This window comes from Triticum urartu, chromosome 2A, assembly GCF_056163025.1.
Source record: "Triticum urartu cultivar PI428250 chromosome 2A, HENAU_Tu73, whole genome shotgun sequence".
In the NCBI taxonomy this organism is placed as follows: domain Eukaryota; kingdom Viridiplantae; phylum Streptophyta; class Magnoliopsida; order Poales; family Poaceae; genus Triticum; species Triticum urartu.
In genome coordinates, this window is record NC_141874.1 from 325572756 (window position 1) to 325644844 (window position 72089).

At 43.9% G+C, this 72089-nt stretch overlaps 1 protein-coding gene across 1 annotated transcript; it reads left to right on the forward strand.

The window, feature by feature from the left end:
- Positions 1-23616: 23616 nt before the first annotated feature.
- Positions 23617-27974, forward strand: LOC125537093 (BTB/POZ and MATH domain-containing protein 5-like). Its single transcript, XM_048700389.2, has 4 exons — positions 23617-24185; positions 26072-26447; positions 26533-26806; positions 27552-27974. Exons 1-4 carry the CDS (start codon positions 23740-23742, stop codon positions 27734-27736), a joined length of 1281 nt encoding a protein of 426 aa, XP_048556346.2. The 5' UTR covers positions 23617-23739; the 3' UTR covers positions 27737-27974.
- Positions 27975-72089: the final 44115 nt, after the last annotated feature.

The window sequence follows — 72089 nt, forward strand, 5'->3', positions numbered from 1 at the left end:
AGTAAAGATCAGGTAGGAAGATATTGTGAAGCCAATCAGAACAAGCAGTCACTCAATGAAGACAAAAGATAATGCAATCAGGCAATGACTTCACCAGGGCCAACAGTAAGTAAAGGAGTGGGAAGGATGAAACCAGTGACTCGTTGAAGACAATGATTTGTTTGACCAGTTCCAGTTGCTGTGACAACTGTACGTCTGGTTAGGGAGGCTGAGATTCAACTCAGAAGACCGCGTCTTCACCTTATTCCCCTTGAGCTAAGGACACCCAGTCCTTGCCCAATCACTCTGGTAAGTCTTCAAGGTAGACTTCCAAACCTTCACAGACTTCGTTCACCGGCGATCCACAATGACTCTTGGATGCTCAGAACGCGACGCCTAACCGGCTGTAGGATTCACAGTCCTCAAGTGTAATAAGTCTTCAAATCACACAGACAGGAAGACTTCAGTGATGCCTAACTCTCTTTGGCTCTGGGTGGTTAGGGCTTTATCCTCGCAAGGAATTCTTTCTCAAAGGCTTCGAGGTGGGTTGCTCTCAAACGACAAAAGCCATGCACTAACTCTGAGCAGCCAACCATTTATGGTTGTAGGGGGTGGGCTATTTATCGTCACTAGGCAACCCGACCTGATTTGTCTGAAATGACCCTCGGTCACTAAGGAACTGACACGTGTTCCAACGGTCAGATTTCAAACACACACGGCAACTTTACTTGGGCTACAAGCAAAGCTGACTTATCCAACTCTGGACAAGATTTGCTCTCATAGTCTTCACTCGAAGACATAGGATTTTGGTTAAGCATCACTTCAGTCATTCTGACTAGTTCTCTTGGACCCCACTTAACAGTACGGTGGTTCCTATGACTCAACAAGGAAGAAAAAGAACGACAAAACAACTGAGTCTTCGCGCTCCATAGTCTTCATGCGATGTCTTCTCTTGTCATAGTCTTCAATGTGAATGTCTTCACATACCACCTTTGACTTCAATGTCTTCATACATTTTTAGGGGTCATCTCTGGTAGCAAAATCGAATCAATGAGGGACTTCTACCTGTGTTATCCTGCAATTCTCACAAACACATTAGTCCCTCAACCAGGTTTGTCGTCAATACTCCAAAACCAACTAGGGGTGGCACTAGATGCACTTACAATGATCAACATAGAGATGTTCACCGTTGATGACTACTCCATCTCATGTGATGATCGGACATGGTTTAGTTGATTTGGATCACGTATCACTTAGATGACTTGAGGGATGTCTATCTAAGTGGGAGTTCTTAAGTAATTTGATTAATTGAACTTAATTTATCATGAACTTAGTCTTGATAGTATTTGCATATCTACATTGTAGATCAATAGCTCGCATTGTAGATCCCCTATGTTTCTGATATGTTCCTAGAGAAAACTAAGTTGAAAGATGATAGTAGCAATGATGCGAACTGGGTGCATGATCTGAGGATTATCCTCATTGCTGCACAGAAGAATTATGTCCTTCATGCAGACATTATGAACGTTTGGCAAGCTTGATATGATGACTACTTGATAGTTTAGTGCCATGCTTTACGAATTAGAACCGGGACTTCAAAAATGTTTTGAACGCCACGGAGCATATGAGATGTTCCAAGAGTTGAAATTGGTATTTCAGACGCATGCCCGTGTAGAGAGGTATGAGACCTCTGACAAGTACTTTGCCTACAAGATGGAGGAGAATAGCTCAACCAGTGAGCATGTGCTCAGAATGTCTGAGTACTACAATCGCTTGAATCAAGTCGGAGTTAATCTTCTAGATAAAATAATGATTGATAGAGTTCTCTAGTTACTGGAACTTCATGATGAACTATAATATGCAAGGGATGATGAAAACGATTCTCGAGCTCTTCACAATGCTGAAATCGGCGAAGGTAGAAATCAAGAAAGAGCATCAAGTGTTGATGGTTAACAAGACCACTAGTTTCAATAAAAAGGGCAAATGAAAATAAAGGGAACTTCAAGAAGAATGACAAGCAAGTATCCACTCCCATGAAGAATCCCAAAGCTAGACCTGAGCCTGAAACTGAGTGCTTCTACTGCGAAGGGAATGGTCACTGGAAGCGGAACTACCCCAAATACTTGGCGAATAAGAAGGATGGCAAAGTGAACAAAGGTATATTTGATATACATGTTATAGATGTGTACTTTACTAGTGTTCGTAGTAACCCCAGGGTATTTGATACCAGTTCAATTGCTAAGATTAGTAACTCAAAATAGGAGTTGCAAAATGAACAGAGACTAGTTAAGGGCGAGGTGATGATGTGTGTTGGAAGTGATTCCAAGGTTGATAAGATCACCATCGCAAACTCCCTCTACCTTCGAGGTTAGTGTTGGACCTAAATAAATGTTATTTGGTGTTTTCGTTGAGCATGAATATGATTGGATCATGTTTATTGTGATACGGTTATTCATTTAAGTTGGAGAATAATTGTTGTTCTGTTTACATGAATAAAACTTTCTATGGTCATACACCCAATGTAAATGGTTTATTGAATCTCGATCGTAGTGATACACATATTCATAATATTGATGCCAAAAGATGCAAAATTGATAATGATAGTGCAACATATTTGTGGCACTGCCGTTTAGGTCATATTGGTGTAAAGCGCATGAAGAAACTCCATACGGATGGATTTTTGGAATCATTTGATACTTGCGAACCATGCCTCATGGGCAAGATGACTAAAACTCCGTTCTCTGGAACAACGGAGCGAGCCAATGACTTGTTGGAAATAATACATACCGATGTATATGGTTCGATGAGTGTTGAGACACGCGGCAGGTATCGTTATTTTCTGACCTTCACAAATGATTTGAGCAGATATGGGTATATCTACTTAATGAAACACAAGTCTGAAACATTTGAAAAGTTCAAGGAATTTCAGAGTGAAGTGGAGAATCATCGTAACAAGAAAATAAAGTTTCTACGATCTGATCGCGGAGGTGAATATTTGAGTTACGAGTTTGGCCTTCATTTAAAACAATGTGGAATAGTTTCACAACTCATGCCACCTGGAACACCACAGCGTAATGGTGTGTCCGAACATCGTAACCATACTTTATTAGATATGGTGTGATCTATGATGTCTCCTAACGATTTACACTATCATTTTGGGGTTATGCATTAGAGACAGCTGCATTCACATTAAATAGGGCACTGTCTAAATCCGTTGAGACGACACCATATGAACTATGGTTTGGCAAGAAACCTAAGCTGTCATTTCTTAAAGTTTGGGGTTACGATGCTGATGTGAAAAAGCTTCACCCTGATAAGCTCGAACCCAAATCGGAGAAGTGCATCTTCATAGGATACCCAAAAGAAACTGTTGGGTACACCTTCTATCATAGATCCGAAGGCAAGATCTTTGTTGCTAAGAATGGATCCTTTCTAGAGAAGGAGTTTCTCTCGAAAGAAGTGAGTGGGACGAAAGTAGAACTTGATGAGGTAATTGTACCTTCTCTCGAATTGGAAAGTAGCACGTCAGTGAAATCTGTTCCCGTGATGCCTACATCAACTAGAGAGGAAGCTAATGATGATGATCGTGAAACTTCGGATCAAGTTACTACTGGACCTCGTAGGTCGAACAGAGCACGTTTCACACCAGAGTGGTACGGTAATCCTGTTCTGGAAGTCATGTTACTAGATCATGATAAATCTATGAACTATGAAGAATCTATGATGAGCCTAGATTCCGACAGATGGCTTGAGGCCATGAAATCTGAGATAGGATCCATGTATGAGAACAAAGTGTGGACTTTGGTCGACTTGCCCAATGATCGGCAAGCCATTTAGAATAAATGGATCTTCAAGAGGAAGATGGACACTGATGGTAGTGTTACTATCTACAAAGCTCGACTTGTCGCAAAAGGTTTTCGACAAGTTCAAGTTGTTGACTACAATGAGATTTTCTCACTCGTAGCGATGCTTAAGTCTGTCCGAATCATGTTAGCAATTGCCGCATTTTATGATATCTGGCAAATGGATGTCAAAACAAAAAGGTTTTGTCAATCCTGAAGGTGCTAACAAAGTGTGCAAACTCCAGTGATCCATCTATGGACTGGTGCAAGCATCTCGGAGTTGGAATATACGCTTTAATGAGGTGATCAAAGCATATGGTTTTATACAAACTTATGGTGAAGCATGTATTTACAAGAAAGTGAGTGGGAGCTCTGTAGAATTTTTGATATTATATGTGGATGACATATTACTGATTGGCAATGATACCGAATTTCTGGATAGCATAAAAGGATACTTGAATAAGAATTTTTCAATGAAAGACCTCGGTGAAGCTGCTTACATATTGGGCATCAAGATCTATAGAGATAGATCAAGCGCTTGATAAGATTTTCAATGAGTACATACCTTGACAAGATTTTGAAGGAGTTCAAAGTGGATCAGTCAAAGAAGGAGTACTAGCCTTTATTGTAAGGTGTGAAGTTGAGTGAGACTCAAAACCCGACCTCGGCCATAGGTTCTATAAAGTATGCCATGTTGTGTACCAGACATATTGTGTACCTTGCTATGAGTTTGGCAAGGGGATACAATAGTGATCCAAGAGTAGATCACTGGACGACGGTCAAAATTATCCTTAGTTACCTAAGAGGACTAAGGAAATATTTCTCGGTTATGGAGGTGATAAAGAGTTTGTCGTAAAGAGTTACATCGATGCAAGCTTTGGCACTGATTCGGATGACTCTAAGTCTCAATCTGGATACATATTGAAAGTGGGAGCAATTAGCCAGAGTAGCTTCGTGCAGAGCATTGTAGACATAGAAATTTGCAAAATACATACGGATCTGAACGTGGCAGACCCGTTGACTAAACCTCACTCACAAGCAAAACATGATCACACCTTAGTACTCTTTGGGTGTTAATCACATGGCGATGTAAACTAGATTACTGACTCTAGTAAACCCTTTGGGTGTTGGTCACATGGCGATGTGAACTATGGGTGTTAATCACATGGTGATATGAACTATTCGTGTTAATCACATGGCGATGTGAACTAGATTATTGACTCTAGTGCAAGTGGGAGACTAAAGGAAATATGCCCTAGAGGCAATAATAAAATTGTTATTTTATATTTCCTTATTCATGATAAATGTTTATCATTCATGCTAGAGTTGTATTTACCGGAAACTTGATACATGTGTGCATAGACAAAACACCGTGTCCCTAGTAAGCCTCTACTAGACTAGCTCGTTAATCAAAGATGGTTAAGTTTCCTAACCATAGACATGTGTTGTCATTTGATGAACGGGATCACATCATTAGGAGAATGATGTGGTGGACAAGACCCATCCATTAGCTTAGCATATTGATTGTTTAGTTTTATTGCTATTGCTTTCTTCATGTCATATACATATTCCTTCGACTATGAGATTATGGAACTCCTGGATACCGGAGGAATACCTTTTGTGCTATCAAACATCACAACATAACTGGGTGATTATAAAGATGCTCTACAGGTATCTCCGAAGGTGTTTGTTGGGTTGACATAGATCGAGATTAGGATTTGTTACTCCGAGTATCGGAGAGGTATCTCTAGGCCCTCTTGGTAATGCACACCATAAGAAGCCTTGCAAGCAAAGTGACTAATGAGTTAGTTACAAGATGATGTATTACGGGACAAGTAAAGAGACTTGCCGGTAATGATATTGAACTAGGTATGTAGATACCGACGATCGAATCTCGGGCAAGTAACATACCGATGGACAAAGGGAATTACGTATGTTGTCATAATGGTTCGACTAATAAAGATCTTCATAGAATATGTAGGAGCCAATAAGAGAATCTAGGTTCCTCTATTGGTTATTGACAGGAGAAGTGTCCCGGTCATGTCTACAAAGTTCTTGAACCCGTAGGGTCCGCATGCTTAACATTCGATGACGATTTTGTATTATATGAGTTATATGTGATTTGGTGACTGAATGTTGTTCGGAGTCTCGGATGAGATCACAGACATTACGAGGAGTCTCGAAATGGTCGAGAGGTAAAGATTGATATATATGATGATAGTATTTGGACACTAGAAGTGTTCCCGAGAGTATTGGGTACTTATCGGGTCACCAAAAGGTGTTTCGGGTACCCCCGACAATCCTATGGGCCATATGGGCCTTATGAAGGAACACACCAGCCCAAGGGGCTGGTGCGCCCTATAGGGCCATAGGAGGTGGAGAAGGAAAAGGGGAAGGGAAAGGAAAGGTGGAATTAGGATTCCTACTTCCTTCCCTCACCCCCCTCTTTCCTTCCCCTTCATGCATACATGGAAAGGGGGCGCAGGGCAAGGAAAGCCCCAAGGGGGCCAGCGGCCAGCCCTTGGGCGCCTCCTGGCCTCTCCCATCCCCTCCCACCTATATATGTGTGTGGAGGGGGGCACCTAGAACACACAACAACAATCGTTAGCCGTGTGCGATGCGCCCCTCCACAGATTACGCCTCCGGTCATATCTTCATAGTGCTTTAGGCGAAGCCCTGCACGGATAACTTCACCATCACCGTCACCATGCCGACGTGCTGGCGGAACTCATCTAATCCTTGACACTTTGATGGATCAAGAGTTCGAGGGGCGTCATCGAGCTAAACGTGTGCGAAACTCGGAGGTGCCGCACATTCAATGCTTGATCGGTCAGAACGAGAAGAAGTTCGACTACATCAACCGCGTTGTCAAATGCTTCCGCTTTCGGTCTACGAGGGTACATAGACACACTCTCCCCCTGTCGTTGCTATGCATCTCCTAGATCGATCTTGCGTGAGCATAGTAAATTTTTTGAAATTGCATGCTACGTTTCCCAACAATAGAATCATCAAAATAAGCAAACAACACAAAGAAAACAGAATCTATCATAAACAGAACAGTCTGTAGTAATCTGTAACTCTCGAATACTTCTGTAACTCCAAAAATTCTGAACAATTAGGACAGCCTGAGCAATTTGTTTATTAATCTTCTGCAAAAAGAATCAATATTTTTACCATGCTTCTGTTAAAAATGACAATTATTTTCCTGAGCACAAAAGTTCCTGTTTTTCCACAAGATCAAATCAACTATCATCGTAAGCCATCCCAAAGGTCTTACTTGGCACAAACATTAATTAAAACACAAAACCACGTCTAACCAGAGGCTGGATGAATTATTCATAGAAAAACAGGAACAAAAAGCAAAAACAAAAATAAAATTGGGTTGCCTCCCAAAAGCGCTATTGTTTAACGCCCTTAGTAGGCATAGATAATTTAAATGATGCTCACAAGAAAGATAGGAATTGAAGCACAAAGAGAGCATCACAAAACACGTGACAAATACATTTAAGTCTAACATACTTCCTATTCATAGGCATTATATAAGTAAACAAATTATCAAGACAAGCAAAAACTAGCATATGCAAGGAAGGGGAAAGAAACAATAGCAATCTCAACATAATGAGAGATAATTTTGTGACATGAAAATTTCTACAAGCATATTTTCCTCTCTCATAATAATTATATGTGGGATCATTTTCAAATTCAACAATATAACTATCACATAAAATATTCTCAACATGATCCACATGCATGCAAAGTTGACACTCTTCCGAAATAGTGGGATTATCATAAAATAAAGTCATGACCTCTCCGAACCCACTTTTATCAAAAAATTCATAAGATTGAACATTATCCAAATATGTGGGATCTAAAGTTGACACTCTTCCAAACCCACTTTCAGTGTTATTGCAAACATTATTATCAATCTCATATTCATCATGGGGCTTAAATAAGTTTTCAAGATCATAAGAAAAATCACCCCAATCATGATCATTGCAACAAGGAGTAGACATAGCAAAATTAGCATCCCCAAGCTTAGGGTTTTGCATATCATTAACACAATTGACATTAATAGAATTTATAATAATATCATTCCAACCAGGCTTTTCATTCAAGGAGCTATTGTGAATCACTTCATAAATTTCTTCTTTCAACACTTCATCACAATTTTCAGATTCACGAATTTAAGCAAAACCTCATAAAGATAATCTAGTGCACTCAACTCACCACCAATTGGTTCATCATAACTGGATCTTTAAAAAGATTAGCAAGTGTATGAGGATCCATATCAATAGATTTTTAGCAAGCGAAGATGCAAGCAAATAGAAGGCACATGGCAACACAAGCAAAGATAGCAAACGAGCAAAAAGGCATACGGAAAGAAGGGCGAAGAAAAAGGGCAAAACTTTTTGAAGATCGTTTTAAAAATGGGGTAGAGGAAAACAAGAGGCAAATGGCGAATAATGTAATGCAAGAGATGAGAGTTCATGATGGGTACTTGGCATGTCTTGACTTGGCATAGATCTCCCCAGCAACGGCGCCAGAAATTCTTCCTGCTACTTCTTGAGTTAGCGTTGGTTTTTCCCTTGAAGAGGAAAGGGTGATGCAGCAAAGTAGAGATAAGTATTTCCCTCAGTTTGAGAACCAAGGTATCAATCCAGTAGGAGACAACACACAAATCACCGAATACCCGCACAAACAATCAAACAACCTACACCCACCGCGATAAAAGGGGTTGTCAATCCCTTCACGGTTACTTGCAAAAGTGAGATCTGATAGAGATAGATAAACAATAAAGTAAATATTTTTGGTTTATAGATTGGAAAGTAAAAGATTGCAAAATAGTAGATCAGAAACTTTTATGATGGAAAATAGACCCAAGGGCCATAGGTTTCACTAGAGGCTTCTCTCGAGATAGCAAATAATACGATGGGTGAACAAATTACTGTGGAGCAATTGATAGAAAAGTGCAAAGTTATGATGATATCTAAGGCAATGATGATGAAAATAGGCATCACGTCTGTGTCAAGTATACCGAAACGATTCTGCATCTACTACTATTACTCCAAACATCGACCGACTCCTGCCTGCATCTAGAGTATTAAGTTCATGAAGAACAAAGTAACGCATTAAGTAAGATGACCTGATGTAGAGGAATAAACTCAAGCAATATGATGTAAACCCCATCTTTTTATCCTCGATGGAAACAATACAATACGTGCCTTGCTGCCCCTGCTGTCACTGGGAAAGGACACCGCAAGATTGAACCCAAAGCTAAGCACTTCTCCCATTGCAAGAAAAACCAATCTAGTTGGCCAAACCAAACCGATAGTTCGAAGAGAATTACAAACATATGAAATCATGCATAAAAGAATTCAGAGAATATTCAAATAATATTCATAGATAAGCTAATCATAAATCGACAATTCATCAGTTCTCGACAAACACACCGCAAAAGAAGATTACATCGGATAGATCTCCAAGAATATCGAGAAGAACATGGTATTGAGAAACAAAGAGAGAGAAGAAGCCATCTAGCTACTAGCTATGGACCCATAGGTCTGTGGTAAACTACTCACTCCTCATCGGAAGAGAAATAGAGTTGATGTAGAAGCCCTCCATGATCGAATCCCCCTCCATCAGGGTGCCGAAAAAGGTCCCTAGATGGGATCTCACGGGTACAGAAGGTTGCGGCGGTGGAAAAGTGTTTTCGTGGATACTTTTGGTGGTTTGGGAATATTTGGGAATATATAGGCTAAAGAATTAGGTCATGAGGGTCAGGGGGCACAAGACAAGGGGCGCGCCCTCCACCCTTGTGGTCGCCTCGTGACTCTTCCGACTTGATCTCCAAGTCTTTGGGTGTCTTCTGGTCCAAGAAAAATCATCGCGGAGGTTTTATTCTGTTTGGTATTCCTTTTCTGCGAAATCTAAAATAAGGAAAAACAGAAATTGGCACTGGGCTCTAGGTTAATAGGTTAGTCCCAAAAATAATATAAAATAGCATATTAATGCATATAAAACATCGAAAACAGATAATATAATAGCGTGGAACAATCAAAAATTGTAGATACATTGGAGACGTATCACTAGGTGGCCGTGGCGGGGAAGAACGCAGTGGGCGACGTCGTGACGGCCTCCCATCTCTAGTCCAACAGTGTCGTTGATGGAGAAGAGCTCAGTGGAGCCACAGGACAAGCTCGCACAGCTCGGGGAGGTCGCGGAGCAAGGCAACGACGATGCAATGGCGACGGGCTTGGTCGGGCGAGCTCGGATCTGTGCGAGGGCTGCGAGGGAGAGGGAAAGTGGGTTATAGGGTTAGTAGGGAGGTGCGGAGTGGCCTTATCCATCACGAGGAACGTCGGGGAGGTCCGGGATGGCCGCCCCGTGGCTGATCCTGAATGGCTGGGGGGAGGAGTTGGGTTGGGCCTGCAATGTTGACTTAAGGCCCAGTCCAATAGGTAAGCTTTCCAATTGTTTTTTTATTTTTTTTATGTTTTCTATTTCCTTTTTATAGTAAAATAGTTTTATAAAATAAGAAACTTACACCTAAATCAGTATTATAATTTAGGCCACTGCCACAAAAAGTTTGGCACTTATTTAAATTAGTTTAGAATTTTATAATTTAGAGAAACATTTTAAATTACTATTTGACCCTGTTTTAATTGTTTTATGGCACTTAAATATCTTATAAAATGTTGGTTCCTGCAAGACAATTACTCAGTGATTATTTTCAATATTATGAACATTTTTATTTAACTATTTGAAGAAATAATTTATTTGACTTCATTTTAAATTTGAAATTGGCTTTGATTTTTTATCAAGTGGCAATTTGGCTTAGTTAAACTTAATGACATGGCACCATTAGTATGAGGTCACTGTAGCATGATACTGGGGGTGTTTCACAAGGTTCCCAAGCCCACCAAATGGGTGCCCTAGTACACCATGCCACTTGCCTACTGCATCATAGCCTACCCCTAGGGTCAGCGCTACGCACGACCTCCAGCATACTACAAACACCAGAAACTACTTGCAACTCCTAGACAGAGTACAAGGGGTTAATAAGTCGAGCGGAATCATATTTCAGGGGCCCATGTGTGGTAGTAGCTATCTTGGATCACAAACACAGAACTTAGTTCCTACGGATTGTCCCAATGAGACAACCCACCATGTACTCCTTCATGGCCTCTCATCGCTACCTTCACCGAATCGTGTTCACACACTTAGCTCTCAATAGTAGGACATGTTCACCATCATTCCAATCCATCCCAGATGAATCAAACCTGACACAACTCTAAGCGTAGCAGGCATAACAAATAATCATGAATGAGTAGGCACATCATGGATCAAACAACTCCTGCTCATGCTAGTGGGTTTCAACTATTTACTATGGCAAAGACAGGTCATGCAGAGGAATGGGTTCAACTACTGCAATATGTAATAGTTGAATCATTGTTGTCCTAATGCAATAAAAGAGAGCAAGAGCGAGAGAGTGGGATTGTATCGGAATGCTCAAAGGGGGTTTGCTTGCCTGACACTTCTGAAGATAGCATTGTGTCTTCATTAGTGACATCAATCTCAATGTCGGAAAAAGTCTACCGAGAGGGAATAAACATCGGCAATAGAGAAGGAACATAATCAATGCAATGCAACAAATATGATGCATGATCATGACATGACAATATGTTGTTGATTGAGCTAATGCAACTAGCAACAGATAGGTTTGAGTTGATTTGAACCGAAGGTTCAATTCCAAACTCTACATACGATTTATCAATGTCCATTTAATTTATTTGACTTGATCAGCAGGTTTAACTTGCTTTGTCGTGCATGAAAACAATACCATTGGATAGATTGAATTTTTTGATCATTTTTCATGTATAAATTATTTCATTCTGAGCTATAGTGGAATTACTATGAAATTTTGAAGTTTATATCATTTTTTGGATTTTTCTGGTTATTCTAAAATATACTAAATCTAGTAAATGATTTACTGCATCAGCATGACATCAGGATGACGTCAGTAGTCAATAGGGGCGGTCCAGGTCAAAGCTGACATGTGGTTTCTGCATATTAGTGTCACACAACTGATTAACTTGGTTAATTAAATCTAGACTAAAACATTAGCTGTCCGGGCCCCATTGTCAGCGACATAGGGAAGGTCATTAGTGCTAAACTAACTTCGGTGCTTAGCGCCTAATAAGTGACCATGTCAACCCGCCGGAGTTAGCTGCCGGCGAACTCACAGGACGATGGAGGTCATCGGGTTTCGCTCTTGATAACCCACAAGTATAGGGGATCGCAACAGTTTTCAATAAGTCGGAGTGTCGAACCCAACGAGGAGCTAAAGGTAGAACAAATATTCCCTCAAGTTCTATCGACCACCGATACAACTCTACGCACGCTTGACGTTCACTTTACCTAGAACAAGTATGAAACTAGAAGTACTTTGTAGGTGTTTTCGGAAAGGCTTGCAAGAAAGTAAAGAGCACGAAAATAAACTAGGGGCTCTTAAGGTAAAGAAGCAACTAAAGTAAATATAGCGAGTGTGGAAAAGTGGTGGTAGGAGTTGCGAAATTTTCCCTTAAGCAATTGACTACTTTACTAGACCGATAGCAAGTATTATGTGGGAGAGGCCACTGCTAGCATGTCATCCCTTACTTGGAATTCTATGCACTTATGATTGGAACTATTAGCAAGCATTCGCAACTACTAATGTTCATTAAGGTAAAACCCAACCATAGCATTAGGATATATTGGTCCCCCTTCAATCTCGTATGCATCAATTTCTATGCTAGGTTGAAGGTTCTGTCACTCTTGCCCTCCAATACATAGTCCTATCAACATACAAACTAACCCTAGGGTCTGATCCACGCGCGCAATCATATGATGGGCACCAAAGGACATCAACATAACCACAAGCAAATTAAATCAATCATAGCAATTCATCAACCACCGATAGGACAAGGAAAATCTACTCAGACATCATAGGATAGCAACACATCATTGGATAATAATATGAAGCATAAAGCACCATGTTCAAGTAGAGGGTATAGCGGGTTGCAGGAGAGTGGACCGCTGTAGATAGAGGGGGGAAGGTGATGGAGATGTTGGTGAAGATGGCAGAGGTGTTGGTGTAGATCGCGGTGATGATGATGGCCCCCGGTGGCGTTCCGGTGCCATCGGAAGCGGGGGGGAGAGAGCCCCCCTCCTTCTTCTTCTTCCTTGACCTCCTCCCTAGATGGGAGAAGGGTTTCCCCTCTGGTCCATGGCCTCCATGGCACGGGAGGGGCGAGAGCCCCTCCGAGATTGGATCTGTCTCTCTGTCTCTCTCTGTTTCTGCGTTCCCAGATTCTTCCCTTTCACCATTTCTTATATTCCTGGAGATCCGTAACTCCGATTGGGCTGAAATTTTGACACGATCTCTATCCGGAAATTAGCTTTCTTGCGGCAAAAGGAGGGCACCAACCGCCTTACGGGGTGGCCACGAGGGTCAGGGGCGCGCGTGACACCCTGGGGCGCGCCCCCTACCTCGTGGGCCCCTCGAGCATCGTCTCGCGTGGATTCTTATTCCCAAAAATCATATATATTCCAAAAAAATCTCCATCAGTTTTTATTCCGTTTGGACTTCGTTTGATATGGATATTCCGCGAAACAAAAAACATGCAACAAACAGGAACTGGCACTGGGCACTGGATCAATATGTTAGTCCCAAAAATAGTATAAAAAGTTGCCAAAAGTATATGAAAGTTGTAGAATATTGGCATTGAACAATCAAAAATTATAGATACGACGGAGACATATCAGCATCCCCAAGCTTAATTCCTGCTCGTCCTCGAGTAGGTAAATGATAAAAAAAGATAATTTTTGATGTGGAATGCTACCTAGCATAATCTTGATCATATGTCTAATCATGGCATGAATATTAAGACACGAGTGATTCAAAGCAATAGTCTATCATTTGACATAAAAACAATAATACTTCAAGCCTACTAATAAAGCAATCATGTCTTTTTAAAATAACATGGCCAAAGAAAGTTATCCCTACAAAATCATATAGTCTGGCTATGCTCCATCTTCACCACACAAAATATTCACATCATGCACAACCCCGATGACAAGCCAAGCAATTGTTTCATACTTTTGATGTTCTCAAACCTTTTCAACTTTCACGCAATACGTGAGCGTGAGCCATGGACATAGCACTATAGGTGGAATAGAATGGTGGTTGTGGAGAAGACAAAAAGGAGAAGATAGTCTCACATCAACTAGGCGTATCAACGGGCAACGGAGATGCCCATCAATAGATATAAATGTGAGTGAGTAGGGATTGCCATGCAACGGATGCACTAGAGCTATAAGTGTATGAAAGCTCAAACTGAAACTAAGTGGGTGTGCATCCAACTTGCTTGCTCATGAAGACCTCGGGCATTTGAGGAAGCCCATCATCGGAATATACAAGTAGAGTTTTATAATGAAAATTCCCACTAGTATATGAAAGTGATAACTCAAGAGACTCTCTATATGAAGAACATGGTGCTACTTTGAAGCACAAGTGTGGTAAAAGGATAGTAGCACTGCCCCTTCTCTCTTTTTCTCTCATTTTTTTGTTTTTTTATTTTTTTATTTTTTTGGTGGGCTTCTTTGGCCTCTTTTTTTAATTTGGGCTTCTTTGGCCTCTTTTATTTTTTTGTAAAGTACGGAGTCTCATCTCGACTTATGGGGGAAATCATAGTCTCCATCATCCTTTCCTCACTGGGGCAATGCTCTAATAATGATGGTCATCACACTTTTATTTACTTACAACTCGATACTAGAACAAAGATATGACTCTATATGAATGCCTCCGGCGGTGTACCGGGATGTGCAACGATCTAGCGTAGCAATGATATCAAAAAACGGACAAGCCATGAAAACATCATGCTAACTATCTTACAATCATGCAAAGCAATATGACAATGAATGCTCAAGTCATGTATATGATGATGATGGAAGTTGCATGGCAATATATCTCGGAATGGCTATGGAAATGCCATAATAGGTAGGTATGGTGGCTGTTTTGAGGAAGGTATATGGTGGGTTTATGGTACCGGCGAAAGTTGCGCGGTACTAGAGAGGCTAGCAATGGTGGAAGGGTGAGAGTGCGTATAATCCATGGACTCAACATTAGTCATAAAGAACTCACATACTTATTGCAAAAATCTATTAGTCATCGAAACAAAGTACTACGCGCATGCTCCTAGGGGGGTAGGTTGGTAGGAAAAGACCATCGCTCGTCCCCGACCGCCACTCATAAGGAAGACAATCAATAAATAAATCATGCTCCGGCTTTGTTACATAACGGTTCACCATATGTGCATGCTACGGGAATCACAAACCTCAACACAAATATTTCTACAATCCACAACTACCCACTAGGCAGACTAAGGCATAGCCTAGTGGTGGGAAGGGGCTGATGCCTTCCCACACATCCAGGTTCAAGGCATGGTACTTGCAATTTGGGTTTGTTGCACCAATTATACTGTAGGGGGTTCCCTTACAGTCTTTCTGTCAAAAAAAAAACTACCCACCAGCATGACTCTAATATCACCATCTTTATATCGCAAAACTATTGCAAGGAATCAAACATATCATATTCAGTGATCTACAAGTTTTATGTAGGATTTTATGACTAACCATGTGAATGACCAGTTCCTGTCATCTCTCCAAATAGATATAAGTGAAGCAAGAGAGTTTAATTCTTTCTATAAAATATATGCCCGTGCTCTAACAAATATAAGTGAAGCAAAAGAGCATTCTGCAAATGGCGGTTGTCTAAGTAAAGAGAAACAAGCAATCCAAACTTCAAATCATATAAGTGAAGCACATGAAGCATTCTATAAAGCCATACTCAAAAGATATAAGTGAAGTGCAAAGAGCATTCTATAAATCAACCAAGGACTATCTCATACCAGCATGGTGCATAAAAAGAAAAATAAAAACCTAAATGCAAAAGATGCTCCAAGACTTGCACATATCGCATGAACGAAACGAATCCGAAAACATACTGATATTTGTTGAAAAAGAGGGGATGCCTCCCCAGCATCCCCAAGCTTAGACGCTTGAGTCTCCTTGAATATTTACTTGGGGTGCCTCGGGCATCCCCAAGCTTGAGCTCTTGCCTCTCTTCCTTCTTCTCACATCGAAACCTTCTCAATCATCGAACACTTCATCCACACAAAACTTCAACAGAAAACTCAGTAAGATCTGTTAGTATAATAAAGCAAATCACTACTCTAGGTACTGTTGAAAACCAATTCATATTTTGTTTTTGCATTGTGTCTACTGTAATATAACTTTTTTGTGGCTTAATCCACTGATATAAATTGATAGTTTCATCAAAACAAGCAAACTATGCATCAAAAACAGAATCTGTCTAAAACAGAACAGTCTGTAGCAATCTGAACATTCACCATACTTCTGATACTTGAAAACTTATACCAAAATTAGAAAAAATAAACAATTTGTATAGGAAGACAGTGCAAAAAGAATCAGAACCATTTGACGTTCCAGCTAAAAATGTAAAATCGCGCACTACAGCCAAAGTTTCTGTCCTGCACCATACAAACCATCAAGCAAATGTAAACATCCTAAAGGCAAACCTTGGCACATCATTTTTATAATACAATGGAATTGTACAAGGGGATAATTATTATTTTTGAAAAGTTTCTGTAATCAAGATTCACAAAGTTTCCATGGGCATGAACAAAGTTCAAGGACGTCCCCCATTTTCACAATGCTCGTCTCTCTCACTTTCACTTTTCTTTTTGAAAAAGTTTTGGGTTCCCCTCTTTATTTTTGTCGTTTTTAAACTATATGAAATCACTCAACAGAAATAAATGACTCTCTAAAACTTCCAGGTTGTCTCCCTAGCAGCGCTTTCTTTAAAGCCATTAAGCTAGGCATATAGTGCTCAAGTAATGGATCCACCCGGATCCCAATGTATATCAAAGCCAATTTTAATTAGCAATGATTTGTGATTTAGTAGTGAGCACAAGGTAAAATATATCATGTAATGACGAAGTCTAACTCTCTTCCTATGCATCGGCATGTCATAAAAGAACAATTCATGCACACCTAGTAAAGGCCAATGCATAGTATAAACAGTTTCTTGCAATTTTATCGTATTGGAAACATAGAGAGGTGGAGATATAGTTCCTCTCTCATAATAATTGCACGTAGGAGCAGCAAGCACATGCATATTATATCTATCAAAATCATCATGTGCAATGGTAAAAGGCAACCCGTCAATATAATCCTTAATAAGTGCAAACTTCTCTGATATAGTGTAGTTGGGAGAATTCAAAAAGATAATAGGACTATCATGCGTGGGTGCAATAGCAACAATTTCATGTTTAACATAAGGAACTATAGCAAGTTCATCTCCATAAGCATAATTTATATTGGCATCTTGGCCACAAGCATAGCAAGCATCATCAAAAAGGGATATTTCAAAAGAGTCAAAGGGATCATAACAGTCATCATAGCAATCATCCTTAGGTAAGCACGAAGGGGAATTAAACAATGTATGAGTTGAAGAGTTACTCTCATTAGAAGGTGGGCACGGGTGATCAATCTGCTCTTCCTCCTTTTGTTCTTCGCTCTCCTCATCATCTTTTTCATCCAATGAGCTCACAGTTTCATCAATTTCTTCTTCCATAGACTCCTGCAAAATATTAGTCTCTTCTTGGACAGCGGAGTATTCCTCAATATATTGTTTAACATAGGTATTAGAAGCATAATTATCATAGCAATAATTAAGTATAGCAAAATTTTCAAATTTGTGAAAAGTAGCATCATACTTTTCAATCAAAGAAGCAATTTCATAAGCACCCTCAAAAGCAACAAATTCTTTAATTTGTTGAACATCATAGTAATTGTAAACACCCTTAGAATACGAAGATACGATTCCATTATCACTAAACTCACATTGATAGGGAAGGTGTTTCTTAGGGTTTTCAGAACAACAAGTAAAATCATATATTTCACATAAATTCCAAGCATAACATTGCAAACGTTGAATTTGACCCCATAATAGTTTCCCTTTTTCAGATATACAACGTCGCACATAACAAGCATGCTCATCTAAAGATTTGCCCTCAACTAAGCTAGTTGGGGTTTCAGCACGAGCACTAGGGATCGAAGATGATCCAAGTAATAAGCTTCAACAGTGTGATAGATTTTGATTGGTTCTTCAACCATTGATTCAGTAGGTATAACTAATTTTTTTGGTATTTTGCGTTTCCTACCCATAACTAAAGATAGAAAACAACTAAGAACAGCAAATAAAAATTACTTAGTGATAAAGCAAACAAGCACACACGAGAATATTCACCCCACGCTATTGCTCCACGGCAACGGCGCCAGAAAAAAGGTCTTGATAACCCACAAGTATAGGGGATCGCAACAGTTTCCGATAAGTAGGAGTGCCGAACCCAACGAGGAGCTAAAGGTAGAATAAATATTCCCTCAAGTTCTATCGACCACCGATACAACTCTATGCACGCTTGACGTTCGCTTTACCTAGAACAAGTATGAAACTAGAAGTACTTTGTAGGTGTTTTCGGAAAGGCTTGCAAGAAAGTAAAGAGCACGAAAATAAAACTAGGGGTTGTTGAGGTAAAGAAGCAACTAAAATAAATATAGCGAGTGTGGAAAAGTGGTGGTAGGAGTTGCGAAATTGTCCCTTAAGCAATTGACTACTTTACTAGACCGATAGCAAGTATTATGTGGGAGAGGCCACTGCTAGCATGCCATCCCTTACTTGGAATTCTACGCACTTATGATTGGAACTATTAGCAAGCATCCGCAACTACTAATGTTCATTAAGGTAAAACCCAACCATAGCATTAAGATATATTGGTCCCCCTTCAATCCCGTGTGCATCAATTTCTATGCTAGGTTGAAGCTTCTGTCACTCTTGCCCTCCAATACATAGTCCTATCAACATACAAACTAACCCTAGGGTGTGATCCACGCGCGCAATCATATGATGGGCACCAAACGACAGCAACATAACCACAAGAAAATTAAATCAATCATAACAATTCATCAACCACCGATAGGACAATGAAAATCTACTCAGACATCATAGGATAGCAACACATCATTGGATAATAATATGAAGCATAAAGCACCATGTTCAAGTAGAGGGTACAACGGGTTGCGGGAGAGTGGACCGCTGTAGATAGATGGGGAAGGTGATGGAGATGTTGGTGAAGATGGCAGAGGTGTTGGTGTAGATCGCGGTGATGATGATGGCCCCCGGTGGCGTTCCGGTGCCACCGGAAGCGAGGGGGAGAGAGCCCCCCTCCTTCTTCTTCTTCCTTGACCTCCTCCCTAGATGGGAGAAGGGTTTCCCCTCTGGTCCATGGCCTCCATGGCACGGGAGGGGCGAGAGCCCCTCCGAGATTGGATCTGTCTCTCTGTCTCTCTCTGTTTCTGCGTTCCCAGATTCTTCTCTTTCACCGTTTCTTATATTCCCGGAGATCCGTAACTCCGATTGGGCTGAAATTTTGACACAATCTCTATCCAGAAATTAGCTTTCTTGCGGTGAAAGAAGGGCACCAACCGCCTTACCGGGTAGCCACGAGTGTCAGGGGCGCGCCCCCTACCTCGTGGGCCCCTCGAGCATCGTCTCGCATGGATTATTCTTCCCAAAAATCATATATATTTCAAAAAAAATCTCCGTCGGTTTTTATTCCGTTTGGACTTCGTTTGATATGGATATCCTGCGAAACAAAAAACATGCAACAAACAGGAACTGACACTGGGCACTGGATCAATATGTTAGTTCCAAAAATAGTATAAAAAGTTGCCAAAAATATATGAAAGTTGTAGAATATTGGCATGGAACAATCAAAAATTATAGATACGACAGAGACGTATCAGCTCTCCCACGACCAAATCGACGGAGCAGTGCATCTAGGTGAAGCTCAGGCTCACACGCATCCAATGGAACATGCGGGAGGCCGTGGGTGGCCGGAGGCGACAAGGTCAGAGGCGGCCGGTGCATGGGCTCGTGCGGACACATCGTTATAGCACGCAAGGGAGCCAGCTGGGGTGCGTTTTAGGTTCATAGAGACGCCAAGAGAATGTACGCGTGCTTGGTCACGAGGTCTGTCCACTGCAGCGACGGCGACGTCATGGATGCCGGTAGTGAGCTCACGGGTGCGGGAAGGGAGCTAGTTAGAGGACGCCCACGACAGCTAGGTAAGGGGATTTTGATCGGGAGCTCACCCCAGTTCCAGAACAGGCGAAGACGAGGCCGGGGGCGCACTGTGACCGATGAATCGACGACGACGATCTCGTGTGCCAGAGGTTGATGATGATGATGCTGTCGATGCAGTGCATCCGGTGTCGTGGGTCTTGTCTAGGAGGAAGAGGGCGATACAGTGGAGCTTGTGGACACAACATTGAGGCGAGGGGCTGGTGGTGGCCACGGGTACGGCGATCGGCGTCGACGAGGTCGCTCGAGTGTGCTACGGAAGAGAGCAGAGGAGGCAAGGAGCATGGGGAGAGTGAGAGAGAGCTTGGGGGGTTGCATGGCAGCGTCTGGTGAGTCTAGGGGGTCGAGGAGGCGCACAGACAGGGAGGAGGTGGCACGCGTGCGCGGGCACACGCCCGATGTCCTTCTGGCGCTGGGTTGAAGACGACTGGCAGTTGGGGCTCGTGGTCTGCACAGGAGCTGGGCCGACTACAGTAGGAGGCCGCGAGGTACATTTCTGTCTTTTTTCATATTTGCTTCTGTTTTCTATTTTTGCAGTTTGTTTTTGATTTAGTTTTAATACCAAATCAATTTTATAAATCCTAAAAATATTTGTGAGCAGTAAATGAATTATTTCAGAGGCCCTTAGTTGTTTTCAGAATTGTTGGAACATTTCAAATTATTTGTAGAATATAAATAATTCAATTCAAATGCAATATGATTTAATTCAAAAATTCATGATGACCTAGAAAATGTGCACCACTTTTGGCAGAGGTTTTCAATCAATTCAAAAATGATGAACTTTTCTGAAGGGCATTTTGGGTTCATTGAAAAATATTTTAGTTGATCCTGGTAATTCAGAGGGGTGCTAGGGTTTGATCAATCCTCATTTTAAATTAATTTGAATTTTAAACACGATGCATGGATGATTATGCAATGACTAAGCTAGGGATGTGACAATTATACTTATATTGGTCATGCTTAGAATTGTTCTAGTCATGCGTTTGCAAATTTTGGTAGGTCTCAAGTATGAAATGATGTATGATTTTGGCTGGGTCTGAAGGTTGTTCTGGAGTAGAACATTTTTTTTGAGAGTACGACAGTGACATATCATATATTTATTAGAGGGGAGAAACAAAATATACAAGAGACCCACATTGATACGAACATAAACGTTATGAGTCAAACATGACTGTAGCCCTTGATTGTAATGCAAGAATTATTTCAAAAAATATATTGTATTACATTTTCTACTCCCTCTGTAAATTTGTAGGTCACCAAAGTAGTGACTAAAACATCATTTAAGAGTTTTCTTAATTATACTGTAAAAAATTAAGGGTAGTATTTTTTGAACTCTAGGGGTATCTCTTTCCCAAATAATAAAGCACGAACCCCTTGTAAAATTTAAGTGCTTTTGATCGTCTGTCGCGTCCTTTTGCAGAAAATCCCTGCCTTTTTATTAATTAACCGACAATCCATCTTTTTTGCATTTTACACAAACCCCCTGCCTTTTATACTAATCAACTCGTGGTCCATATTTAAGTCAGCCGAATCGTTTTAATAGAAAACCTTCTGACTTTTCGGTTAATCAATCTGCATTTTATCTAAAACAAAACTATACATATCTTTTAAACTGTAACTCTGATTCTAATATGTTATATATAAAATTTGATTAAAAAATATGTGAAATCTAAATATGATGTTATTTTTAGCTGTTAAATATTTCTAAAATATTATTTTTAGTGAAAACTTAATATATATATAGTGCACGATCTGTTTCTCTTTCGTACCAACGGCTATCCAATTGCAAATAAACACCCACTAAAATCAGATTGAGAGAGAAAAATATCGACAACCACGCATGCACACCTCTGAAAAACCTCGTGGGGAAAAACAACATATTTCTCATCTTATTCTGAGCGAGTGTGCGTGCGCGCGCAAGAGAGGGACGCCTTAGGACTGACCACATTCAAACCTGTTTCGTCGTGTGAGTACCAAGGCTACCGTCGGCAACACAAATGTGATGACATGTGAAAAAAAAGGACGTGGATCTAATAGGGTCTTGAGTCATGGTTATGGGGTTAAGAGCGTGTGTTATTTTCTCCCCCATTACAATGCACGGGCTCTTTTGCTAATATTTAATTTATTTATTTTGAACACAGAACAAACGCAAGCGCTCGCTCACCTCTGACGCACGAAGCATACACCCTACCTATTGATAGAGATGTGTAGTAAAGAACTAGAGATGTTCAAATGCACGTGCGCTTAAGTGAGCAAGCTTGATAAGACCAGTAAGACTTTCTATTCCTCTCATCCCTGGCGGCTGGAACACTAGCCGCCGTCAGGGGAGGCCGATCTTTCAACTCCGCTCTCCGGCAGCTCCCTTCCCCCCCCCCCCCCCGGTCGGCGACCTAGGTGGTCGGCAGTGAAGGGGGTCGCCGAATTCACTCATGTGGATCGCTTTTTCTCCCTTGTAGTCTAGGTTTTTAGGTTGTTCGTTGTCTTTGCTTCGACAACGACGATGGCAACGCTGAATAAAGATTCTTCGGATCCTTCCCGGATAAGGCCATCGGTCCTATGGTTGGGGATGGATTTGAAAATCAGTCTGTTAAAGTAAGGATGACGTGGCGGCGACATCCTCGTGGCGGACCTGTGTCCTCGGGCTCCGCCGTTGCGACGCCGTTTGCTCCTGAGTCGACGCGGAGCTTGGGAGGTAGTCTAGGAGCGGATGCAGATTATGGTCTGCATCGACGATATCTAGAAGAAGGAGCATGTGTTGGGCTCGTGGTTCGTGGATGGCAGGTAAGGTTTCCTCCTTCGGCGTTTTAGTCGTGGTGGGGTGCCAGATCTGAAATTCGATGACGTTTTCGAGGTGTTGTCTCGGTCTGGTTCGTTCAACGACAAGGGCTTCACTTTTGATGAGCCACCTTGGAGGTCCGCAAAGCAGCATATCAGCAAAGGGAGCCGCGCTGAGCTCGGGTGAGGAGGTGATTCATTATTCTTTGGTGGCTGCTGTGCTAATGCTGGAGGCAGGTGACGAGCGTTTGTGTCAAACTCAAAAATGTTTTGCTATTTTTTTAGTTTTGTCATGTCGGTCTTTACATCTTATCTACACCAATATAAAAAGACCCAAATGGGCAGATCCAAACTATCTCGACTGTCAAATCATGTTATCTAGCGGTTTAAATCGCTTCAATGTTGAGCATCAAACACGTTTAACGTTTTAATTACCCATTATTGTCATTGGTTATAAACATGTTTTGACTCAACATTATCCTTTGAAATCTGCCATGTAATTAATATCTTACCATTTTCACGAAAAAATAATTGATATTTTACCAAATACCAACATGCAACAGATATATTTTACCTAATATAACATGCAATTAATATCCTATCTAATATAAATGTGCATTGCACATACATTATTACTACTGACTTATAATTTATTCGTTATGATATAAATGAGACATATATTACCGTTTAAAAACTCGATAAACCAAAAATGCACAAACCGACCGAGCCGGAATGAATTCTTAGCTCCACGTCTCACCCGTGGATGGCACAGTCGTCCCACGAGCAGAACCAAAACAAAGACCCGTACGGCCAATCGGCCGAAAATTCCCCAGTCCTGGCCTCTTAGCCCCAACCCTAACCCTAGCCAATCGCATTCCCATGGACGACGACGCCGGCGACGCCTCGCCGCCGCCGGGACCTGCCCTCCTTGCTGCCACAGGCGCCCCGTCGTTGCGTGACATGGCGGCGTCCCCTACCAGCTCGCGCTCCGTGACGGAGACGGTGAACGGCTCCCACCGCTTCGTGATCCAGGGCTACTCCCTCGCCAAGGGGATGGGCGTCGGGAAGCACATCGCGAGCGAGACCTTCACCGTCGGGGGATACCAGTGGGCTATCTACTTCTACCCAGACGGGAAGAACCCGGAGGACAACTCGGCCTATGTTTCCGTCTTCATCGCGCTCGCTTCCGAGGGCACTGACGTCCGCGCTCTCTTTGAGCTCACGCTGCAGGACCAGAGCGGCAAGGGCAAGCACAAGGTCCACTCCCATTTCGATCGCTCGCTCGAGTCTGGGCCCTACACCCTCAAGTACCGAGGCTCCATGTGGTAAGCAGTCGCCTCTGAATAACCCTCCTGCTTTGGTTGAATTTGTTCTGGTATGAACTATGACACTGTCGTTGAATTGGCGTCCGTGGAGCTTTAGCTAGGACAGTTGAGCCTGTGATTCGATTGATGTTAGTGCTTGCATGCTGTGGGTAGTTGTCATGCTTTAGTCTAGGGATTCAACTTCAGGTGATGTCAGGATTATTAGGTGATAGCAAGGCAGCCATTTTTGGTGTTCTAGTACAGCCACGAGGATTATCCGCTACTTAATGTCTATTAGCTCAATCCAATGGCATGCTACTGTTTGAATTATCTGGTTTTGATCTGTTGAGTATGGTATGCATCAGTAGCTTTACAATTTTGATTTTTCATTCCTAATTTCTGGTGTAATATGTTGCTTTGCTGTGGCGCTATGCCCAACTATTGATCACAATGATGACAGTACACATTGTGGAAAACACTATAAAAGGTAGCCTGACTGTAATGCTTCGATTGATGAACTGCCCGTAGGGTAGAGGGGAATGAAGAGGCAGAGTTGGCTGGAAAGAAGAGACTTGAGATGCTTCAGAACTAGTTCATCTTTTTGCCTAATCTCAATAGTAGCACACACATCCTCTTGTATAAAAGGTTTATCCCTTAACATCTTATATCTAATAAGAAGAGGTAAATCCAACTTCTTGTGCTAGTGCCATCAGCCCATTACTATAGTTTTGTCACTGCAATGCTGTAGTCTAATAGTAAACTTATGCTTTTACTTTTACATGCTTTTATTGTAAAGCATAATGTCACTTGATTAGGTTGCTGACTGGATATTCTTGGGTTTACATACGTTGACAGATTGTTTGGTTGGTGAATTTGTTGCCATTTATAATATGTTTATTTGGTTGTGTTTAAGACGACATCTTCTGTTACTGGTGTAATTCCTTGGTGGACTGTATTGTGTGAAAGGCAATGTGTTTGGAATGACCCTTCTTTATACCATGGAACCGAACTGCTTTAATAGTCAATCTTGAGTACTTGTGTCCTTACAACATGTTATGATATTTATTCACCTATTCTTTTTGTTGAGTTTCACTTCATTTGAATAGTTGTATGTTGAAGTGTGCTTGTACAGTTTAGGACATCACGAAGTAACCTTTGGTTTAAATGAAAGAGCTGTTACCCCCAGTCTCATTTCCACGAAATCAGAGATTTCTGTTTGGTAACCGAAATGTTCTGGAAATAAAAACAAAGCAATAGCTCTTGCTTGACAGTGCCTTCAGGCCACTAGCATGATGAGCTCAGATTCTCAAGCCCATTAATACTTACATTCATATTCTTTCTGATTTGCTGCCAGCTCCTGTAGATATGCATTTCAGGCAAAAAACATAGGAGTTCCAAATGTTGGACCATAGTAATAATATAAACAATGATTAAAATTATATCACAGAACTGTACTTCTCATGGTGGTATGTCACTGGCGTTGGGAGGCTCAGGTCTTGCTTTTTAATCTTGACAACTGCAATAGTGTAGCTTTTCAGTTATTTTCATTCCCAAGTTCAAACTATAATTAGGAAAAAACTGTTTTTTTTTCTTTTTCTTTTAAATCTGCTTGCCAGTGGTATCTGGAAACTTTGGTGTCCTATGTTTTCCTTTTTGTTGATATGAAATATGAACCTTGGATGTGATGTAACTACCAACCCATGACATTTGTAGTTATAGGTGTGAATTCGTTAATACAAGTCTTTAATGAGAAATTAGATCTTAACCCACACTTTACTTCCTCATTTGATAATTTGCACTATCCTGTGGCAAATCATCAACCCCCTTGTAAAGTGTGCCAAATATCTAGATCCCCAGTCTTTAACAGCCTCGTCAGTCTGGGTTCTGATATTCATTCTTCATTTCAGGGGTTACAAACGGTTCTTTCGGCGAACTGCTCTTGAGACATCGGACTTTCTTAAAGATGATTGTTTGAGGATAAACTGCACTGTGGGTGTTGTGGTTTCAACTATTGATTACTCCGGACCACACTCCATTCAGGTTCCAGACTCTGATATTGGCTACCACTTCGGTTCTCTTTTGGACAGTAATGAAGGGGTTGATGTTATTCTTAATGTGAGTGGAGAGAGGTTTCATGCCCATAAGTTGGTGTTGGCTGCACGGTCTACTGTATTTAGATCCAAACTTTTTGACGATGAATCAGAAGGAGACAAGAACGAGGTTAATGAGAGTGAGGATCTGAAGGAGATTGTTCTTGATGATCTAGAGCCCAAGGTTTTCAAGGTGTGTATCTATTTTGTTTGTTATCAATGTCTTCCAGTATAACCTGGGAGCAAGTATACTTACAGTATGTGGATACTCCGTCCAGGCAATGCTTCATTTCATCTACAGAGATACCCTCGTTGATGATTATGAGTTGGATGCATCAAGCTCCATGGGCTCTATTTTTGATACTTTGGCGGCAAAGTTGTTGGCCGCAGCAGACAAGTATGACTTAGGAAGGTTAAGATTGCTATGTGAATCTTACTTGTGCAAAGGCATTTCTGTGGCCTCGGTTGCAAGTACTCTTGCATTGGCTGATAGTCACCATGCCATGGAGCTTAAAGCCGTTTGCCTAAAATTTGCTGCAGAAAATCTTTCAGGTACTTAAGCTTTTACATCAAATCTAACTTAAATTCATCACATGGTACAGTAGCATTCATCCATGAATTCATGTTTAGTCAAAAAACTTTCCTGGCAGTGGCATTCAAGTAATCATTTTGTGGATTTATATAAGTGCCATGCTCTGGTCCGTGGTCACTGATGGGGATTTTTCTTACGGAGCGTTTAAAGTATGAACAAAAAGTGGGGGGAATGATTACAAGCTATAAACAATTTCAGTGAGAGATGACATGTGCATGCTTTGAGTTTCTGGCGTTACATTTGTTTGACATGCAAGTAGAAGATAAGTACCTTGATGTTGTACTGTAGATGATGATTCTCATTGGTATAGTTGTATTGCTTTGCTTTCTGAGGTATAAATATGTTTGTGCTGCTTAGTTGCACTATCACGTTTCATGATTAGTAGAATTGCTGTTAAATATGATGCACTTGAATGTACTCCCTCTGATCCATAATAAGTGTCACAGTTTTGAACTAAGTTTGAACTAACCTTAGTTCAAAACTGTGACACTTATTTTGGATTGGAGGGAGTAGTTTTTCTAGATGTTAGACTATGTAGTTTGCTAACCAAGAATAATGCAATTAAATCAACTAGCAGTCTTTTTCAGCAATTTAGATCTGTTACTGGCTTGGAAATTAATGCTTCATATACATGGTTGCTTTCTTGGCGCAGTTAATAAGTTTATAAAGCTGCATAACATTCTAGATACCCTTATGTCTCTGCAGCTGTGATCCGGACTGACGGGTTCGATTGCCTCAAGGATAATTGCCTATCACTTCAGTCGGAGATACTGAGAACTGTTGCTGGGTGTGAGGAGCCGTGCAGTAGTGGCGGGAAAAGCCAGAGTGTATGGGGACAGCTTTCGGACGGTGGCGACACTAGTGGCCGTAGGGTGAGGCCAAGAATCTGAGGCCACCCCGAACTCTGCCCTGGCTCGGAGGCTCTTGTGTAGATCGGGCAACAATTTGTGCTGTATGTTGTGAAAACAGTTTAACTAGGTGTGACTCATGCCATCTTATCGCGCTCTTTTTTACACTTCAATTCATGTTCATATGTTGTTAATAGCTATTTGATTGTTTGATCTTGGAACCTTTGCCTACTTGCTGTGCTAATTGATAATAATATGGGCACGACCTTGGATGCGCCGATGTTTTGTCCTGATCTTTTACGATGCAAAACTCCTCCAAGATCCACCGATAAAATAACACTCCTAATTAGGGCGACGACGACCAATGGACAATCCCAGAAACCTCCTGCCAAAGTAGATGTAAACAACATGCAATCTGTCGAGAACTATGGATCTTGAGTCAAGTGCAACTTTTAATGCAGAAAATTCACATAAAATAAATAACAGTCAACTGCAACTTTTAGTGCAAAAATTTTCACATAAAATAATTAACAATGACACGCAAAGAATGCCGCTTAATATTGGGTACACATGTTGTCTAACCTGTTGAAAACATAACCTCCACTCATAATACTCACGTATACTGCATATATAAAAGCAACGATACAAAACGCCATCAGAAAGAGATATTTTAATATCTTTTCAGTTTTGTTATGTCAATCTTTACATGACTTGTACTTTGTTCTTTATAATATGAATGAGACAGGTAAAAAAAAGAATCAGGCACGCAAGCCCACCACATGTACATGTACGCGTGAAGATCTCCTAGTATTTCCTTCAAATCCAACCACTTGTCCAACACGTCATCTCTCTCCTAGTCCTAGTACAATTTCATTAGGAAAACGATCAATTTCAACCGACTGATTATGTCCTTGCGTAAACCGCTCGTTACATACGCCACGCGTCCCCTTGGGACTGGCCCATCGCCCACCCTTTCCTTGACTCAAGCAAACCACCCATTCATTTCCTTATCCTTTCCTTAAAACGCGAGCCTCTTCTTCTCCATCGCTTTTCCTCTCGTGCTGACTCTAGCCATGACCATGAATCTTTTTCTCTACTGCCGCCGCTGCTACTGCTGTGAGGGATAGACACTCGCGGTGGCTGGGGGCGTCGAGCTGTAGATGGGTTGCCGCGCGTTGCAAGCGGTTTCACCTATGCTGCAAGGCGGAGCTCGGGGCGGCGAGTCGGGGGTCATGGGCAGCTCCTGTGACGGCGGCGATGCTGTGTGCTATGACGATCTGGTGCAAGCGGCGTCGCAGATGCAATGACGGTGTTGACGTGCTGCGGGGCCGCAAGGGTGTAACACCCACGATGCGGCTATATCTTCCACGTGTCGAGGCACGACTTAGAGGCATAACCGCATAGTGGTTTAGTCGCAAGAGGGGTAATCTTCACGCAATCCCATGCAATAAACAAGAAAGGGATAAAGAGAGTTGGCTTACACTCGCCACGTCACACAATACATAAACAATTCATACATCAACCAAAATACACACATAGACCGACTACGGTCAAATCCAAATGAAAAGGAAGATAAACCCCAAATGTTAGATCCCCGATCGTTCCAACTGGGCACCACTATTGATCATCAGGAAACGACACATATTAACGACCAATGTCCTCGTCGAACTCCCACTTGAGTTCGGTAGCATCATCTGCACTGGTATCATCGGCACCTGCAACTGTTGGGAAGTATCCGTGAGTCACGAGGACTCAGCAATCTCACGCCCGCGAGATCAAGACTATTTAAGCTCATGGATAGGGTAAGGTAATGAGGTGGAGCTGCAGCAAGCGCTAAGCAAATATGGTGGCTGACATACGCAAATAAGAGTAATATGAGAAGCTACGCAACGGTCGTGAAGTTAGAGGTAATCAAGAAGTGATCCTGAAACTATCTGTGTTCAAACATAACCCAAACCGTGTTCACTTCCCGGACTCCGCCGAAAAGAGACCATCACGGCTACACACGCGGTTGACTCATTTTAGTTAAGTCAAGTGTCAAGTTCTCTACAACCGGATATTAACAAATTCCCATCTGCCACATAACCGCGGGCACGGCTCTCGAAAGTTTATACCCTGTAGGGGTGTCCCAACTTAGCCCACTACAAGCTCTCATGATCAACGAAGGATATTGCTTCTCCCGGAAAGACCCGGTCAGTCTCGGAATCCCGGTTACAAGACATTTCGACAATGGTAAAATAAGACCAGCAAAGCCGCCCGAATGTGCCTACAAATCCCGATAGGAGCTGCACATATCTCGTTCTCAGGGCACACTGGATAGGTCAAGCTACGAGTAAAACCAACCCTCAAGTTTCCCCGAGGTGGCCCCGCAGGTTGCCCGGTTTGGACCAACACTCAGAGGTGCACTACCTCAAGGGGGGGGGGGTTAAAATAAAGATGACCCTCGGGCCTGTAGAACCCAATGGAAAGTTATAGGTTGTTAGGCAAATGCAAAACCAAGGTTGGGCCTTGCTGAAGGAGTTTTATTCAAGGCGAACTGTCAAGGGGGTCCCATAACCCCAACCGCGCGAGGAATGCAAAATCAAGGAGCATAACATCGGTATGACGGAAACTAAGGCGGCAAGAGTGGAACAAAATACCAGGCAAAAGGCCGAGCCTTCCATCCTTTACCAAGTATATAGATGCATTAATTAAAATAAGAGATATTGTGATATCCCAACATAACCATGTTCCAATATGGAACAAACTTCAACTTCACCTGCAACTAACAACGCTATAAGAGGGGCAGACTCAGGCATAGCCTAGTGGTGGGAAGAGACTGATGCCTTCCCACCCACCCAGGTTTAAGGCATGGTACTTGCAATTTGGGTTTTTTGCACCATTTATACTGTAGGGGGTTCCCTTACAGTCTTTCTGTCAAAAAAAACAACGCTATAAGAGGGGCTGAGCAAAAGCGGTAACATAGCCAAACAACGGTTTGCTAGGAAGGTGGGTTAGAGGCTTGACATGGTAATATGGGAGGCATGATATAACAAGTGGTAGGTAGCGTGACATAGCGATAGAACGAACAAGTAGCAAGCAAAGATAGAAGTGATATCGAGGGTATGGTCATCTTGCCTGCAAAGTTCTCTGAGTAGTTGAAAGCTCGATCCTCGTTAGCGTACTCAACAGGTTCCTCATTCACGTACTCATCTCCCGGCTCTACCAAAAGCAAGAACACAAGCAACAGAACACAATCAATCACGGTGCAATGCACAAGCAACATGATGCAAGACATGACATGGAATGCAAAGGTATGATGTGCAATGCATATGCGTACTCCGGAAGGGAAAGGATGCAAGGCATCAACTTGTCAGAACAAGTATGCCGCTGGAAAGATGAGGTGATTTCGGTCGAAATCAATATAAGGATCACCGGAAATGGATGCACGGTTCGCAAAAGACAAGCAATACAAGAATGATGCAAATATGCGATTAACAACATCATAGCACTTAGAATGCAACAAGAAACTATGCTACAACACTCCAACATAGCAACAAAGCATATGAACATAAAGTACATATGAAGCTTATCAAAACATGAACACTAAGCTCCTTCTAGTTCTCCCTAGAACAAGCTCAAAATAGCATGGCAAAAATGCAAATGATATCAGCTTCACAAACTTGGAGAAAATACTAAACATGACAAAACAGCATCAGGAAGCAATGTTTAGAACAAGAAAACAACATGCTACAAGAATATAACATGGCAAACAAAGGCATTACATGCTAGTACTAAACACATAGAATAAATACCCCTTACTGAACTTTAACCAAAGAGGCATGGAAAATGATGTGGCACCCATGCAAACATGGCAATTTATGTTATCAGTTTTAGACTTAGAAGAAAAACAGAGCATGGCATAAACAGATTCATGATAGCAACTTTGCGAGCTCAAATCACTCACCACAAGGCACTACATGGCATGGAAAGGTAACCAACATGAATTATACTTATTCAAGAAGCTAAACATGCCAAGAGCAAGTTCATATGATACATGCATCACTAGCAACACACATGGCAATATTGAATATCATGTTAACACTCTGCCAGGAACAATATTTAGCAAAAGTAGAGCAAGACAATGACATGCTAGAGTACTCCATAATTGCAACTAGAGGCATGAATGGATAGAGAAATACCACATATACAAAACATGCTTCCTGAAATACCTCAAAATGTGCATGGATCTCATGGTAGCAACAAGTTTACATGGCATCAAAATGTGACAGGAAAAGGACTTAGCAAAACTACTAAGTGTCTGAAAACAGCAACATTATGAAGCCTACTTTGCATGCTAGTGCTAGTCACCACATAGATCACAAAAATACAATACTTGCACATATGTAAATATGGCATGATGGATTGCGTAAAACATGTAGACATAATGCTCATAGGATGCACACGTAAAATGCAACGAAAATGACAAATCATCAAGTTCTGTTAACAGACAACAGTTAACATCATATAGCACTTTTCCAACGAGGATAATGGCATCAATATGGACAGTAACATACATGCAAATGCCACTAACATGAAGAGTATCACGAGACGAACATTTTGATATATCATAGTCATGAAACAGAGCTAAGGTCATGGAGATATGGCATGTCAAAGAGAGCATCACAATGTTACAGATCTGGGACTTAGAAAATATACCCCTTGCGGATCGGATCTAGGGTTTTGGGGCACGTATCCCAAGGCGGCTAGAGTCGTTCGCCAGAGTAGGAGGAGGCGGCCGTCGGAGATGAGGAGGCGTCGCCGGAGTGCGGTGGTCGCCGGAGAGGAGCCCGGCGGGGCGGCGCCGACGACGCGGGGCGGCGCCGGGGAAGACTCGGGGCGGCGGCGGTGGAGCGTGGCGTGGAGGTGGTGGCGCATGGTGGTGGTCGGCGGCGGAGACGGGCACGGGAGGAGGCGGCGGGACCGGGCGGCGCGGTGGAGTGATGGGCCAGCGGGGGCCAACTGCGGGCTGAGCGGGCCGACGCGGCGGGCGACGGTGGCATGCCACGTGGCGCCCTCCGATTGGCGCGGGCACGGCGGTGATTTCGTCCGGCGAAGGTCGGACGTGTCCGGTGGCGGCGGGGGAGGATTTTTAGGGTTTCAACTGCGAAATTTCGGGAGAGAGGCACATATTTATAGGTAGAGGGAGCTAGGAGTGTCCAAATGAGGTGCGGTTTTCGCCCACACGATCATGATCCAACAACGGAGAGCATGGAGGGGGTTTAGATGGGCTAGTGGGCTGTTTTGGAGGGGTGTTGGGCTGCAACAAGAGAGGGGCTTCTACGGTTACCCGGTTAACCGTTGGGGCATCAAACGACCTCCAAATGGAACGAAATTTGACAGGAGGCCTACCGGTGATGTACCAAGGTCACTTGACAAATATCGACCCATTCCGAGAAAGTTTTTATCCCACTCACGAAACGAGATTTGAGGGGTGCAACGGGTGCATGCAGGAGTGTTGGATTGCGAAACGGACAACGGGGAAAATGACCGGATGCATGAGACGAACACGAATGCAAAGGAGATGCACATGATGACATGATATGAAATGCATGACATGAACAAAATGCAAAACGAAGACAAAAACCCAACCTCAAAGGGAATATCATATCACATAGCCAGAAATGGTAAGAGTCGGAGTTACAAATATGAAAAGTTACATCCGGGGTGCTACAACACTCCACCACTACAAGAGGATCTCGTCCCGAGATTTAGGACTGAAAGAACTCCCGATATTCAGAACGGAGGCGGTCCTCGCGTTCCTAGGTGGCTTCTCGGTCGGAATGGTGTGACCACTTCACTTTCAGGAATTTGATTGACTTGTTGCGAATCTTGCGCTCGGTTTCTTCAAGAATGGCAACATGATGCTCATGATAAGACAAATCTGCTTGGAGATCAATCTCTTTGAAGTTGATAGTGCGCTCGGGGGTCTTGAAGCACTTGCGAAGCTGTGACATGTGAAAAAGATCGTGCACATTTGCGAAGTTGGACGGAAGCTCAAGTTGATAGGCAAGGTCGCCTCTTTTGCCAATGATCTTGAAAGGATCTACATATCTAGGGGCAAGCTTCCCTTTGATACCGGAGCGACGACTGCCTTTCATTGGAGAGATGCGGAGGTAGACATGGTGTCTGATCTTGAAAGCCAAGTCACGGTGCTTGCTATCATAGTAACTCTTCTGGCGTGATTGCGCGACTTTGAGATTTTCATGGATGACTTTACACATTTCTTCAGCTTCTATGATCAAGTCGTTGCCAAGAAGTTGGCGTTCACCAGTCTCAGACCAATTGAGAGGGGTATGGCACTTTCTGCCATATAGAATTTTGAATGGGGCCTTGCCCGAACTTGCTTGGAAACTGTTGTTGTAGGTGAACTCGGCATATGGAAGACAATCTTCCCACTTCATACCGAAAGAGATGACACAAGCCCTGAGCATGTCTTCGAGAATTTGATTGAATCGCTCGACTTGCACACTTATTTGAGAATGGAAAGTTGTGCTGAAGTGAATGTTTTTACCCATGGCCTTCTGGAAGGAGTCCCAGAACTTGGAAATGAAAATTCTTCTGTGATCTGAAGATATCAACTAAGGAATACCGTGCAACAAGACAATTCTAGAGGTGTATAGCTCTGCCAACTGAGTTGCTGTGATAGATTCTTTGATTGGAAGGAAATGAGCCACTTTTGTAAGCTTGTCAATGACAATGAAGATAGCATCATTCCCACGCTCGGACTTGGGAAATCCAGTAATGAAGTCCATTTCAATATGGTCAAACTTCCATTCTGGAATAGCAAGAGGTTGGAGGAGACCCGCTGGTCGTTGGTGTTCTGCTTTCACCGTTCAACAGACATCACATTCATTCATGAATTGAGCAATCTCTCACTTCATTCGAGTCCACCAATACGACTGCTTGAGGTCATGGTACATCTTCGAACTGCCTGGATGAATGGACAGAAGAGAATTGTGCGCTTCGTTCATTATGACCTTCCTTAGATCACCTTTAGGAACCACAATCCGGTCCTCGAAGAATAAAGTGTCTTTGTCATCAATGCGATAGCACTTGTATTTGGGTTGGCTCTTGGCGATACCATGTTTCACTCCCTTCACCATGGTATCAAGGAGTTGTGCCTCATGAATTTGGTCTTCCAAAGTAGGAGTGACTTGAAGGTTGGCAAGAAAACCTTGAGGAACAACTTGGAGGTTGAGCTTGTGGAAAGCTTCACAAAGATCTGGTTGGAATGGCTTGAGAATTAAGCTGTTGCAATAATCCTTTCTGCTCAAAGCATCTGCAATCACATTGGCCTTGCCTGGAGTATATTCAATACTTGGATTGTACTCTTGAATCATTTCAACCCAACGAGTTTGCCTGAGGTTGAGGTTGGGTTGAGTAAATATATACTTGAGGCTCTTCTGATTTGTGAAAATGTCCAATTTCCTTCCTAACAAGAGATGTCTCCATGTTATTAATGCATGTATAACTGTCGCCAACTCAAGATCGTGAGTGGGGTAGTTCCTTTCGTTTGGCTTCAACTGATGAGAGGTATAAGCCACAACTTTCTCTTGGGGAACACAGTAATTTCAAAAAAATTCCTATGCACACGCAAGATCCATCTAGGTGATGCATAGCAACGAGAGGGGAGAGTGTTGTCCATGTACCCTCGTAGACCGTAAGCGGAAGCATTATGACAACACGGTTGATGTAGTCGTACGTCTTCACGATCTGACCGATCCTAGCACCGAAGGTAGGACACCTCCGCAATCTGCACACATTCAGCTCGGTGACGTCCCACGAACTCTAGATCCAGCTGAGTGTCGGGGGAGAGCTTCGTCACCACGACGGCGTGATGACGGTGATGATGAAGTTACCGACGCAGGGCTTCTCCTAAGCACTACAATGATATGACCGAGGTGGAAATCTGTGGAGGGGGGCACCGCACACAGCTAAGAGATCAACTTGTGTGTTCCAGGGTGCCCCCTCCCCACCTATATAAAGGAGGGAGAGGGGAGGCCGGCCGGCCTCTCTAGGCGCTCCAAGGGGGAGGAGTCCTCCTCCTAGTAGGAGTAGGACTTCCCCCTTTCCTGGTCCAACTAGGAAAAGAAGGAAGAGGAAGAAGGAGAAAGGAAAGGGGGGCCGCCCCCACCCAATTTGGATTGGGATGGGGGGGGGGCGCCCCTTCCTAGGCTGCCTTCTCTTCTCTCTCACTAAGGCCCATTAAGGCCCATATGCTCCCTGGGGGGTTCCGGTAACCCCTCGGTACTCCGGTAAATGCCTGAACTCATCCGGAACCATTCCGATGTCCAAACATAGCCTTCCAATATATTGATCTTTATGTATCGACCATTCTGAGACTCCTTGTCATGTCCGTGATCATATTCAGGACTCCGAACTACCTTCGGTACATCAAAACACATAAACTCATAATACCGATCGTCACCGAACGTTAAGCGTGCGGACCCTACTGGTTCGAGAACTATGTAGACATGACCGAGACTCATCTTCGGTCAATAACCAATAGTGCAACCTGGATGCTCATATTGGTTCCTACATATTCTACGAAGATCTTTATCGGTCAAACCGCATAACAACATACATTGTTCCCTTTGTCATCGGTATGTTACTTGCCCGAGATTCGATCGTCGGTATCTCAATACCTAGTTCAATCTCGTCACCGGAAAGTCTCTTTACTCGTTCCGTAATGCAACATCCCGTAACTAAGCCATTAGTCACATTTCTTGCAAGGCTTATAGTGATGTGTATTACCGAGAGGGCCCAAAGATACCTCTCTGATACACGGAGTGAAAAATCCTAATCTCGATCTATGCCAACTCAACAAACACCATTGGAGACACCTGTAGAGCATCTTTATAGTCACCCAGTTACGTTGTGACGTTTGATATCACACTAAGTGTTCCTCCGGTATTCAGGAGTTGCATAATCTCATAGTCATAGGAACATGTATAAGTTATGGAGAAAGCAATAGCAATAAACTAAATGATCAAAGTGCTAATCTAACGGATGGGTCAAGTCAATCACATCGTACTCTAATGATATGATCCCGTTCATCAAATGACAACTCTTTGTCCATGGCAAGGAAACTTAACCATCTTTGATTAACGAGCTAGTCAAGTAGAGGCATACTAGTGACACTCTGTTTGTCTATGTATTCACACATGTAATAAGTTTCCGGTTAATACAATTCTAGCATGAATAATAAACATTTATCATGATATAAGGAAATATAAATAAAAACATTATTATTGCCTCTAGGGCATATTTTCTTCAGTCTCCCACTTGCACTAGAGTCAATAATCTAGATTACATTGTAATGATTCTAACACCCATGGAGTCTTGGTGCTGATCATGTTTTGCTCGTGAGAGGCTCTTAGTCAACGAGTCTGCAACATTATGATCCGTATGTATCTTGCAAATCTCTATGTCTCCCTTTTTGACTTGATCGTGGATGGAATTGAAGCGTCTCTTGATGTGCTTGGTTCTCTTGTAAAATCTGGATTCCTTTGCCAAGGCAATTGCACCAGTATTGTCACAAAAGATTTTCATTGGACCCGATGCACTAGGTATGACACCTAGATCGGATATGAACTTCTTCATCCAGACTCCTTCATTTGCTGCTTCCGAAGCAGCAATGTACTCCGCGTCACACTTAGATCCCGCCACGACGCTCTGCTTGGAACTACACCAACTGACAACTCCACCATTTAATAAAAATACGTATCCAGTTTGTGACTTAGAGTCATCCGGATCAGTGTCAAACCTTGCATCGACGTAACCGTTTACGACGAGCTCTTTGTCACCTCCATAAATGAGAAACATATCCTTAGTACTTTTCAGGTATTTCAGGATGTTCTTGACCGCTGTCCAGTGATCCACTCCTGGATTACTTTGGTACCTCCCTGCTAAACTAATAGCAAGGCACACATCAGGTCTGGTACACAACATTGCATACATGATAGAACCTATGGCTGAAGCATTGGGAATGACTTTCATTTTCTCTCTGTCTTCTGCAGTGGTCGGGCATTGAGTCTGACTCAACTTCACACCTTGTAACATAGGCAAGAACTCTTTCTTTGCTTGATCCATTTTGAACTTCTTCAAAACTTTATCAAGGTATGTGCTTTGTGAAAGTCCAATTAAGCGTCTTGATCTATCTCTATAGATCTTGATGCCCAATATATAAGCAGCTTCACCGAGGTCTTTCATTGAAAAATTCTTATTCAAGTATCCTTTTATGCTATTCAGAAATTCAGTATCATTTCCGATCAGCAATATGTCATCCACATATAATACCAGAAATGCTACAGAGCTCCCACTCACTTTCTTGTAAATACATACTTCTCCAAAAGTCTGTATAAAACCATATGCTTTGATCACACTATCAAAGCGTATATTCCAACTCCGAGAGGCTTGCACCAGTCCATAAATGGATCGCTGGAGATTGCACACTTTGTTAGCACCTTTTGGATCGACAAAACCTTTTGGTTGCATCATATACAACTCTTCTTTAAGATATCCACTAAGGAATACAATTTTGACATCCATTTGCCAAATTTCATAATCATAAAATGCGGCAATTGCTAACATGATTCGGACGAACTTAAGCATCACTACGGGTGAGAAGGTCTCATCGTAGTCAACTCCTTGAACTTGTCGAAAACCTTTTGCAACAAGTCGAGCTTTGTAGACAGTAACATTACCGTCAGCGTCAGTCTTCTTCTTGAAGATCCATTTATTCTCTATGGCCTGCCGATCATCGGGCAAGTCAACCAAAGTCCACACTTTGTTCTCATACGTGGACCCCATCTCAGATTTCATGGCCTCAAGCCATTTTGTGGAATCTGGGCTCATCATCGCTTCCTCATAGTTTGTAGGTTCGTCATGGTCAAGTAATGAAAGAACATGCGGTGCCCCCATGTTTGGTTTTGGTAATTGATGACAATCTCTATGGACTAATGGTTGCCTTGAGTTATATTTGAAGGTTTTTGTCCATAGGCTTTTCTTGGAGTACATGTGTTGGTTCCAAGGAGAGTTTGTGTCGACCAAGGTGCTATTCAAGGAATTACCTAAAGATTGGTCTTGTGAGAGGTTGATCAAGACTAAGTCAAAGAGTGAATCAAGTTGACCAACCCACAAAGCATAGAAGATGTACCGAGAGGGATCAAGTGATCCCATGGTATGGTAAGCATTGTCAATTACGCTTTGTGTACTAACCCATGGTCTTCGTGAGGGTTCTTTGTGGGGTTAGGTTGCGGTGTGCAAGTTCAAGTGGAGCATCACGAAGAGATCAAATGCTTGAAGCTTGCTGTCCTTTGTGGTGACAATGGACTTGTGAAGATGTGCGGAAGAGTGGTTCACCCATAGTGGAGTATGGGGGAGCAATCAACTAGTCTTCATCAAGTCAACACAATCAAGAAAGGTTGCGGTGTGCAAGTTCAAGTGGAGCATCACGAAGAGATCAAATGCTTGAAGCTTGCCATCCTTTGTGGTGACAATGGACTTGTGAAGATGTGCGGAAGAGTGGCTCACCCATAGTGGAGTATGGGGGAGCAATCAACTAGTCTTCATCGAGTCAACCCAATCAAGAAAGGTGGTCCAACTTGAGGGAGTCAAGATCGTCATCATCTAGCTCAAGTGGACCATGTGCAAGGCAAAGGTTTGCCCTTGATAGGTTTTCTATTTTACCGGTCTCATGATGGTAGTTGGGAGACCGGGTTATAGGATCGATTGCCATACTATCAAGGGGGGCTCTCAATGAGTAGCTTGATCGTATCGTTCGTTGAGAGCTCAAACCATTGCTTCCTTGCATCATCTTTCTTGGTTCTTGTTTGGTTCTCTTTGTGAGTCTTAGAGCTTATGGTCATCTTGTTTACAAGCTTGAGTTCATCGAAAACAGAGTTCACTTGCATCTTCTATGATGTTTTCGATGTTGGAGGTTTTGCCGGTTCTTCTCGGTTGGAGGTTTCACTCCTCTTTTTGTTAGGCATACCCCCTGCCTCTTCTTACTATAACCAGTCGCTGTTTTGATGCTTCTCGTCGTCCTGTTTCCAACAAGCTTGAGTTTGCTCAATTCGGAGCTCATATGCAGAAGTTATGGCAGTTCTTGTTTTCTTTAGTGTGGTTTTTGTCAGGGTCCCAGCGGTAGTACCGTGGTACCCAGCGGTAGTACCGCTGAGGGGTCTCAAGCGGCAGTACCGCTCCGCAGCGGTAGTACCGGCGGTGACTCCGCAGCAGTACTACCGCTGGCTTACCAGGTCCCTACCGCGTCGATTCGAGGGGTCTTTTTCTGTGTCGGATTGTGCGGTACCTTGCTGCGGCAGTAGTGCGGCAGTAACGCTCCTTAGCGGTAGTACCGCCCTTCCTCCGCGGTAGTACCACCCGGTTCCCTCTTTCCCTTTCCCCTTCGTTCTGCGCGGCAGTACCGTCGAAGGGAGCGGTAGTACCGCTTAACCCAGCGATAGAACCGCTGTCTCCTGCGGTACTACCGCCCCAAGGTTCATGTTTTGTTGCTCCTTTTCCATGTTTCTTCTTCCTGAGCGGTAGTACCGCTCATGGAGCGGTAGTACCGCTCGTGTGCGGGCTGAGCACATAACGGTTGGATTTTCCCCCTCATATAAAATGGGGTCTTCTTCCCCAATGAACCTTATCCTTTGAGCTCGTGTTCTTCCCCATTGTTGACCTTCTTCGAGCTTGCTAACTCTCAATCCCTCCATGGTTTCTTGCTAGTTTTTGAGGGAAAAGAGAGAGGAGATCTAGATCCACATTTCCACCAATCACTTTCTCCTCTATGTGAGGGGAACCCCTTGGATCTAGATCTTGTAGTTCTTTGTGTTCTCTTTCTTGTTGTTCCTCTCATTTTCCTCCCTAGCATTAGTTGCTTCGGTGGGATTTGAGAGAGAAGGACTTGGGCACTCCGTGTGCCCTTGCCATTGCATTTGGTGCATCGGTTTGAGTTCTCCACGGTGATACATGGAAGTTACAAGTTGAGAAGCTCATTACTCTTGGGTGCTTGGTACCCTTGAGCTTGTTCCTCTTGGGTGCTTGGTACCCTTGAGCTTGTTCCTCTTGGGTGCTTGGGCGCCCTAGACGGTTGTTGGTGTTTGGAGCTCAATCATTGTGGTGTAAAGCTCCGGGCAAGCGTCGGGGTCTCCAACTAGGTTGTGGAGATCGCCCCGAGCAATTTGACGGGTTTCAGTGACCGCCCCCAAGGGTTGCCAAAGTGTACGGGTTCGGTGACCGCCCCCAAGGTGTAACACCCCGGATATGACTTTCCCAATTTGTACTCCAACTCTTGCCGTTTCCGGCGTTAAGTTATTTTATTTTTCTCGGGTTTGGTTTTTTGTCTCTGTGTGTTGTTGTCGTTTTCATGCATCTCATATCATGTCATCATGTGCATTGCATTTGCATACGTGTTCATCTCATGCATTTGAGCATTTTCCCCGTTGTCCGTTTTGCATTCCGGCGCTTCGTTCTCCTCCGGTGGTCATTTCTACCTTTCTTTCGTGTGTGGGGATTAGACATTTCTGGATTGGACCGAGACTTGCCAAGCGGCCTTGGTTTACTACCGGTAGACCGCCTGTCAAGTTTCGTACCATTTGGACTTCGTTTGATACTCCAACGGTTAACCGAGGGACCGATAAGGCCTCGTGTGTGTTGCAGCCCAACACCCCTCCAAGTTGGCCCAAAACCCACCAAAACCCTCTCCATCATCTATAGCGTTCGATCACGATCGCGTGGCCGAAAACCGCACTCCATTTGGAGCCTCGTAGCTCCTTCTATGTATAAATAGGCCTTCCCCGTCCAAATCGGGAATCAAATCCTCCCCTAACCCTAGTCTCCCCTTCCTCCGCGCGCCGGACACGTCCGCCCGGCGCCGGACGCGTCTGCGCCGCCACCGCCGCCCAATCACGCGCCGCCACTTGTCCTCCCCGCGCCTCCCAGCCGCACGGCCCGCCAGGCCCATCGCGGGCCCCCGCAAGCCCGTCCCACCGCCGCCACCGCACGGGCGCCACCACCCGCGGTCGCCCGACCGCACCAACGCCGCGCCGCCGCGCCGGCCTCCCGCTCCGCCACGAGCCTCCGCCGACCGGAGCCAAGTCCGGCGCCGCAAGCCGCCGCCCCGCCACTCCCCGCCCAGCGCCGCCCCACTCCGACGCCCTCCGTCCTCTCCTCGCCGACGCCAAGTCCAGCTCCGGCCAGATCCGGCGACACCAACTCCGGCGCCCCCAGGAACAGCTCCGGCGATCTCCTCGGTTCGCGGACCGATCTGATCTGGAACCGGACAAACTCTAGATCCAGATCTCAGGGTTGACTTTTGCCCGAAACCCTAATCATTTTGCATATTTCATCGTGCTATAACTCTGCATCCGTAGCTCCGTTTTGGGCATATAGTATATCAAAATGTTCATCTCAGAGAGTACATCATTTCATCTCATTGCATCATTTTCATTTGAGTTCATCTTGATGCCCGAAATGCTGTTAGAAGAGGGCTACTTGAGATAATTGCCAGATCTGCTGCTCCATTTAGAGATTTGTCATTTTTGCCATGATTAATGTGTGCATGATATGCCCATGAGCTCTACATATGTTTTGTTAAGGGTTTTGCCATCTTTCCAGAGGTGCAACCCATGTATTTTTGTGATGTGTGTGGTGACTAGAACAAGCTTGCCAAGTGAGGCACTTGGTAATTCTGATTTCAGGGACTTAGCAATTCCACCAAGTCCTTGGGCTGTTTATCTCATATTGCCATATGTTCATGTTGTTTCCTAGTGATCCGTGCCTCTTTTGAGGATGATCAGTAAGGATGTTTTGTTAATCTTGGAGTGCTCTATCCATCCATGTCTTTGTTTGCAATTATGGAGCACCCTAGCTTGAGTCAATCGAGCTCTACTTTTGCTACTTCGTGAATCTGGGCAGATGGTCTACTTGTTAGCGATTTTGCCGAGGATGTTGTAGTTGATCCGTGCATGCTATGCTATTGTTCTTGCCATGTCTAGCTTGAATTTTGTGTATTATTGATGGGTGTATGCTTATATTATCATGACTTGCTCCGTAGTGAGTGTATCGAGCTCGTAAACATGCCTACTTGATATCTGTTTTCAGCATGCTCCAGTTTTCACCAAGTCTGAGAACTGATTATGTTTTTGCCATGTTCACATGCTTGCAATTGTATTTTCTGATCCCTTTTGGCTCAAGGTCACTAAGGGAGTTTTGTTAAGATCTTTGAGTAGCTCCATGCCATGCTTTACTTTGCCATGTACAGGTCCTGTAGTATGCAGTTTTGTTGCTCCGAAGTGTGCTACTTGATCTGAAATTCCAGACAAGTGTTAATTTCACTAAGTCTGAAATCTGTTTGCCATATGCATTTTTTCCATGCTTGTTTGAACCTGTTAATGGATGATTTAGCCGTGGCTCAGTGCTAGACTTTTGTTAAGCATCTTGAATGCATCCCTGAAATGTATTTTGTTGTCATGTTTGGGTGCTGTAGCATGTTCATCTCATTGCATTTAGATGACTACTTGCTGTAAATCGCAGAACGTGGTCATATTTGAATTGCTTGCCATTTCCAAACCGTAACTCCGATTCCGGCGTTCTTTATATCGTTTTCAAGAGATTTCATCTCATCTTTCCAGTGGAACACTTGTATTTCCAAGTTGAGGCCAGGTTCATGCATCCCTTGTCAAATCTTGCATATGCATCCCGCATCGCATCCCGCATAGCATACCATCCTTGCATCATATTGCTTGATCCTTGCACGTGGTTGATTGTGTCCTTGTTGTTTGTTTGTCTTGTTTGGGTAGAGCTGGGAGACGAGTTCGCTAACGAGGAGCCCGTTGAGTTTGCTTTCGAGGATCCAGTCAACTCTGACAACTTTGCAGGCAAGATGATCATACCCTCGAAATCATTACTATCTTTGCTTTGCTAGATGCTCGCTCTTTTTCTATGCCAATGCTATGATGCCTACCACTTGCTTTCAAGCCTCCCAAATTGCCATGTCAAACCTCTAACCCACCTTGTCCTAGCATACCGTTGATTGGCTATGTTACCGCTTTGCTCAGCCCCTCTTATAGCGTTGCTAGTTGCAGGTGTAGATTGGAGACCGTTCCTTATTGGAACATTTATTTACTTGTTGGGATATCATTATATTGCCATGTTATCTTAATGCATCTATATACTTGGTAAAGGGTGGAAGGCTCGGCCTCTCGCCTAGTGTTTTGTTCCACTTTTGCCGCCCTAGTTTCCGTTATATTGGTGTTATGTTCCCGGATTTTGCGTTCCTCACGCGGTTGGGTTATAATGGGAACCCCTTGATAGTTCGCCTTGATTAAAGCTTTTCCAGCAATGCCCAACCTTGGTTTTACCATTTGCCACCTAGCCTTTTTTTCCTTGGGTTTCCGGAGCCCGAGGGTCATCTTATTTAACCCCCCGGGCCAGCGCTCCTCTGAGTGTTGGTCCACCCTAGAGCCCCTTGCAGTGCCACCTCGGGGAAACTCGAGGGCTGGTTTTAGTTGTACGGATTGCTTATCCGATTGTGCCCTGAGAACGAGATATGTTCAGCTCCTATCGGGATTTGTCGGCACATTCGGGCGGTGTTGCTGGATTAGTTTTAACCTGTCGAAGTGTCTTGAAGAACCGAGGTACCGAGTCTGATCGGAACGTCTCGGGAGGAGGTCTATTCCTTCGTTGACCGTGAGAGCTTGTCATGGGCTAAGTTGGGACTCCCCTGCAGGGATTTGAACTTTCGAAAGTCGTGCCCACGGTTATGGGCAGATGGGAATTTATTAATGTCCGGTTGTAGATAACTTGAACCTTAACTTAATTAAAATGAATCAACTGACTGTGTTACCGTGATGGCCTCTTCTCGGCGGAGTCCGGGAAGTGGACACGGTGTTGGAGTAATGTTTGCCGCAGGATTTGCCCTCTAGTTATGCGTTCACGCTTTGCCTCCTCTTCTCGCTCTCTTTTGCGAACAGGTTAGCCACCATATATGCTAGTCGCTTGCTGCAGCTCCACATATTTACCTTGCCATACCTATTCAGCTTAAATAGTCTTGATCGCGAGGGTGCGAGATTGCTGAGTCCCTGTGGCTCATAGATTACTATTAAACCAGATGCAGGGCCTGATGTTTCCGCTCCAGGTGACGCGCTCGAGCTCAAGTGGGAGTTCGACGAGGACTCTCAACGATACTATGTTTCCTTTCCTGATGATCAGTAGTGGTGCCCAGTTGGGGGTGATCGGGACCGTGTCACATGTTGGGTTATCTTTTATTTTGGCGCCGTAGTCGGGCCATGAGTGTTTGAATGATGTAATGTTATTTATGTACTTGATTGACGTGGCGAGTGTAAGCCAACTATGTTATCTTCCCTTTTATTATCTATATTACATGGGATGTTGTGAAGATTGCCTAACTTGCGACATATGCCTTCAATGCGATTGTGCCTCTAAGTCGTGCCTTGACACGTGGGAGATATAGTCGCATCGAGGGTGTTACACAAGGGTTGCCATTTGTACGGGTTCGGTGACCGCCCTCAAGGGTCCCTTAGTGGAATCACGGCATCTTGCATTGTGCGAGGGCGTGAGGAGATTACGGTGGCCCTAGTGGCTTCTTGGGGAGCATTGTGCCTCCACACCGCTCCAAACGGAGATTAGCATCCGCAAGGGTGTGAACTTCGGGATACATCGTCGTCTCCGCGTGCCTCGGTTATCTCTTACCCGAGCTCTTTACTTATGCACCTTACTTTGTGATAGAATATTGTTTCTTGTCATATATCTTGCTATCACCTAGTAGTTTATCTTGCTTAGCATAAGTTGTTGGTGCACATAGGTGAGCCTAGTTGTTGTAGGTTTTGTGCTTGACAAATTAACCGCTAGGTTTATTCTGCATTTGTTCAAGCCTAAACCGTAATTATTTTAAAAGCGCCTATTCACCCCCCTCTAGGCGACATCCACGATCTTTCAAGTAACATGACCTCCTGTAAGTGCATCTAGTGCCACCCCTAGTTGGTTTTGGAGTATTGACGACAAACTTGGTTGAGGGACTAATGTGTTTGTGAGAATTGCATGATAACACAGGTAGTATTCCCTCATTGATTTGGTTTACCTACCAGAGATGACCCCTAAAAATGTGTGAAGACATTGAAGACAATGGTGGTATGTGAAGAGTTTCACATTGAAGACTATGACATGAGAAGACATCATATGAAGACTATGGATTGCGAAGACATAGTTGTTTCGTAGTTTCCTTTTCTTCTTTGTTGAGTCATAGGAACCACCATACTGTTATGTGGGGTCCAAGTGAACAAAGTCAGAGTGATTGAAGTGATGCTCAACCAAATCGTATGTCTTCGAGCGAAGACAATGAGAGCAAATCTTATCCAGAGCTGGATAAGTCAGCTTTACTTGTAGCCCAAGTCGAGCTGCCGCGTGTGTTTGAAATCTGACCGTTGAAGATGTGTCAGTTCCTTAGTGACCCAGGGTCATTTCGTACAAATCAGGTCGGGTTGCCTCCTGGCTATAAATAGCCCACCCCTACACCATAAATTGGTGGCTGCTCAGAGTTAGTGCACGGCTTTTGTCGTTTGAGAGCAACCACCTCGAAGCCTTTGAGAGAAATCCTTGCGAGGACAAAGCCCTAAACACCCAGAGCCAAAGAGTGTTAGGCATCACTGAAGTCTTTCTGTCTACGTGACCTGAAGACTTGTTACACTTGAGGACTGTGAATCCTCCAGCCGGTTAGGCGTCGCGTTCTGAGCATCCAAGAGTCATTGTGGATCACCAATGAACGAAGTCTGTGAAGGTTTGGAAGTCTACCTTGAAGACTTACCAGAGTGATTGGGCGAGGACTGTGTGTCCTTAGCTCAAGGGGAATAAGGTGAAGACGCGGTCTTCTGAGTTGAATCTCAACCTTCCTAACCAGACGTACAGTTGTCACAGCAACTGGAACTGGTCCAACAAATACCTGTCCTCACCAAGCAACTGGTTCTATCTTTTACCTCTCTTTACTTTCTGCTTGTCTTCGTGAAGTCATTGCCTGCTTGCATGATATGATTGACTTCACTGTGTGAAGAATGTTGTTGATTGGCTTCATACTATCTTCCATCTTGATCCATACTACCTAGCTGCTGATAGTCTTCGTGCTTTCACTTCATTGCTTACTTGACTATGGTTTGTCTAGTGTAGTCTACCTTCTGCTGCATATTAATAGGTTCATTTCTACTGATTGTCTTCAAAGCCCCCGTGTTTTGAAGACTTCCATAAAATCGCCCATTCACCCCCTCTAGTCGATAACTAGCACTTTCACCTCCAGAACAGGATTACCGTACCACTCTGGTGCGGATCTTACTCTGGTTGACCTACGAGGTTCGGTAGTAACTTGATCAGAAGTTTCATGATCATCATCATTAGCTTCCTCACTTACTGGTGTAGGAATCACTGGAACTGATTTCTGTGATGAACTACTTTCCAATAAGGGAGTAGGTACAATTACCTCGTCAAGTTCTACTTTCCTCCCACTCACTTCTTTCAAGAGAAACTCCTTCTCAAGAAAGGATCCATTCTTAGCAACGAATATCTTGCCTTCAAATCTGTGATAGAAGGTGTACCCAACAATCTCCTTTGGGTATCCTATGAAGACACATTTCTCCGATTTGGATTCGAGCTTATCAGGTTGAAACTTTTTCACATAAGCATCGCAGCCCCAAACTTTAAGAAACGACAACTTGGGTTTCTTGCCAAACCACGGTTCATAAGGTGTCGTCTCAATGGATTTTGATGGTGCCCTATTTAAAGTGAATGCAGCTGTCTCTAAAGCATAACCCCAAAATGATAGCGGTAAATCAGTGAGAGACATCATAGATCGCACCATATCTAATAAAGTGCGGTTACGATGTTCGGACACACCATTACGCTGTGGTGTTCCAGGTGGCGTGAGTTGCGTAACTATTCCTCATTGTTTCAAATGAAGACCAAACTCATAACTCAAATATTCTCCTCCACGATCAGATCGTAGAAACTTAATTTTCTTGTTACGATGATTTTCCACTTTACTCTGAAATTCTTTGAACTTTTCAAATGTTTCAGACTTATGTTTCATCAAGTAGATATACCCATATCTTCTCAAATCATCTGTGAAGGTAAGAAAATAATGATACCCACCGTGAGCATCAACACTCATCGAACCGCATACATCAGTATGTATTATTTCCAACAAGTCTATTGCTCGCTCCATTGTTCCGGAGAACGGAGTCTTAGTCATCTTGCTGTTGGGCATGCAGTAATTTCAAAAAATTTCCTACGCACACGCAAGATCTATCTAGGTGATGCATAGCAACGAGAGGGAAGAGTGTTGTCTACGTACCCTCGTAGACCGTAAGCGGAAGCGTTATGACAACACAGTTGATGTAGTCGAACGTCTTCACGATCCGACCGATCCTAGCACTGGAGGTACGACACCTCTGCGATCTGCACACGTTCAGCTCGGTGACGTCCCACAAACTCTAGATCCAGATGAGTGTTGAGGGAGAGTTTCATCAGCACAACGGTGTGATGACAGTGATGATGAAGCTACCGGAACAGGGCTTCGCCTAAGCACTGCTACGATATGACTGAGGTGGATTATGGTGGAGGGGGGCACCGCACACGGTTAAGACAATGATCAACATGTGTGTCTATGGGGTGCCCCCTCCCCCGTATATAAAGGAGTGGAGGAGGGGGGAGGGCTGCCCTCTAGGGCGTGCCCTAGGGGAGTCCTACTCCCACCGGGAGTAGGATTCCCCCCTTCCAAGTAGTAGGAGTAGGAGAGAAGGAAGGGGAGGAGAGAAGGAAGGAAAGGGGGGGGGGCGACCCCCACCCAATTCGGATTGGGCTAGGGGGGCGCGCCTCCCACCTTTTCCCTTCCTCTCCTCTATTGCACTAAGGCCCAATAAGGCCCATATACTCCCCGGGGGGGGGGGGGGTTCGGTAACCTCCCGGTACTTCGGAAAATGCCTGAACTCATTCGGAACCATTCTGATGCCCAAACATAGGCTTCCAATATATTGATCTTTATGTCTCGACCATTTTGAGACTCCTCGTCATATCCGTGATCAAATCCGGGACTCCGAACTACCTTCGGTACATCAAAACACATAAACTCATAATACCGATTGTCACTGAATGTTAAGCGTGCGGACCCTATGGGTTCGAGAACTATGTAGACATGACCGAGACTCATCTCCGGTCAATAACTAATAGCGGAACCTGGATGCTCATATTGGTTCCTACATATTCTACGTAGATCTTTATTGGTCAAACCGCACAACAATGTATGTTGTTCCCTTTGTCATCGGTATGTTACTTGCCCGAGATTCGATCGTCGGTATCTCAATACCTAGTTCAATCTCGTTACCGTCAAGTCTCCTTACCCGTTCCGTAATGCACCATCCCGGTATCTCAATACCTAGTTCAATCTCGTTACCGTCAAGTATCCTTACTCGTTCCGTAATGCACCATCCCACAACTAACTCATTAGTTACATTGCTTGCAAGGCTTATAGTGATGTGCATTACCAGGAGGGCCCAAAGATACCTCTCCAATACTCGGAGTGATAAATCCTAATCTCGATCTATGCCAACTCAACAAACACCATCGGAGACACCTGTAGAGCATCTTTATAGTCACCCAGTTATGTTGTGATGTTTGATAGCACACTAAGTGTTCCTCTGGTATTCGGGAGTTGCATAATCTCATAGTCATAGGAACATGTATAAGTCATGAAGAAAGCAACAGCAACAAATTAAACGATCATAGTGCTAAGCTAACGGATGGGTCTTGTCCATCACATCATTCTCTAATGATGTGATACCGTTCATCAAATGACAACACATGTCTATGCCTAGGAAACTTAACCATCTTTGATTAACGAGCTAGTTAAGTAGAGGCATACTAGGGACACTCTGTTTGTCTATGTATTCACACATGTATCAAGTTTCCGGTTAATACAATTCTAGCATGAATAATAAACATTTATCATGATATAAGGAAATATAAAAAAACTTTATTATTGCCTCTAGGGCATATTTCCTCCAGTCTCCCACTTGCACTAGAGTCAATAATCTAGTTCACATCGTCATGTGATTTAACACCAATAGTTCACATCTTTATGTGATTAGTTCACGTCTCCATGTGACCAATACCCAAAGGGTTTACTAGAGTCAATAATCTAGTTCACATCTCTATGTGATTAACACCCAAAGAGTGATCATGTTTTGCTTGTGAGAGAAATTTTGTCAACGGGTCTGCCATATTCAGAGCCGTATGTATTTTGCAAATTTTTCTATGTCTACAATGCTCTGCACAGAGCTACTCTAGCTAATTGCTCCCACTTTCAATATGTATCCATATTGAGAATCAGAGTCATCCAGATCGGTGTCAAAACTTGTGTCTACGTAACTCTTTACGACGAACTTTTTGTCACCTCCATAACCGAGAAACATATCCTTATTCCACTAAGGATAATTTTGACCGATGTCTAGTGATCCACTCCTGATCACTATTGTACCCTCTTGCCAAAATCTTGGTGAGGTACACAATAGGTCTGGTACACCACATAGCATACTTTACAGAACCTATGGCTGAGGCATAGGGAATGAATTTTCATTCTCTTTCCATTTTCTGCCGTGGTCGGGTTTTGAGTCTTTACTCAAGTTCAGACCTTGCAACACAGGCAAGAACTCCTTCTTTGACTCTTCCATTTTGAACTACTTCGAAATCTTGTCAAGGTATGTACTCATTGAAAAATATATCAAGCGACTTGATCAATCTCTATAGATCTTGATGCTCAATATATAAGTAGCTTCACCAAGGTCTTTCTTTGAAAAACTCCTTTCAAACACTCCTTTAAGCTTTCCAGAAAATTCTACATCATTTCCGATCAACAATATGTCATTCACATATACTTATCAGAAATGTTGTAGGGCTCCCACTCACTTTCTTGTAAATATAGGCTTCACCGCAAGTCTGTATAAAACCATATGCTTTGATCACTTTATCAAAGCATATATTCCAACTCCGAGATGCTTGCACTAGTCCATAGATGGATCGCTAGAGCTTGCTCACTTTGCTAGCACCTTTAGGATCGGCAAAACCTTCTGGTTGCATCATATACAACTCTTCTTTAAGAAATCCATTAAGGAATGGAGTTTTGATATCCATTTGCCAGATTTCATAAAATGTGGCAATTTGCTAACATGATTCGGACAGGCTTAAGTATTGCTACGAATGAGAAAATCTCATCATAGTCAACACCTTGAACTTGTCGAAAACCTTTTGCGACAGTTTGAGCTTTGTATATAGTAATACTACTATCAGCATCTATCTTCCTCTTGAAGATCCAATTATTCTCAATGGCTTTCCGATCATTGGGAAAGTGAACCAAAGTCCATACTTTGTTCTCATACATGGATCCCATCTCAGATTTCATGGCCTCAAGCCATTTTGCGGAATCTGGGCTCATCATCGCTTCCTCATAGTTCGTAAGTTCATCATGGTCTAGTAACATGACTTCCAGTACAGGATTATCGTACCACTCTGGTTCGGATCGTGCTCTGGTTGACCTACGAAGTTCTATAGTAACTTGACCGAAGTTTCATGATCATCATCATTAAATTCCTCTCTAGTTGGTGTAGGCATCACAGGAACAAATTTCTCTGATGAACTACTTTCCAATTCGAGAGAAGGTACAGTTACCTCATCAAGTTCTACTTCCCCCCACTCACTTGTTTCGAGAGAAACTCATTCTCTAGAAAGGATCCATTCTTAGCAACGAAAATCTTGCCTTCGGATCTATGATAGAAGGTGTACCCAACAGTTTCCTTTGGGTATCCTATGAAGATGCATTTCTCCGATTTGGCTTTGAGCTTATCAGGTTGAAGCTTTTTCACATAAGCATCATAGCCCCAAACTTTAAGGAACGACAACTTAGTTTTCTTGCTAAACCACAGTTCATATGGTGTCATCTCAACAGATTTAGATGGTGCCCTATTTAACGTGAATGCAACTGTCTCTAATGCATAACCCCAAAACGATAGTGGTAAATCCGTAAGAAACATCATAACTCGCACCATATCTAATAAAGTACGGTTACGATGTTCGGACACACCATTATGCTATGGTGTTCCAGGTGGCATGAGTTTGTGAAACTATTCCACATTGTTTTAATTGAAGGCCAAACTCGTAACTCAAATATTCGCCTCCGTGATTAGATCGTAGAAACTTTATTTTATTGTTACGATGATTCTCTCCTTCACTATGAAATTCTTTGAACTTTTTAAATGTTTCAGACTTGAGTTTCATTAAGTAGATATACCCATATCTGCTCAAATCATCTGTGAAGGTCAGAAAATAACAATACCCACCACGAGCCTCAATACTCATCACATCGCATACATCACTATGTATTATTTCCAATAAGTCAGTTGCTCGCTCCATTGTTCCGGAGAACGGAGTCTTAGTCATCTTGCCCATGAGGCATGGTTCACAAGCATCAAGTGATTCAGAATCAAGTGATTCCAAAAGCCCATCAGCATGGAGTTTCTTCATGCGCTTTACACCAATATGACCTAAACGGTAGTGCCACAATATGTTGCACTATCATTATCAACTTTGCATATTTTGGCATCAATATTATGAATATGTGTATCACTACAATCGAGATCAGTAAACCATTCACCTTGGGTGTATGACCTCAGAAGGTATTATTCATGTAAACAGAATAACAATTATTATTTAACTTAAATGAATAACCGTATTGCAATAAACATGATCCAATCATATTATGCTCAATGCAAACACCAAATAACATTTATTTTAGGTTCAACAAGGTAAAGGGAGTGTGCAATGGTGATCTTATCAACCTTGGAATCACTTCCAACACACATCGTCACCTTGCCCTCAACTAGTCTTTGTTCATTTTGTAACTCCTGTTACGAGTTACTAATCATAGCAACTGAACCAGTATCAAATACCCAGGGGCTACTATGAACACTAGTAAAGTACACATCAGTAACATGTATATCATATATACTTCTGTTCACTTTGCCATCCTTCTTATCTGCTAAGTATTTGGGGCAGTTCCGCTTCCAGTGACCATTTCCTTCACAGTAGAAGCACTCAGTTTCAGGCTTAGGTCTAGCTTTGGGTTTCTTCATGGGAGTGGCACCTTGCTTGCCATTCTTTGAAGTCCCCTTTCTTTTCCTTTGTCCCTTTTTTCTTGAAACTAGTGGTATTATTAACCATCAACACTTGATGCTCTTTCTTGAATTCTACCTTGGTTGATTTCAACATCACAAAGAGCTTGGGAATCATTTTCGTCATCCCTTGCATATTATAGTTCATCACAAAGTTCCAGTAACTTGGTGATAGTGACCAGAGAACTCTGTCAATCACTATCTTATCTAGAAGATTAACTCCCACTTGATTCAAGCGATTGTAGTACTCAGACATTCTGAGCACATGCTCACTAGTTGAGCTATTCTCCTCCATCTTGTAGGCAAAGTACTTGTGAGAGGTCTCATACCTCTCGACTCGGGCATGAGTCTGAAATACCAATTTCAGCTCCTGGAACATCTTATATGCTCAGTGGCGTTCAAAACGGGTTTCGAAGTCCCGGTTCTAAGCCGTAAAGCATGGCGCACTAAACTATCAAGTAGTCATCATACCAAGCTTGCCAAACATTCATAACGTCTGCCTCTGCTCCTGCAATAGGTCCGTCACCTAGCGGTGCATCAAGGACATAATTATTTTGTGCAGCAATGAGGATAATCCTCAGATCACGGAGCTAGTTTGCATCATTGCTACTAACATCTTTAAACATAGTTTTCTCTAGGAACATATCATAAATGAGACGGGGAAGCTATATGCGAGCAATTGATCTACAACATAGATATGCAAATACTATCAGGACTAAGTTCATGGTAAATTTAAGTTCAATTAATCAAATTACTTAAGAACTCCCACTTAGATAGACACCTCTCTAATCATCTAAGTGATCACGTGATCCATATCAACTAAACCATGTCCGATCATCACGTGAGATGGAGTAGTTTTCAATGATGAGCATCACTATGTTGATCATCACGTGAGATGGAGTAGTTTTCAATGATGAACATCACTATGTTGATCATCACGTGAGATGGAGTAGTTTTCAATGATGAACATCACTATGTTGATCATCACGTGAGATGGAGTAGTTTTCGGTCTCAGCGTTCCGAGGTCATATCTGCATATGCTAGGCTCGTCAAGTTTAACCCGAGTATTCCGCTTGTGCAAAACAGGCTTGCACTCGTTGTATGTGAATGTAGAGTTTATCACACCTGATCATCACGTGGTGTCTCGGCACAACGAACTGTAGCAACGGTGCATACTGAGGGAGAACACTTATACCTTGAAATTTAGTGAGAGATCATCTTATAATGCTACCGTCGAACTAAGAAAAATAAGATGCATAAAGGATAAACATGACATGCAATCAATATAAGTGATATGATATGGCCATCATCATCTTGTGCCTTTGATCTCCATCTCCAAAGCACCGTCATGATCACCATCATCACCGGCTTGGCACCTTGATCTCCATCGAAGCATCGTTGTCGTCTCGCCAACTATTGCTTCTACGACTATCGCTACCGCTTAGTGATAAAGTAAAGCAATTACATGGCGATTGCATTTCATACAATAAAGCGACAACCATATGGCTCCTGCCAGTTGCCGATAACTGTGTTACAAAACATGATCATCTCATACAACAATTTATATAATCACGTCCTGACCATATCACATCACAACATGCCCTGCAAAAACAAGTTAGACGTCCTCTACTTTGTTGTTGCAAGTTTTACGTGGCTGCTACGGGCTTAGCAAGAACCTTTCTTACCTACGCATCAAAAACCACAATGCGGTATAGTGATTGCCTTTTGATCTTCATAAAGAACCCTGCTCATTGAATCCGATTCAACTAAAGTTGGAGAAACAGACACCCGCCAGCCACCTGTGTGCAAAGCACGTCGGTAGAACCAGTCTCATGAACACGGTCTTGTAATGTCGGTCCAGGCCGCTTCGTCCAACAGTACCGCCAAATCAAGAAACAACTAGTGACGACAAGCAATATGTATATACCCACGCCCACAACTCCTTTGTGCTCTACTCGTGCATATAACATCTTTGCATAGACCTGGCTCTGATACCATTGTTGGGCACGCAGTAATTTCAAAAAAATTCCTACGCACACGCAAAATCTATCTAGGTGATGCATAGCAACGGGAGGGGAAGAGTGTTGTCTACGTACCCTCGTAGACCGTAAGCAGAAGCGTTATGACAACGCGGTTGATGTAGTCGAACGTCTTCACCATCCGACCGATCCTAGCACCGAAGGTACGACACCTCCATGATCTGCACACGTTCAGCTCGGTGACATCCCACGAACTCTAGATCCAGCTGAGTGTCGAGGGAGAGTTTCGTCAGCACGACGGCATGATGACGGTGATGATGAAGCTATCGGAACAGGGCTTCGCCTAAGCACCGCTATGATATGACCGAGGTGGATTATGGTGGAGGGGGCACTACAAAAAAAATACACTTCCATGATGATACGTGTTTGTCACAGTAGGTCGCGTTTTTTCATGCATGTACATCCATGACGATTTTATGACAGAATCAAGATAGTCATACCTGTGCTGTCGTAGAAGTGTTCCATGACATTACCAAAATTATCATCATGGAAGTGTCCACTTCCATGACGATAAATCGCGCGTCACAGAAGTGCTTTCGTCAAGGGTGACCGACATGTGGCATCCACCGTAACGGAACACTGTTAAGCTATCGGGTCGGATTTTGGATCCGATAACCCGTTAACAGCCCTGACCAATGGGAAATTTCCACGTGTAAAATTCTGATTGGCCGAAGGGAACACTTGTCAGCTCGTCAGTGGGCCAGATGTCGCCCGTCCATTGGAGGAGACATGCCTATGATACGTCGACACGTGGCTGGGCCCAATAGAGGCCCATATAGGTTAAAAAGGCCGGCCCAGTCAGAGGCCCGTAAAACTTAATCAGGTACTAGTGGGCCAGCCCAATAACGGCCTGCTTAATGAAGGCCCATTTATGGCCTGAAGCCAGATCTGGCCCATTAATTGTTCGCCCAATATTTGGGCCCATTTACGGCCCGAAGCCAGATCTGGCCCGTTAATTGTTTGCCCAATATTTGGGCCCATTTGCGGCCTGAAGCCAGATCTGGCCCGTTAATTGTTCGCCAAATATTTGGGCCCAACTACAGCCCAGTGACTTTCGGCCTGTTAGAGGCCTGATGTAGACATGGGCCCATTTCAGCCCGGTGTGACTTTCGGCCTGGGAATGGCCCGTGCTGCCCATGGGCCATATATGGTCCGATGGGACATCGGGCCCACTAACGGCCCGTGCTAAAGGTGGCAACAGTTAAGCCCAACGTGACTTTGGGCCTGTTAAAGGCCTGTCACGTAATTCAGCCCGTTGATGCCTGTGCTAAGCTTTCGGCCTCTTAAAGGCCCATGATATTAGTGGGCCAACTAAGGCCCGAGATATGTTTCGGCCTGGTAACGACCCATGAGCTAACTGGGCCCAAAACGGCCCGGTCTACATTTCGGCCTACTGAAGGCCCGTCGACGACTAGTGAAAATTGAGGCCCAACATGCATTTTGGCCTGCTAAAGGCCTGTGGTTTCATCTCGGCCATAACAGGCCAGTACAATATTCAGCATGTTAATGGCCCAACGCTACCTGGGCCAAACTAAGCCCTGGGTCGACAAAAGGCCCAACTAAAATATAGGCCGGTGTAAGTTTGGGCCTGGCGCAATGTGTGAAGGCCCCAATCATTCGGGCCCAAGAAAGACGAAGGCCGGCCCAATTGTGGCCCGCTAAAAACCTGGCCCGTTAGAGTCGAATGTTTCGGTCCGGTTGACTACATCTGATTTTTTTCCAGATAGCGAATGATGGCAGTAACTAGTAGGAATTAAGAACAAACCTACTCTATATAATAAAGAAATTACGGCACAGTAACTAAGAATAAACCTACACTATACAATAAAGGATTTAAGGTATATTACATCCATTGGGCATCGAAGTTCGCCACCAGTGATCATAAAGCGCAACGAAGAAGCAGATTACAAAAACTGGGCACCATTGCAGTGTAACAAAATAATACTGAACCGAGACCACTTCCAAGACAGTTCAAGAAAGGTTAGCCTTGCGGGGGAATGCTGCGCAAGCTGCCGAGCAAGGCTATGAGACCGGCCTAGCATGTCGGTCATAGCTTCCAGGTGTAGTTGTTTAGCGATGAGGTTCTCATTGGTGTTCTCCGCAATCTTTCTTAGAGATAGGACTTCAAGTCGAAGTTGAGTTACAGAATGCCTTTCTGCTAGAACTTGGGACTGAAGAAGTTGAACTGATTCAGACAACGAATTCTGTGAGCTTGTCTGACTGTTAGTCTCAAGTAACTTGAACACTGCATCAAGACAAGACTTTGGAGTTGTCTCGCTATCTTCAAGATGTTTTGCCTTCTTTGTTGCAATATATGTTGGGTTTGTCTCACTGCCTTCAGCAGACTTGTGCATGCCATCAGGCATATCACCCTGAAACAAAGCAGAGAGATGACAGGTTTTGCACGTGTATAAACAAAGATGATAACTGTTCTGTCAATTCTATCCAATTTCAAATTAGAAAAATAAAGAGTAAGTTCAAAATATCAATAACATAATTTGGCATTGTTCGTAATGCAGGGAGCTTCACCACACTACTGGATTACCATGTCAACATAACAAGCATAGATGAAGGGCAAAGAAAATCATTGTATCTATTTTGGATAATGTGCATGGCATGTTGTTCATATCATCAGCCACATCAGTAAGATAAAACAGGAGATGACAAGGTGCAAACGTGGGCTGCTTCACCACACACTAGATTATAGATCCACAAAAACAAGCATACATATAGGGAGTGTTAAGTAATGTGCATGGTATGAATAAGGAATTTGGTTTTACAAGTAAAACTTAGAACTTACGGTTCTTACGAACATGCATTTTGGTAGAAACAACAAACTAAACAGCAGTAAACGATAGGGAGTATGAGAAAATTAAACAGAAGTTGAGGATAAAGGCTTTAGAAGGACTGACTTACATTAACTGTTAACACCGACTTTATAATGCCCTTCTCCATGTCAAGGGAAGGATAACTCAAGAATTTCAGCACATAATCTTCTTCATAAGCATTGCCTGTACTCTACATTTTGTAGAGAGTAATTATAGATATGATAATACTGGAAGGGATAGAGGATAATGAAGATAAGATGCAGATTGATGCTACATAATCAACTACCAATCCCTGGAAGTACAAGCATTACAGGACAAAATGTACTGACAAGAGCAATGGGCTACACTTCTGCACTGGCATTGTCTGTGTATTCTACTTGTTGGTAAGATTAAATATAGATCTGATCTTTTTTAGTAAATGGTGAGCGAGGGAGATAAGATGCAGAACGCTACAAAATGAACCAATCCCTCTTCCCATAATTCAAGAGTGTTTTGAACACTGGTGTACTATACAAAACATTCTTATATTATGGGACGAAGGGAGTAGCTGTTAACGTAAGTACAGTGATAGACCACGTTCAGTCCTTACAAGAGGACTGCAGAGCTAAACCTCTTCAAAAGCATTGGGTTGATTCTAAATTTATGTAAGAGTCCATACGGATCTTATAATGTCCACCAAATGGACGATTACGAGGCTAACATGTGCAGTGATGCTACATAATCAAACAGCTATGAAAGTAAGTATGGTCATACAGGGCAAGAGGTACTCACAAGAGCAATGCAGTGTGCAGTATAGTTGCGAGATTCTGTGGTCCCTTGAGAACGAATGTTCCTCTGCTAACAGTTTTCGTACAAGTGAGATATTAAGGCAAATGCAGAAATGTAGTTCAAATTGTGATGTGATATCATAGACAGTACCTTACGCTGCAGCCGAGACCAATGTGTAACAAGATTATTCCAGTCACCGTCGGATAAATGTAGCACCGGAGACTTTATAGAAATTTCGTTCAGAGGCTTGTCATCGAAGTGCACTTGCCTCAGGTAGGAACGATACTTCATCAATGAGTGCTTGAAAAGAGCAACCAACCCTTGCTCGTCATCATAATCCAGTTTTCTCCTCGCCTATTTAAAAGAATGAAATCTTGTGTCTTCTGTCAGTAGAAACATATGCAGTAATGACCATGAATAACATTAGTACATTGCTTACGCGTAAGTTGCGGAGGAAGACTGGAAATCGTTCTGTGTTTGCGGTATAATCTTTCCATGAAGGAAAGATGCGCACAAAGTTCCTGACAACAACATAAGCTTCGTCTTCTAAACTGGGAAGAAATGGAACAGGGGTCCTATTTGCTGCAATTGGGGCTCTCTCTGGTTCGAAAAGGGATCTGGCAACTGGATTTGGTGTACTCTTTGCTGGAATGGGGGTTTTGTGTCGTACAGCTGGTGCTATGTCAACTGGCACAATCATACTGTTTGCTCAAGTTGGGGCCTGCTGAGTTGGGGCATCAGAAATGACCAGTGTAGTAGGGCTAGAGTCTGCTAGAGTTGGGGTATTTTGTGGGTCAGGTGATATTGCAACTACACCTAATGGGCTATTTGATTTATCAAGTGCCACTACCTTTTCCAAATACTTTGCTCGTGCTCCTCCACGATCAGCAATCACCCTCTTCCTTTTGAACGTCTGATACACAAGAACATCATTTGAATGGATAAATATGGTATGATGATAGATGGAATATGTACTAAAAATGGATAGGCAGGGCGTATTCACATACACGATGTGCAAACTAAGCTAATGGCAGTTCAACAAAGTAGAAGCAATGCAAAGCATCAGTTGCAAGATATGTGCGAGCAATGTAACCTTGGAAAGTTAGAGCAAGTACCTTGATGGGTGAATAAGATAGGGCATATTCCTCTGACTCCTCCACTAGGGAGCTACATTGACTTAGGTCTCCCTCTAGCTCAGAATCACTGTTAGGATCATATTCTGAGCATGAATCTGTAGGTGGAGAGCGTTTGCATTGCATCCAGACTTGATTTCGGTCCCTTAATGCAAGTTTGACAGCCATGGCATTGTTCTGCTTTATTCTTTTCATGCGCGCAAGCTCATAATCATTATGATGCTGTTCAGAATATGAGATTCATGAAAACATAAAAAGTAGTCAGATTATCTATGGAATGCATTGCCGATTCAACTCGGAGAGTGTCTCCCTATAAACCCCTGCATATGCAAAGTTCACCTCCCCAACCATGCTGACCAGACCACACACAGAAATACAAAACCCTTATGTCTCTATAACAGGCAGGCACACATTTCAAAACTGAAGTAGGAACATTAGAATCATATGAAATTCGTATTTGAACAAATAAACTAAGCAATTATGAGTGGCGTAATGTTTAGCTTCAAGGGTGGAGTGTTGGTAGTGCGACACAAAGCAAGTAGGCAGATTGTATTCCATGTAAAAGATCGAAACCTATGTAAAAGCTAGAAATGACACTTTCTTTCTATACAATGCAGTGTTCGTTGCCCACACATGATGGAAGAGATCACACAGAGAAATACTATTCACTCATGTCTACGGTTCCAGTATTTAGAAACAGGGTGGTCCACCCTAGAAGAATATTGACAACAAATATGATAAGGCAAGCATAGATGTAGTGAATCAATCATTTACTTGTGAGCTTACTAGGACAAGTATGCAGAATTGTAAATGCAGTAAGAGACCATCCAAAATCTGAATGAAGAAGTTTGTCTAGCACTTATAGTTTGCAACTAATCGACGTGAATAATTGGATATTATATCGAATGAGTAAGAAAGACCAGTAAAATTGTCAACAAACCTGGCTTGCAGTAGTAATCTGGGTCAATGTCACTACGACCAACAATCCAAAATGACTAGTTTCTGTCCTGAGGGCCGGAATTTTGAAAACCATGTGAACTTTAGAGGTACTAAAGATTACCGAAATACATCTGAACCATTAAGTGTAGGTAGCACTGAGCACACAACAAACCCTAATGACAGTCCTGCCTAATGAGTAATGAATCAATTATAAAATGGGTGATGAGGAGTGGCTGCTGAGTGTTGAGGACGTATCTCAGGATAAATCGGGTTGGCTTGGTGGGTGCTGCACGCCTGAGCCCTGAACGGACTGGGAAGGTAGGCATGACGACGCGCCCGGGCAGCGGTGACGCTGTTGGGCGAGCGGCTCCTAGCCTCCTGTTAGTCTGGCGTCTCCTCCTAGAGTCATGCCGTCCGGGGACGGCAAGTCACCGGCGAGGCAGGCAGCTGGGGGCGAGTAGAGATCGGAAGCGCGCAGCAGAACAGAGGGGAATCGGGGCCTGGGACGACCCAAAATCCCAGGGTGGGCCGGCCCACCGTGGGCACCCTGTAGAGATACACACCCGAGCGGCGAACATGCATTTTCGAAACTAATTTAGGAACATTTAGCTGACCAATTAAACAACTCTGTTTTAATAATATCAGATTCGTATTTGAACAACTAAGCTTGTTTAGCTTGATGGGTGGAGCAGTGTTATTATGACACGGAGCACGTATTCTGATCGTATAGTGATCATAAAAGGGGGAAACTCTAAGTATATTTTTTTTAGCAAAAGAGGGTTTCCCCTCCGATTTCTATTAAAGAAACCACCACGGAACCAACATGATCAATTAAACCCTAAGCATGATCAATTAAACCGTATTATGGCTGTGCCATGGTAGATTTGAAGCTGCAAACCAGAGAAATGATATTTAGCATCCATTGTTTGCTTCGAACTAAGAACTAAATTCTAAGAGCTGAAAAGAAAGTAGAGTAACCAAGTTAAGATCAAAAAGTTGAGGAGATATGTAACATCCCAAATTTTCAATTTGGAATGTTATACAATAGATCATCATTGCATATCATATTTATGTGCGTTTTGGTTGATCCTAGCAATTTCACACAACTCAAGGACCCTCAGAGAGAGTTGGGGATTTCGTTATTTTCATATTTGAGTTTTCTCAAATTTTAAAAAATAGGATCATTTGATTTTATTTATTTTATCTTCAATTATTTCTATTATAAAATTCTGAGAGAGGGAATAAAATGACTTTCCCAAAATAAAGAAATACTGAGGATTTAATAAAAGAATCAAATAAGATTTTATTTTGGTTTTATTTGCTATTTTATTTGAATTTAGGAAAAATTGCACGTTTTCAAAAATTGCATTTAGGGCCAAGAAAATGTTCATCCTGTTCTAAATATTTTATTTAGACGGTGAAAATTTGTTTTGGCATTTTTAGATTTTTATTTATTTTTCTAGAATTTTTTTAGTTTCAACGAAATTGTTTAAAAAAAAAGAGACCCGCGCCCGACTGGGCCAAGGGCCCAGCCGTCGCCGCCTCCCGCCCGGATTGGGACAGGAGTCCCAATCGCCGCCGCCGCCGAGTCCGGGGAGGACACGCCTCCCGAGGCCGCCCCCTTCCCCAAGTTTGCCGCCCCCTTTATAACCCGCCGGACCCCCCTGGAGCCCCACACCGTCGCCGCCTCCCCACGCCGCCCGCGCCGCCGCAGCCGCCTGCCGCCGCCGCCGCCTGCCGCCGCCGCCGCCCCGCGCCGCTTGCCGCCCCTGCCGCCGCCCCGCACCACCCGCCGCCGCCCGGAGCCTCGCCGGAGCTTCGCCGGAGCCCCGAGCCGAGGTAGCCGCCGCCGCCGATTTTCTGAGAAAAGCCGTTCCGTTTTTTTAGAAAACCCTAGTTTTCGTTTTTTAAATAGATCGGTTTTTCTCCGGTTTATTTATTTAGCGAGCGTTCACTCATTCGTTCGTTTTACCGAACGCGTTCATCCTTTAGTTCCTGTTAACGTTCGTTTGTTAACCTGTTCGTCATTTTTTTCTTCTTTTTCTCGGATTAAATCCGCGATTTTTCTGATCGCGATTTCTGATCCGATGTTCGTTTTAGTTTAACTTTTCGCTCGTTTATCGAAATCAGGCGATACAAGCGCCTGGAGTTTCGTCTCAAAACCCTCTTTCCGTTTAACCAACTCAAACAGGTTTTTGCCTCAGTAAAAATTGCCCTAGATCTAGAATAGTAAACGAAGCTTGTTTTTTTGCCGTTTGTCTTTCGTTGCTTCGTTCGATTTGATTCTTTTTGCCAACCGGAGTTCTTAAGTTGAACTATCTGGTTAGATCTCTTATTCGAGTTTTTCCTGTGCATTAGTCGAGTACTTATTGTATGCTTGTTTGTTTGCGATAGAGTACCCGGATTGCGCCGCTTGCTACTTCGAATCGCTAGGTTTCATGGATCAGCAGCAAGGCAAGTAACACTTTGATCATACTTCATACTACCCAGTTTTTATTGCATTAGATCAACCCTCACACATTGCATGATTAGGATCCAATTAAATTGTGGGTTTGGGAAGTAGTTGAGGTAGTACCTATTACCTGTTTATTATCAAACCTTTGGGAGTTACTTCTACGTTTGATTTTATGCCATGCTATGCTAGTAGACGTGGATTGGGTGAGTGAAATCCATGACAGATGTGAGATTGATAATTTAATGGTTTATCTAAGGTGGCAACTTAAATACACATCTGGGTGGATTGAGGCACCTGGGTATTCCAGCGATTTCCTGTTTTCTTTTGGACCACCACCCAGGCTCAAAGGGATCATGAGATTATTCATGCTAGAAACTTCCGTGTGCAGCCACAAGCTACTATGGGCTCTAGCATAGTTGACTAAGTCGTGCGAACTCTTACAGTGGTAGACTAGCAGATGTAGGGGATGTAGGTTGGTACGGTCTACCCGTTCGTAAGGTGCTAGCGCTTCTGAAAGACTATGTCTCGGTCATCCGTTTCTCAAACACCATGTAGTGCGAGAAATCCAACGGAGGAGATCAAGTCTTGTGGGGAAAAGTGTGCAAACCTCTGCAGAGTGTATAAACTAATCATGGTTAGCCGTGTCCCCGGTTATGGACATCTTGAGTATCTAGTACTTGGATTATCATGTGAATCTCATCATGTTACTCTAATTAATTTTGTTGGGTTTTAATGATGATGCTTAATTGGGATTGAGAATGCTGTCAACCATTCTCAATGTTTAACAACTACCATGATAGTTAAATAAAATCTATTTCTTTGCAGTAGGGAAAAATTGGCTTTACGCAAAACTGTAACCATAGAGCTTTCCACCAGCCAAATATGCATATAGAATAGCCTTATTCTTTCATTGCTCTCTATGTGTTACTTTGCCAGCATATTCCATGTGCTGGCCCGTTTTCGGGCTGCAACGTTCATGTTGTAGACTTTTCAGACGATGAGTAAGGTGCTTTTAGGTCATGGTTCTATACTCAGTGATGCCGTTGGAGTTGATGGATTCACTTATATTCCAAGCCTTCCGCTGTTATTGTTATTAGATGGCCTTCGGCCATATTTATTGTAATAAGTTCTCTTTTGAGACCCTCGATGTAATAAGTGTGTGATTGCTACTCTGTTATAAATCCTTCAAGTACTGTGTGGTGTCAGCATTACTAATCCAGGGATGACACCTGAGCACAAAGATTGGACCATTTGAGGTCTGGTCGCGACAAGATGGTATCAGAGCACACACTTACTGTAGGACACGACCACTAAGCTAAAGCCCTAGATCACTACTCTCTTCTCATTCTAACTCCTCATCTTTTCTACTCTTTTAGGATGGCGGATGCAAGGAACACGTTCACGCAACCATATGAAGATACACCCTTTGGACGTCACTTGAAGGAAGTCACCAGATATCTGAACATAGGAGTACCAAGTTTTACCGGGACCTACAACACCACTTTACCTGAAGAAGAGCGCTGGATGATTCAAGTTCAAGTTCCAGGAGGGACGTTCATGCTAGTCACCGAGCCCATAGAGTTTTCCTTTGATGCACCAACATGGAGTCTAGGAAAGAGCATGGCAGCTCACATCGTCATGGGACGCATTGGAGAAGTTTACCGCAATGATCTCAAGGATACTATCTACCAGATTTGTGCGCCGAGATGAGCATTGGGAGATGATCAACACCAAGAAGGATAGATCAATTGCAGCTTTGATCCAGGAGTTAAACCAGCACACTCGACGTCAGGAGAACCATATGTGCGCCGACATGATAGATCTGAAGAAGGCAAGGACAAGAATCAAGGAACTGGAGGAAGAACTCAAGGCTACATGTGACGATTATGAAGAGGAAATCGAAGTATTAGTGGAGAAGAATGAAGATCTGATCAAGAAGATTGGAATATTTATGGGAGGCCCTACACCAGTAGAGGAAGACGAAGAACCCAAGGAGATTCGCCCGGAAGACTACATCATCATCGACGTCACCGACTCGGATCCAGATGATAGCGATGATGACTATGTTGATGAAGCTGGAGCAGATATCATGGAGTCTGCAACCGAAGAATATTTCTAGTAGACCACCCCAATAGTAGTAGTAGTCCACCATGTAAATATAGTAGTTCGAGCACTTTTGCGGTAGCTAGATCGATTGTATGCCCTTGTTTGATTGAATGAAGTGAATTGTTTGCTTTTGCCTCATGTGCATATGGGTAGTGTTTTCTCTCTAGACCCCTCTCTATTCTTAAATCTCATCTTTTCTAAACCCTCAGATGCCTCCGAGACGTGACCCCGGATTTACCTTCCCACCGGAGCTCACTCAGTTGATCTAGCAGCAGAACACATTGATGCAGTTGCTAGTCCAGAATCAGAATCAGGGGAACAACAACAACAACCTACCACCACCACCACCTGTTGACCACTTAGCCTGTTTTCTTAGGCTGAATCCGCCGGTGTTTTCTAGTAGCACTGAGCCAATAGTAGCAGATGATTGGCTCCACAAGACAGCAAGGGAGTTGACCACAGCAGGATGCACAGATGCGGAAAAGGTGAAGTTTGCCGGATGCGGCTTGAAGGACCCGCAGCATCAAGGTGGGAGAATTTCACAGCCACTTTCCCTGTCGACACTGTCACATGGGACCAGTTCCAGCAGGCTTTCCGTACTGCCCATGTTTCAGCAGGAGCTATGGCCATGAAGAAGCGTGAGTTTCGCAACTTGCGCCAAGGAGGACGGACAGTTGGCCAGTATGTGGAGGACTTTAGTAAGCTAGCATGTTATGCCCCAGATGACGTTGCTACGGATGCAGCTAAGCAGGAGAAGTTTCTGGAAGGACTGAATGATGAGTTGAGCATGCAGTTGATGGTAGCAACCTTCAACAACTACCAGGAGTTGGTAGATCGTGCTCTCATGATTGAAGGGAAGCAACAACAAATTGAGAACCGCAAGAGGAAGTATGGACAAGGGAAGTACAATTCTGGAGCTCAGCAGAAGCCATGTTTTACCCCTAGACCGGGAGGACATTTTCAGCATACCCATGGAGGAGGTAGCTCGCACAATCATAACGGCACCAAGAATGGTAATGGGAATGGAGGAAGCAACGACCAGAACCGTACAAACCCATCAACCCCAGCCAAGAGAGACCTGAGCCAAGTCACTTGCTTTAAGTGCCAGAAGACCAGACATTATGCCAATGAATGTCCTAAAGCCCAGAATGGAAATGGCAATGGAAGCTCAGGGAAGAAGCCGAACCCTTTCAACAGGGGACAGGTGAACCACGTAAACGTGGAGGAGGTTGAAGCCCAGCCAGATGCAGTAATAGGTAAGTTTTTGGTTAAGTCATTTACTGCACTCGTTCTTTTTGATAATAGGTAAGCTTATAGGTAAGGCAAGGTAAATATGTGGAGCTGCAGCAAGCGACTAGCAAATATGGTGGCTAACTTATTAGCAAAAGAGAGCGAGAAGAGGAGGCAAGGCGCGAGCGAGAAACTAGAGGACAACCTGCGCAAACATTACTCCAACACCGTGTCCACTTCCCGGACTCCGCCGAGAAGAGGCCATCACGGTAACACACTCAGTTGATTCATTTTAGTTAAGTTAAGGTTCAAGTTATCTACAACCGGACATTAACAAATTCCCATCTACCCATAACCGCGGGCACGACTTTCGAAAGTTCAAATCCCTGCAGGGGGGTCCCAACTTAGCCCATGACAAGCTCTCATGGTCAACGAAGGAATAGACCTCCTCCCAAGACGTTCCGATCAGACTCGGTATCTCGGTTCTTCAAGACACTTCGACAGGTTAAAACAAGACCAGCAACACCGCCCGAATGTGCCGACAAATCCCGATAGGAGCTGCACATATCTCGTTCTCAGGGCACACTCAGATAGGTCAAGCTACGAGTAAAACCAACCCTCGAGTTTCCTCGAGGTGGCCCCGCAGGCTGCCTGGTTCGGATCAACACTCAGAGGAGCACTGGCCCGGGGGGGGGGGGGTTTAAAATAAGATGACCCTCGGGCTCCGGAAACCCAAGGGAAAAGAGGCTAGGTGGCAAATGGTAAAACCAAGGTTGGGCATTGCTGGAAAAGCTTTAATCAAGGCGAACTATCAAGGGGTTCCCATCATAACCCAATCGCGTAAGGAACGCAAAATCCGGGAACATAACACCGATATGACGGAAACTAGGGCGGCAAGAGTGGAACAAAACACTAGGCGAGAGGCCGAGCCTTCCACCCTTTACCAAGTATATAGATGCATTAAGATAACATGGCAATATAATGATATCCCAACAAGTAAATAAATGTTCCAACAAGGAACGGTCTCCAATCTTCACCTACAACTAGCAACGCTATAAGAGAGGCTGAGCAAAGCGGTAACATAGCCAATCAACGGTTTGCTAGGACATGGTGGGTTAGAGGTTTGACATGGAAATTTGGGAGGCTTGAAAGCAAGTGGTAGGCATCGTAGCATTGGCATAGCAAAAGAGCGAGCAAACTAGCATAGCAAAGATAGTAGTGATTTCGAGGGTATGATCATCTTGCCTGCACAGTTGTCAGAGTTGACTGGATCCTCGAAAGCAAACTCAACGGGCTCCTCGTTAGCGAACTCGTCTCCCAGCTCTACCCAAACAAGACAAACAAGCAACAAGGGCACAATCAACCACGTGCAAGGATCAAACAATATGATGCAAAGATGGTATGCTATGCGGGATGCGATGCGGGATGCATATGCAAGATATGACAGGGAAAAGCAAGAACCTGGCCTCAACTTGGAAATCCAAGTGTGCCACTGGAAAGATGAGAAGAAATCGCTTGAAAATGATATAAAGAACGCCGGAATCGGAGTTACGGTTTGAAAATGGAAGCGATTCAAATATGACATCAGTCTGCGATTTACAGCAAGTAGCCATCTAAATGCAGCGAAATGAACATGCTACAGCACTCAACCATGACAACAAAATACATGGCAGAGATGCATTCAAGATGCTTAACAAAAGTCTAGCACTGAGCTACGGCCAATTCATCCATTAACAGGTTCAAACAATCATGGCAAAAATGCATATGACAAACAGATTTCAGACTTAGTGAAATTAACACTTGTCTGGAATTTCAGATCAGGTAGCACTCTTCGGAGCAACAAAACTATATGCTACAGGAACTGAACATGGCAAAGTAAAGCATGGAATGGAGCTACTCAAAGAGCTTAACAAAAGTACCTTAGTGACCTTGAGCCAAAAGGGATCATAAAATACAATTGCAAGCATGTGAACATAGCAAAAACATAATCAGATCACAGACTTACTGAAAACTGAAGCATGCTGAAAACAGATATCAAGTAGGCATGTTTACGAGCTCGATGCACTCAATACGGAGCAAGTCATGAAAAGCTAAGAATACATTCATCAAGAATACACAAAATGCAAGCTATACATGGCAAGAACAATAGCATAGCATGCACGGATCAACTACAACATCATCGTCAAAATTGCAAACAAGTTGACAATCTGCCCAGATTCACAAAGTAGCAAAAGTAGAGCTCGATTGACTCAAGCTAGGGTGCTCTATAATTGCAAACAAAGACATGGATGGATAGAGCACTACAAGATTAACAAAACATCCTTACTGATCATCCTCAAAAGAGGCAGGGATCACTAGGAAACAACATGAACATATGGCCATATGAGATAAACAGCTCAAGAACTTAGTGGAAATGCTAAGTCCCTGAAAACAGCATTACCAAGTGCACCACTTCGCAAGATTGTGCTAGTCACCGCACACATCACAAAAATACATGGGTTGCACCTCTGGAAAGATGACAAAACCCTTAAGAAAACATATGAAGAGCATCAAGGCATATCATGCACACATTAATCATGACAAAAATGACAAAAAGCTAAATGGAGCAGCAGATCTGACAAATATCTCAAGTAGCCCTCTTCTAACAGCATTTCCGGCATCAAGATGAACTCAAATGAAAATTATGCAATGGAATGAAATGATGTACTCTCTGAGATGAACATTTTGATATGCTATATGCCAAAAACGGAGTTAAGGATACGGAGATACGATGCTATGAACATGGGCACTTGGACTGCAGACTTAGGAAAAATTCGGGGTCAACCCTAAAATTTCAGATCTGGAACGGGGGCACGCGGATCGAGGTTCAACGCCGTCCTCGCCGGAGTTCTTGCCGGACTTGGCAAGGCATGCCAGTCGGAGGAGAGGAGGACGCCGGGGCGGCGTGGTGCGGTGGCGGCGGAGGGTCTCGGCGGCGCGGGGCGACGAGGAGGGCCGGGGACGGGCGGTGGCGGCGACCTGCGGCGGCGGGGCGACGGGGATCCGGCGATGGCGCGCGGCGGCGCCGGTGGCCGGGCGCGAGGGAGAGGCGGCGCGAGGGGGCGGGCGCGCGCGGCCACGGTCGGGCGGCGATGCGGGCCGGGGGGGGGGGGGCGGCCTGGGCTACAGCGGGCCCGCGCGGGTGGCGGCGCGGCGATGCGGTCCCGCGGGGCGCGGACCAACGGCGGAGCGCCACATGGCGGCGGGGAGGCGGATCGGACAATGTCCGTCGGTGGCGATTTGTCTGGCGGGCGCGAGGATGAGTGGATCTAGGGTTTTCGGGGGGAAGGAGAAGGAGATTTTCGGGGGATCTTTAAATAGGCATAGGAGGAGCTAGGAGAGTCCAAATGAGGTGCGGTTTTCGGTCACGTGATCGTGATTGAACGCCCTAGATGATGGAGAAGGCTTAGGTGGGTTTTGGGCCAAATTGGAGGGGTGTTGGCCTGCAACACACACGAGGCCTTTTCGGTCCCTCGGTTAACCGTTGGAGTATCAAATGAAGTCCAAATGGTACGAAACTTGACAGGCGGTCTACCGGTAGTAAACCAAGGCCGCTTGGCAAGTCTCGGTCCAATCCGGAAATGTTTAATCCCCACACATGAAAGAAAGGTAGAAATGACCACCGGAGAAGAACGAAGCGCCGGAACGCAAAACGGACAACGGGGAAAATGCTCGAATGCATGAGATGAACACATATGCAAATGAAATGCACATGATGACATGATATGAGATGCATGACAATGACAACAACACACGGAGACAAAAACCCGAACCCGAGAAAATAAAATAACTTAACGCCGGAAAACGGCAAGAGTTGGAGTACAAATTGGGAAAGTTACATCCGGGGTGTTACACATAACATGACGATGGACAGAGCTAGGGTTGCCCTAACATAGTACTACACGTTGCAGACGGAGGGGATAAACATTCGAGGATGAATTCCCGGCGTTAGGCTGATTCCGACAGATGAAAGAGAGGGGAATGGTTCCATGTTCAGCATGCTAGGGGCATGTGACCGATGAACGGACCGCGTATTCGGATTCGTTGGATTTTTCTGAGCAACTTTCATATAGAAAACATTTTCATCTGAGTTACTGATTATTTTATATGATTTTCTAAAGTTTTAGCAATATTCTGAAATTATTAATAATTCAAAAATAAATGTTAAATTGCTAGATGCACCCAGCACAGGGTACACAGAATTGCACCCACTAGCTGACGGGTGGGCCAGGGGTCCCAGTTGACCAGTCAACGTTTGACTACTCAACAGGGGGTGGGGTCCTCCTGTCATAGACTCATCTGACTAATTACAGATTAGGTAGTTTAAATCTGTAAGTTAATTAAGTTTAATTAATAGGATAATTAGTTAATTATATTTTTAAAAGTCTTCTTTTTATTTAATTTCTCAGGGGCGTGGGCCCCATGGGCCAGTGGCCCAGGCGGGTTTAGCGGGCGCGGCTAAACGGGTACGAGCGCCCGAGGCCACCAAGGGCGCTGCTGGGCTCGCACGGCCGCACAAGGCGCCGGCGGCCACAGCCAGAGGCGCGCCCGAGCGACCTAGGAAGGGAGCGAGCGGGACGAGGGCGTGGTCGGCCAGCCAGCGGCGCGGGCGCAGATGGCGAGTAGAGGAAACGCGGCGTGGACGATGACAGCAATGGCGCAGCAGCAGCAGCCAGAGCAGAAGTCAGCGGTGGTGGGCACGCATCGAGCGGACAGAGGCGGCGTGCAGGCAGGGGAACGGCAGCCAGGGCAGACTCGACGGGTCAGCGCAGTGAGCGGCGGTGCGACACATGCGGGGACAGTAGAGGACGGCGGGGTGGGCGAGGCCACGGCGAGTAAAATGGCCAGTGGTAGCCACCTACAACACCTACGCGGGGTCACGAGCACGCTGGCGTTCTCGCCTGGCCATGGAGCGGACGGCAGCGACGGCGGCAAGGTAAGCAGCGGCGACGAGAGTCGGTAACGGCGACGGGGCGGCTACGGCTATGGGAAGGAGCAAGGGAGAGGTGGAGCGGGAGCTCACCGAGCGGCACACGGTGGCCGTTGACAGTTTAGAAGCGCATGGCGGTGGCCGGAGTCGAAGGCGACGGCGGCGAGCCGAGGAAGACGACCTTGATCTGGTGTAGCAGGGGCTTCCCGGCTCGATCTCGAGGGCGCAAGTGATGAAGACGACGACGACGGATCTTTTGGACAGCACACCAGCATGGGGTTTGCCGGTCACCGCGGTGGTGATGAGTAGTGGCGACCACGGTGCTCGGTCGAGCGGAGAGGGCGACGAGGGAGAGAGAGAAGATGGATCCGGGAGAGAGGGCGCTGAGGAGTGAGGCCAGGGGGAAAGTGGAGCGGGGAGGCGAGGCGACTGTGGGGAGGGCAGCCTTATCCCCTCCCAGTCGACGCCGGCGAGACGGTCAGGGGTGACCCGCCCCTGTAGCGACCCAGTCGCATGAACAGGGGAGAGGGCATGGATCGCCAGGGTGGGCCGGCCTATTAGATTAGGTCCTGTTCTTTTTTTCCTGTTTTCTTTTACTTGCAGATAGCAAAATAGTTTTATAAAACTAATCTTGCACGTAAAATACCACTTTAGCTT

Excerpts from the sequence above, each read along its gene's own strand:
- LOC125537093 (XM_048700389.2), top strand. The coding sequence starts at position 23,740 with ATGGACGACGACGCCGGCGACGCCTCGCCGCCGCCGGGACCTGCCCTC. Across the intron at positions 24,186-26,071 it reads AAGTACCGAGGCTCCATGTG|GGGTTACAAACGGTTCTTTC; the intron begins GTAAGCAGTCGC and ends TCTTCATTTCAG. Across the intron at positions 26,448-26,532 it reads TAGAGCCCAAGGTTTTCAAG|GCAATGCTTCATTTCATCTA; the intron begins GTGTGTATCTAT and ends TACTCCGTCCAG.